Raw genomic sequence first — 72089 nt, 5'->3', positions numbered from 1 at the left:
ACCTCCTCTAGCTTCACTAAAGTTAAAACTAGAATCATGACAATTCAAAAATTCAAAAGTTTTTATAAAGCGCGTTGTTACCCGAGGGCATCCCAGCGCTAAGGGCTGAGCTGATCAGGCTGGGGCAGGATTATTTGGAGAAGAGCCAGGTTTTAAGCAACTTACGGAAAGTCCTATGGTTGGGTTCCTTTCGTAACTGCAGAGGGAGTGAATTCCACAGCTTGGAAGCGTTATAGGAAAAAAGTTGGCCGCCGCTTCGAGCCCTCATGTTTCTGGGAACATAAACCAGATTAAGGTTGTTAGAGCAGAGGGCCCTCTTGGCTAGGTAGGGCTGGACCAAGGAATATATATTTATATACAATATATGTGTAAATGCTGTATACACTGTGTATGTATACTGTATATATGTTATACACACATACACACCCACAAACTCAAAAAACAACATTTAAAAGCTGAGTTATAGTTCTGGCTCAAATTCTCAAAACCACTGAAACTTGCCAGTTATGCTGCGCAAAGCACACAATACATGTCATATCCGACTATGGCATCATTTTGGGACCGCATTTGGCCCCAAGCCAAAGGCACTGCTTACTACTCCTCCTTTCTTCCATGTTAGAACCGTATTTCACCATTTTTACGCGATGTAATCATTAATTTGTTCATACTTCGATTTTAAATACAATTTGTTCCACACGCACAGAATGATGCTATTTTTCAAGGTGTCTCATATTCTTGATGGGCCCATCCAGACCTCTTCTTCAAAAATACGTACAGATGCATTTATTCATCCAAAAGCAGTGTTTAATAAAAAAAACAATGCATTTCGGGCCACTGGGGCCCTTCGTCAGGGGTCACTACAAATGACATAGAAAAATGCACGTTATTTCATATGACCGTCATTCTGTGCGTGTGGAACAAATTGTATTTAAAATCGAAGTATAAACAAATTAATGATTACATCGCGTACAAATGGTGAAATATGGTTCTAACATGGAAGAAAGGAGGAGTCGTAAGCAGTGCCTTTGGCTTGGGGCCAAATGCGGTCCCAAAATGATGTCATTGAACTTTCCAAGTGCCAACGGGGCAAGGCACTTTTCCAAGGAGCACGCAATATTGAAGAAATATGGATGAACATCGGATAAAGTATAACTATGAAAGGAGTGCATTCCCAATTCCAATAATATCCGACTATGGGCCTCATTTACAAACTTTTGATGCACAGCAGCTAAGCAGCCTTTTCTGCTGTGCTGCCGTGAGTCAAAAGAAAAGGCCAGGAATGCACTGTACCTACAAGAACGGGCTCATTTCGGTCCTTCTACCCTGTGCCGGTGCACAAACAGCAGCAGAGTGCCAACACAGACACCTTTGCGTCATGTTGCAAGGGTGCTTGCATGGTGGGGATGATTGTTTTTCTGCAGGAAGGGACACCTCCTGCACTAAAGCATTCATTGATGGCATTTTTTTCTTCCCGTGCTGCAGCATGAACAGAAAGCAGAAAAAAGAGGAGAAATAAAAGTATTTCTACTCGTTGCACCACTCCTGCGCCTTCTCTGCGGAGGCATAGGATTCTGACGCGTTACCAGGTTTATCATTCCTCGTAACTCTGGGAATGCTTCAGATTCCATATGCGTTGCGTGGGAACACCCACAGCAACAAATCTGGAACGCCCCTTACACGCAGTGTTCTGCATGAAAGGGACACATATTTACAAGGCCATAAAAAGCCACATAAATTGGCTTTGCACGTACTTGTCAATCAATCAATCAATCAATCAATCAATGAAGACATTTATAGAGCGCACTACTTACCCGGAGGGTCTCAAGGCGCTTGGGGGGTGTGGGGGTGCTGCTACTGCTCGAATAGCCAGGTCTTGAGCTTCTTCCTGAAGGAGAGGTGGTCTTGGGTCAGGAGCAGGTCGGTCGGGAGGGAGTTCCAGGTCTTGGCGGCCAGGTAGGAGAAGGACCTTCCTCCTGTTGTCGTTCTTCGGATGCGGGGGACGGCGGCGAGGGCGTGACTGGCTGATCGGAGGTGGCGTTTGGGAGCGTAGAAGTTGATGCGGTTGTTGGGGTAGCTCGGGACTTGTAAATATGCTCTGACACATTGCGCCACCGGAGCATAAAAAAGTGACCATCTGGTACACAAAAGTGACACTAAGGCCTTGTACATGTTTTTAGGTCTCGTGACCTATCAATGCGCATGCGCATTGAGCGGAGCGAGACTATAGGGCTTTAAACAGACTTTAACTAACTGGCGATTTGGTGCTGTGCCAGTGCGCTTTTAGGTCAATGCGCAAGCGCATTGACCTAAAATGCGCCTGCACATCATCAAATCGCCATCTGTTCCCTCAGTCGCACTCCTCCCACACCTTTGAAGTGAAGCTTAGCTTCATTTCAAAGGCCCCTGCTGCTTCACAACCTCATCGCCGCTCTCCCCGCTCCGCCCCCTCCCCTGCCCGCCGTGTCGCATTTCTCCTCCCCCCTCCCCACAGCAATGCCCTCCGTCTTGTTTTATTGTAGCTTGTTTGTTGTTGTATTTGGTGCATGTAAAGCGTACGTATGTGAAAGCGGTGGTACCAACCTTTTTGTGAGTATTTCTTTAATGTTCTGACTGTGCTTAAAACGGAATTACCATGTTATGCAGCAGTCTCTCACTAGCATGCGCATATCACACATTCCTAATATTCCGTACATGCAGCAGCATTTTTTCCATGTGGTTACAGCGCCAGAGACCTCGATTTGAACTACATTTTCCTGGATTGCTATGACAAACATATTTTTATGTAAAGCGAGATGGTTTAAGCCACGAATACCGATTCTCATGACCTACAGCGCCGGACATGTGTGTACTCACTAGCCAAGCAGATGTAGATCTTTTACGTGCCATTACTGTACACTTATAGATGTTATTTTTGAGAAATGGCCGTACTGGTCCATTAAAGACATAATCGCCATGCCTATGTATCTGTTCTTTAAAGGACGATTGTTAAAAGGTCGTCAAATTGGTGTATTAAAGACTGACGTTATTGGTAATAAGTGCCAGCGCTGCACCATTGAGATGAATGACCTTACATTGTGCCAATGCAGGTTCATTGAAGAGTGACTCTGCTAATGTGATACGACTGCTGGTTTGCTAAATTATTGCTCAGAATAGTCTGACTTGTTGACATTTGCCAGTACACCCTTTGGAAAAGCGGGCATGCACATAATCACATTCAGTCATTTTCTGTCCATTGGATACTAGTCTGCAGTACAGTTACCCTCTTCTGGGACAGGGTCATGTAAAATGCGTTTAACTGGTATGCTGTCACTACGGCACGTGCGTTCATTATTGGGAGTAGATACATGTACTTCATATCTCGTGATTCACGTTTGTCATTTGCTGAAGTGTTTACACATTACAATTCTTTATGCTGCTACCTTTGCGGTGTCGTCACTGACGCACGTGTCCTGTCTGTCTATTTGTATGTGTGAATTTGAAGAATTATAATGACAGTTTGACAGCTGTCTTAGACCATTATCCGTTGTTTCTAAAATTGCTATGTTGGCTCTCAGTTGCAGAGCCGAATATGCATCCAAGTTGAAAGAAAATCTATATGGTTTTTGGTCTTTCTTATGCTGCAAGTGGGTGTTTATTACCTTTGTGTCGATTTAGCTTACAAGCTGTAAGCATCGCATCAATGTGTCTCCAGTAAAATATGCTTTTTGAGCACGAATGTTCCAAGGAGTAGAAACAGCACAACTCTCTTCGCTGTGCGCTCCGTGCTGCAAAGCCCACGGCCCCCCTCCCCTCCGACAAACTTTAAGAAATCCAGGAATGCTGCTGATTTTATCTCAGTCGTTAAGAGCCTGCAGCGTCTCAGAACCAGCTTGCTTTTTTTTTTAGTCATACCATAAGTATGCGCTATATCCACATCCACATCCACATCCACCACCACATCCACCACCACATCCACCATCACCACATCCACCACCACCACATCCACCATCACCTCCACATCCACCTACACATCCACCACCACATCCACCACCACATCCACCACCACATCCACCACCACATCCACCACCACATCCACCACCACATCCACCGCCACATCCACCGCCACATCCACCGCCACATCCACCGCCACATCCAACACCACATCCACCACACCCACCACCACCACATCCACCACACCCACCACCACTACATCCACCACCCCATCCACCACCACCACATCCACCACCACCACCGCATCCACCACCACCACCGCATCCACCATCACCACCGCATCCACCATCACCACATCCACCGCATCCACCACCACCACATCCACCACCACATCCACCACCCCATCCACCACCACCACAGCATCCACCATCACCACCGCATCCACCATCACCACCGCATCCACCATCACCACATCCACCGCATCCACCACCCCCACATCCACCGCATCCACCACCACATCCACCACCACATTCACCATCACCACCACATCCACCACCACATCCACCACATCCAACACATCCACCACCACTTCCACCACCACCGCATCCACCACCACCACATCCACCACCACCACCGCATCCACCACAACCACATCCACCACCACCACCGCATCCACCACCACATCCACCACCTCATCCACCACCACATCCACCACCACCACATCCACCCCACCCACCACCATCACTTCCACCACCACATCCACCACCACATCCACCATATCCACCACCACATCCACCACCACTTTCACCACATCCACCACCACTACATCCGCCACCACATCCGCCACCACATCCGCCACCACCACCACATCCACCACCACATCCACCCCACATCCACCACCACCATATCCCCCAGATCCACCACCACCACATCTATTTGTGTGTGTGTGTGTGTGGCTCTGTGTGTGTGTAGGTGCAAATGCAATGTTCTTGGATTTTTGTCACAATAAAATACACTGAACATAATCTTCACAAAAGTTATTTACAAACGTTTAAGCTATTGGAATTATAAATTACAATAACTTTTATTTAAGTATTAATTATTTACAAAATTAAAAGCCATTGTTATTTGTAATATCAATACATCTAAGTCACTTAAATACAACACACATTGCATTACAAATGCTATAGGTGTCACATTTGCGAAAGTTAAAACTATTGACATTGTAACTGACAAAGCTATTAATTTTGCTATTTTCAAAACCAACACATAAATAAAAAGTGTCATTTACAATACCAATCGCTCAAACTTTCCTAATGCGAGACCTATTGCATTTCCAATGCTTGTTTATAGTACAGTTTATTCCCAACTCTCGTTGCATATGTCCTTTGGCCCTGTGCAGCAAGGGCTGGCTACAAAGCCTGGCCTGTATCAGACCCTATGCCCAACCCACAGTGAGCGGCCAACCCCAGCTGGGCACAGTCCTCAGCCATGCGAAGAATGGGTTATCCAATGCCATCTGTGCTTGGCCTTTGCCAACGTTCAGCAGGTTTTGGCTGCATCAAAGAGAACCAGATGAAAGTTCCAATCAAGAAAAGGAGAAATGTGGTTGCTCTAGAAAGTAATTCTATGAGCAGAAATATAAGGAGCATTGGGTCTCAAGACAGGGAGAGGAACGGCCACCTACAAAGACGGATAGTATTAAGTCTGATATACCTAAAGTCTGAGTAAAAATATTAAAAACATGATATCATATCTAAAAGATAAGTTGCACACGTTCTCACAGAATAAGAAATAAATAAATCTGAACATTCACAGTGAGCTATGTGCCGTCCTCTTTCACACGATTAAGGCAACATCAATCTCCAACCCCACGGCCTTCGGAGATTTCACAAAAAGGGAGGGGTTCTTCTCCTCTGACTCCTTTCTTTCAGTGGTGTAGAAACTACCATGCAAATAATTAAGTTGCAAGAAGCAACCTTCAAATAAAGTTTTAACAGCACAATTTCAGACTAAGAAGATCACAGTAGCTATTGCTGCCAGGAACGTGAGAAAGGTTGTTCAGAGCAAGCAAAAATACAACATTTTGTTAAAATTAAGTTGGTCAGTCTGAGGCCTACCTCAACACCTGCTATAGTAAGGTGAATATAGTCCAGCTATTATTACTTGCTTATGTAAAAACTCACTCATTATAATCAATATATATATATAAGTACGTACTACAGACTCTCAAATCCCCGCCACCTGCACCTGGTCGTTGAGCCTATCGTAGCAAAGCAGGCATTTTTTAAGTTGGACTTCCGACAGCACTTTTCAGTCGGGAAAAGGCATCTGACGAAGGAACTACTCCGAAATGCATCATGCCGTTTCCAATAAATCTGCTGGCCAGAAAACGATCCTGAGTGTGTGCCTGGTTCTTCATGTTATGTGAGGGGCTTTTGGACTCGATGTTTAGGTGCGTGGCCACTATGCACCGGGGCGCCCCACCCTACAAGTAGCGAGGCAGCGAAAGTGGCAATTTCGTGGTGTTTTTCATGGACTGGAAACGCTGCTTCGCCGCCGCTTCCTTACCTTTTGACTCCAGTTCGGGACTTCCCTAGGAGCTTTGAAGCGGCAGGGTGATGGATTGTGGGGCCGGCAGAGGATGCCTGAGACAAAGGTGTAGGAGGCGGAAAGGAGAGCTCCACCCACATGGGGAAGTACATACTACAGACTCTCAAATCCCCGCCACCTGCACCTGGTCGTTGAGCCTATCGTAGCAAAGCAGGCATTTTTTAAGTTGGACTTCCGACAGCACTTTTCAGTCGGGAAAAGGCATCTGACGAAGGAACTACTCCGAAATGCATCATGCCGTTTCCAATAAATCTGCTGGCCAGAAAACGATCCTGAGTGTGTGCCTGGTTCTTCATGTTATGTGAGGGGCTTTTGGACTCGATGTTTAGGTGCGTGGCCACTATGCACCGGGGCGCCCCACCCTACAAGTAGCGAGGCAGCGAAAGTGGCAATTTCGTGGTGTTTTTCATGGACTGGAAACGCTGCTTCGCCGCCGCTTCCTTACCTTTTGACTCCAGTTCGGGACTTCCCTAGGAGCTTTGAAGCGGCAGGGTGATGGATTGTGGGGCCGGCAGAGGATGCCTGAGACAAAGGTGTAGGAGGCGGAAAGGAGAGCTCCACCCACATGGGGAAGTACGTACTACAGACTCTCAAATCCCCGCCACCTGCACCTGGTCGTTGAGCCTATCGTAGCAAAGCAGGCATTTTTTAAGTTGGACTTCCGACAGCACTTTTCAGTCGGGAAAAGGCATCTGACGAAGGAACTACTCCGAAATGCATCATGCCGTTTCCAATAAATCTGCTGGCCAGAAAACGATCCTGAGTGTGTGCCTGGTTCTTCATGTTATGTGAGGGGCTTTTGGACTCGATGTTTAGGTGCGTGGCCACTATGCACCGGGGCGCCCCACCCTACAAGTAGCGAGGCAGCGAAAGTGGCAATTTCGTGGTGTTTTTCATGGACTGGAAACGCTGCTTCGCCGCCGCTTCCTTACCTTTTGACTCCAGTTCGGGACTTCCCTAGGAGCTTTGAAGCGGCAGGGTGATGGATTGTGGGGCCGGCAGAGGATGCCTGAGACAAAGGTGTAGGAGGCGGAAAGGAGAGCTCCACCCACATGGGGAAGTACGTACTACAGACTCTCAAATCCCCGCCACCTGCACCTGGTCGTTGAGCCTATCGTAGCAAAGCAGGCATTTTTTAAGTTGGACTTCCGACAGCACTTTTCAGTCGGGAAAAGGCATCTGACGAAGGAACTACTCCGAAATGCATCATGCCGTTTCCAATAAATCTGCTGGCCAGAAAACGATCCTGAGTGTGTGCCTGGTTCTTCATGTTATGTGAGGGGCTTTTGGACTCGATGTTTAGGTGCGTGGCCACTATGCACCGGGGCGCCCCACCCTACAAGTAGCGAGGCAGCGAAAGTGGCAATTTCGTGGTGTTTTTCATGGACTGGAAACGCTGCTTCGCCGCCGCTTCCTTACCTTTTGACTCCAGTTCGGGACTTCCCTAGGAGCTTTGAAGCGGCAGGGTGATGGATTGTGGGGCCGGCAGAGGATGCCTGAGACAAAGGTGTAGGAGGCGGAAAGGAGAGCTCCACCCACATGGGGAAGTACGTACTACAGACTCTCAAATCCCCGCCACCTGCACCTGGTCGTTGAGCCTATCGTAGCAAAGCAGGCATTTTTTAAGTTGGACTTCCGACAGCACTTTTCAGTCGGGAAAAGGCATCTGACGAAGGAACTACTCCGAAATGCATCATGCCGTTTCCAATAAATCTGCTGGCCAGAAAACGATCCTGAGTGTGTGCCTGGTTCTTCATGTTATGTGAGGGGCTTTTGGACTCGATGTTTAGGTGCGTGGCCACTATGCACCGGGGCGCCCCACCCTACAAGTAGCGAGGCAGCGAAAGTGGCAATTTCGTGGTGTTTTTCATGGACTGGAAACGCTGCTTCGCCGCCGCTTCCTTACCTTTTGACTCCAGTTCGGGACTTCCCTAGGAGCTTTGAAGCGGCAGGGTGATGGATTGTGGGGCCGGCAGAGGATGCCTGAGACAAAGGTGTAGGAGGCGGAAAGGAGAGCTCCACCCACATGGGGAAGTACGTACTACAGACTCTCAAATCCCCGCCACCTGCACCTGGTCGTTGAGCCTATCGTAGCAAAGCAGGCATTTTTTAAGTTGGACTTCCGACAGCACTTTTCAGTCGGGAAAAGGCATCTGACGAAGGAACTACTCCGAAATGCATCATGCCGTTTCCAATAAATCTGCTGGCCAGAAAACGATCCTGAGTGTGTGCCTGGTTCTTCATGTTATGTGAGGGGCTTTTGGACTCGATGTTTAGGTGCGTGGCCACTATGCACCGGGGCGCCCCACCCTACAAGTAGCGAGGCAGCGAAAGTGGCAATTTCGTGGTGTTTTTCATGGACTGGAAACGCTGCTTCGCCGCCGCTTCCTTACCTTTTGACTCCAGTTCGGGACTTCCCTAGGAGCTTTGAAGCGGCAGGGTGATGGATTGTGGGGCCGGCAGAGGATGCCTGAGACAAAGGTGTAGGAGGCGGAAAGGAGAGCTCCACCCACATGGGGAAGTACGTACTACAGACTCTCAAATCCCCGCCACCTGCACCTGGTCGTTGAGCCTATCGTAGCAAAGCAGGCATTTTTTAAGTTGGACTTCCGACAGCACTTTTCAGTCGGGAAAAGGCATCTGACGAAGGAACTACTCCGAAATGCATCATGCCGTTTCCAATAAATCTGCTGGCCAGAAAACGATCCTGAGTGTGTGCCTGGTTCTTCATGTTATGTGAGGGGCTTTTGGACTCGATGTTTAGGTGCGTGGCCACTATGCACCGGGGCGCCCCACCCTACAAGTAGCGAGGCAGCGAAAGTGGCAATTTCGTGGTGTTTTTCATGGACTGGAAACGCTGCTTCGCCGCCGCTTCCTTACCTTTTGACTCCAGTTCGGGACTTCCCTAGGAGCTTTGAAGCGGCAGGGTGATGGATTGTGGGGCCGGCAGAGGATGCCTGAGACAAAGGTGTAGGAGGCGGAAAGGAGAGCTCCACCCACATGGGGAAGTACGTACTACAGACTCTCAAATCCCCGCCACCTGCACCTGGTCGTTGAGCCTATCGTAGCAAAGCAGGCATTTTTTAAGTTGGACTTCCGACAGCACTTTTCAGTCGGGAAAAGGCATCTGACGAAGGAACTACTCCGAAATGCATCATGCCGTTTCCAATAAATCTGCTGGCCAGAAAACGATCCTGAGTGTGTGCCTGGTTCTTCATGTTATGTGAGGGGCTTTTGGACTCGATGTTTAGGTGCGTGGCCACTATGCACCGGGGCGCCCCACCCTACAAGTAGCGAGGCAGCGAAAGTGGCAATTTTGTGGTGTTTTTCATGGACTGGAAACGCTGCTTCGCCGCCGCTTCCTTACCTTTTGACTCCAGTTCGGGACTTCCCTAGGAGCTTTGAAGCGGCAGGGTGATGGATTGTGGGGCCGGCAGAGGATGCCTGAGACAAAGGTGTAGGAGGCGGAAAGGAGAGCTCCACCCACATGGGGAAGTACGTACTACAGACTCTCAAATCTCCGCCACCTGCACCTGGTCGTTGAGCCTATCGTAGCAAAGCAGGCATTTTTTAAGTTGGACTTCCGACAGCACTTTTCAGTCGGGAAAAGGCATCTGACGAAGGAACTACTCCGAAATGCATCATGCCGTTTCCAATAAATCTGCTGGCCAGAAAACGATCCTGAGTGTGTGCCTGGTTCTTCATGTTATGTGAGGGGCTTTTGGACTCGATGTTTAGGTGCGTGGCCACTATGCACCGGGGCGCCCCACCCTACAAGTAGCGAGGCAGCGAAAGTGGCAATTTCGTGGTGTTTTTCATGGACTGGAAACGCTGCTTCGCCGCCGCTTCCTTACCTTTTGACTCCAGTTCGGGACTTCCCTAGGAGCTTTGAAGCGGCAGGGTGATGGATTGTGGGGCCGGCAGAGGATGCCTGAGACAAAGGTGTAGGAGGCGGAAAGGAGAGCTCCACCCACATGGGGAAGTACGTACTACAGACTCTCAAATCCCCGCCACCTGCACCTGGTCGTTGAGCCTATCGTAGCAAAGCAGGCATTTTTTAAGTTGGACTTCCGACAGCACTTTTCAGTCGGGAAAAGGCATCTGACGAAGGAACTACTCCGAAATGCATCATGCCGTTTCCAATAAATCTGCTGGCCAGAAAACGATCCTGAGTGTGTGCCTGGTTCTTCATGTTATGTGAGGGGCTTTTGGACTCGATATATATATATATATATATATATATATATATATATATATATATATATATTTATATATATATATATATATATTATGCTCAGAAGATTCCCTCTCCCAGCCGAGAAAGAAGCACGGCACTCACGGGGTAGTCGTCAGTAATTTTCTTTATTCACGACGCTCGCACAGACGCGTTTCGGGAAACTCCCTTCCTCAGTGTGTTCACAGAATGTGAACTGCGGAAGCATATATTTACACAGTATTGCCAGATAGGAAGTAAACAGCAAGGTAGGGCTATTCACCTTCATGATTTGGTGAGCGCCATCTTGGAATGTGCAACACATGTACTATTTCATATTTTAAAAAACAGTATCAAATGTCATGGTTTCATATTCATTATAATTATATGTTAAACTTTCAATCCATTAAAACATATGTACATCTGGTATTGTTATCACCCATTTTTTTCATCTTGCACATTCAAAAATCATGATCTTGCCGTGGATCGGCTTTTGGCGGCTCCGTGTGAAACTGAAACCACACGGACTCAACTATCGCGTTGAATTTAGTTGTTACCTATAATGTTGACACTGTATTATATATTCATTGGCAGATATTTCGCATTGCTCTTTATGTTTCTTTATGTTTCCTTATACTTTACTTTACTTCACTCTTTCCGACCTTTCCAACATGGCCACTATTCTCTTATTTACCCCTTTTCTATGTTCACCCTTTACACACACCACCCGAGTTCTTCTTCCACCTCTACGCTCAAGCATTTACGTTCCTGCCCCTTACCGGTTTCCTTCACTCGGAACACAACCACACGCTGACTGAATCTGCGCAACTCGGCGCTTTCACCCCGAAGTAAGTCTTCATTTTACTTAGCAGGTCTTTAATTCAGCACCGCTTGAACCGTCATAAGTTCACGTCCCGTTATTAATTCCCGCCACTCCTTTCTCACTCGGCTAATTTCCTAATCACACTCCCGCACCACCCTACGACCCCGGAACCTTTTCTCTAACCTTTGATTATCTATTTAGCTCACCACGCGATTCACCTCTTTACCCTATATCGGTCCTTAGGCAGTAGCTATACCCGGGTTGTTTACACTTTCGCACTAACACAGTGCACGCTGCTTTCAACTTTTCGAACTCCCCTTATTCTGACACCAGCTCGTCTCCTCTTCTTTCAGCTCTCCTTGACAAAGGGCATCCCGCCCGAAATGCATCGGAGTTCTCTTTCAACAATCAAACGTTGATTCAGCTATGAATTTTGTTGATATGATGTTATTATCACGAAGAAACTACTCATGATAATGACTAACGAATAAAAGTATTCTTCTAGGAACATTGGAATCAGTCTTTTGATCCACCCCGGAGTGCCTCTCTTCGGGATGCATATGCATTTTTATGCGTACACAACTTATTCTAGACATCTCAAATGACATCACTGATGATATCATCCTTGCGAAAGAGTGGCAGACCTCCTCTCACTCTAATATAACCTTTGATTCACACATTCAAAAATAGAAACAAAAATTTTCAGATACCAATACCAGTTACAACAACCTATTCCAACATCTACTTCCACATCGACTCATTCACCAACAGTTCTATATAGTCACTCATACATGTACTCAATCATCATATGTAAACATACTCCTATACATCCTGTTACACACCGATGAAACATCCATTTACCTGCATATACAGTTATACACACAAACATACACATACTGCCTCTCTTAAACGATCATTTATAGAAACACATACTTAGTTATACTCTTCAAATCTCTAACTCTCGTATACACTCACTTATATACACCAATACTCACATATAGTAGTTTAACACATATGTACTTAGTCATAAAGACAGTATTGAGACAGTCATTCACTCACTAACACACCTATACACACACTCATCCACCCATACAGTCCTGCACACATGCTGTCTTCAAAACACATATAAACAGTGAGTAAGCATGGGCGAAATTTGTGAGTTCACGTTTCGCGAATTCGTGGATTTCCACGCGAAATCGCAAATAAATCCGCGAATTCACAAATTTTCCCGCAAAATTGTGTATTGTTTTGCGATTTGCCCTGGAGTACTTTCTACTGGCTAATCCAGTAAGTGCGCCCCTCATTGGGTAAATGTATAGTGCTTTTACTACACTGCAGCTGCGTAAAGGGCCAGAAGATGTGACTCCAGTGACCATGTGTGCCTGTAACACAGGCACAGGCACACATGGTCACTGGAGACACATCTTCTGGCCCTTTACGCAGCTACAGTGTAGTAAAAGCACTATGGGGCAGATTTACAAGCCGCTTGCGCCTCTTTTGCACCGCAGGTGCGTCACTTTTGTGATGCAGCGGCAGCACAAAAGATGCGCCATGGTGCTGGGTATTAACAACGTGACGCATCTGAGAGCTCATGCGGCGGAGGATGGAGGCCGTGGGTTCCATGGAGGTGCACGACAGAAAAGGCAGTGCCGGTGAGGAATTAATCAGCTTAACTCACAAGAGCAGCGGCAATCGTAAAAGAAAACGGGATTTGGGAGCCACTATGGACATGAGCAACTAACCCAGGCCCTGCAAGAGACCCGACTTCTCCTCCGATCAGCGGGGATTGTCTCATTGGGGACAAAGATGAAATGAGTAAAGTTCCTGTGCCCGCACATAGGTACACCCTGTTAAAAGAGAACTGGATGAAAATATTTTCGCAATTGTAGAACACTTGCAGCTTCAAATCCGATTCAACCTGAAGACAAGAAACGTGGAAAGATGTCAGTGCTTTAAGGAAAGCTACTGATTTTATGAAGGCGTTTATTCTTGGATTCCTAGTTGAAGAAGCATTTAACAAAAAACAATTTTCAGATCGCATGGGGTGTTTGAAGGCGTTTATTCTTGGATTCCTAGTTGAAGAAGCATTTAACAAAAAAACATTTTCAGATCGCATGGGGTGTTAGCGGCGAAGATTTTAAAACAAGCACCCACAAACAAAAAAGAAACAAACTCAGCGCCTAAGTGCATTTACTCTTCCTACAAAGCGCTAAGAAGGTAGACGGATTTCATAACAGTTAGACAAAACAAAAATAATAGGGCTGACTCCCAACTCAAAAAGTTAAACAAACTCTTGGCATTGCTGTGGCGGGGAGTGCGGGGGGGGGGGGGCGGGGGAGTGGCAGCCTTTGAAGTCTGATGCCGAGGCAATGGTGGTGTGCGAGCGGCTTCCTTTCAAGTCTGATGGGGGGGTGGAGAAAATGGCAAGCACGCGCCCGTCGCACATGCACTGGCCATAATCCGCATTCCAAAGCCCTCTTGGTAGGATTTTCTGGTGCCCCTCTATATCTCTCGCCAGCAATGCACAAGTGCATTGGCAGGCGAGACCTAAAAACACTTGTGCCTCTATCGGCATAGGCTGAACAATAAGGAAAGGAGTCTTGTGGACATACAATGTGGTGCTGTATGAAGTAATTCCTTCTTTTTGTCAACAGAGAACAGTGGAATAAATTGTACCCTATTTAAGTGTAAAGTGTGAAGTTTTTAAGGACCAAGATAACGGTGATGCCAAATTCTGCAAAAGGCCAGAAAGGGACCATTTAAAAGAGTGTTTAATCCAGAACATTGTGTGGTAAATATCGTTTTAGCCAAATATCAGGGCATTATAGCAAACACAAAAATATCTAGGGAGGTAAGTGCTTATAGGTAAGTATAAATTTACTATTCTTAACTCCACACTTTTTCAAATCGCATGTATATATGTATATATGTGTAGGTATAATATAGTAAAACTTTACTTCCATACTTCCATACTTTACTTCCATATTATATACTTGCCTGTCAAGATTTTTGGAAGATTTTTGGAATTCGATGTTTGGGCAACACTATATTTACTACACGATATCCCTGACCCACACATTAGAAAATAAATGATCAGAGTCATAATTGGGCTGTATCTGATTCGAAGTATTTTTACAGTAACTAAAGCTCTCGGGAGATGCCAAATTAGAACTATTAATAAAGTAACACTCAGTGCAGGGCTGTTGGAAAGAAAGGCTGAAGACCGCTCAGTCTCCCTTGAGAGGGAAAAGCATGGCAATGAATAGTCAAAATAATGAAAAATAAGGATATCTTCTCTTACGAAGTTTTCTTAGACGAGATTGCGCTAAGGCTAAGTTGGTGAGGTTCTTAATTCTTAGTTTGCCATTTTTATTTGTTTTTGACAAAATCGTAAAAGAGTAGGCATAAAATACATGTCACTCGTAGCAAATATTTTCCTAACAAAAGAGAAGTCACACTCCTTCAGAGTAGCAAATGTAAAAAAAAGAGATAAAGGAGGTAGAACAGTGCAAATGGATATACATTTTTGTCTAAAATCATTTACATGCAATTTGTACATAAAGTGACTGAGTCCATACAAATACAAAAAACAATCTCAAGTAATATCAAAGAATATAAAAACAATTCAATTGTACATAATACAATGTAATTTCTTTTTCGATATTCTTTAGACCAACCTGGTCAACTATTTGATCAATTATTTGCTAGGCACACTGCTGCACACGCTTCATTTCGAGTTTCATTTCCCAACTAATCTACACTGTTTAACTGCAACAGCGATAAATCTATAGATTGTGTGACACATCTCATCAGTTTTGAGGAGCTGGATATACTCTAGCGCCGCCTTGCATTTTTTGGTGTTGAGGTTTCTGAGCAAAGGTCTTAGAATGTGTATTCTCAGGTTTTTATATAGATTACAAAAGAAAAACAAGCGCAACTGGTAGGTTAATGAGTTACATGGACAGGGTATCAAATCTGTATTAGCGTGGGCATCAGAGGGATAAGAGACCAGGAAATGAACCATACCAAGTCTAAATCTGGCAGAGAAACCTTCTATGGCCTCATTTATGAGGCTGTGCGTCACTTTTACGCCGCTGGTGCGTCACTTTTTGTGACTCACCAGTGGCGTAAAAAATGCGCCTTATTGCGCCATATTTACAAAGTGACGCATCTAGGTAGATGCGTCACTTTGTAAACCCCTGCGCCACATTATACCTGCGCCAGGTATAATGTATGCAAGGGGGGCGTATTGACGCAAGGAAGGGTCATAGAAGTGACGCAGTGAAATCTATGAGATTTCACTGCGTCACTTTTAGGACGCCGTTGAGTCAAAATCTTGCGCCTGTCTCACAGCAGGCGCAAGACTGATGGAGGCCCTTTCACATGGGGCTTGCCCCATGCGAAAGGACGCATTGCTGGAGTTGCGTCACTTTTGTGGCACACTCCAGCAATGTGTCTCTTTTGTGCTTACAGATACGTCAGAAATACTGACGCATCTGTAACTCCTTGCGGCATGATGCGTCATACATTAAATATGACGCATCAGGAATGTCGCAAGGAGTGCGCACTGAGAAGTGACGCATTGCTGCTTTCACGCAGCGATGCGTCATTTCTCATAAATGAGGCCCCTAGTGCCGCAGCACTTTTACTAAATATGGTTCCATATCGGTGGTTGCAATCAGTGGAAAATAGGCTTCAACCTACTTTTTCTTCCTTTCCACATCAGCTGTTTTACCTGCCATTAGGCACAGCACTTCGCTTTTGACCTGGGTTTTGGTCAACCGATAAATGCTCTGGGGAGATTCACAAAGGTCTGCCTTTCCGATCTCCTGCAGATCATTTCTTACGTGCATCAGACATTTGATACTGTGGGATTTTGCCATTTTTAAGAAGTCAGCAATCACCACTTGGCTAAGGACAGCTTCAGTTTCGGATCAGACAGAGAGCCACAGATTGGGGTGGGCTAAGCTTATAAAGTTACTTAGATGTTGATGCCCAGTTCCTCATGACTTATTATGGTTGGGATACTTTTGGGGACCAATAACAATCTGCGCAAGAAGTTATTTTCACTGACCTGGAGTTGTGAGGAGTCAATACAACCCCATAAGCCTGCTCCTTAAGAGGCAGTGATAACGTTCTGGCCTTGCAAATTTTGATGACAGCCTCAAGAGGCATAGATACTAGTTTTGCATCAAACTTGAACAGGGAGGCAACAGTCTGTTCAAATTGCATTTTCATCACACTCAGCAGGTGTTTCCATGATCTTTCGTTATCGAAGGGGACCCACATTTAAGAGAAGGTGGATACACGCTGGAGTACAGTACCACCAATCTGAAAGGGAGTACCCTTACTCAGGGGACAGCCGCACACCTTAGCAAATGACTTTTCCCTATTAGTTGATAAATTAAGATCAGACATAAATTTGATGAAATCATCCAGTAACTTTTGCACGCCCCATCATGTTCTTGCCAAAAGAACGCACCCATCTGCAGACTAGTAGCTTCCAAGTCCTTTTCCTAAGATGGTCCCCTTCTGTGACCGATTGGTAACTGTCAAGGTCATTTATATAGAAGCTGAGGAGGAAGAGGGCCAACATGCACCTCTGTCTGATGCCTCTTCTGATTTTATAGGTGACATATCCTTGTTGGGACCACCTGATGCTGGTTGTGACATCCTCGTGAAGTTGGGCAAGCAAAAAAATATATTTGAGCCAGCTCCCTTTTCCACAAACATATTTCACAGCCTGCAGCTAATAACATAATCAAATTCTGCACTGAGGTCCAAAAACACCAAATAAAGGCAACCCCCCTTTGGCAAGCACATATTTAGTAGTTAATACATGAAGATCCAGGCATTGGTCTGAGGTCCCCAATCACTGTCTGACTGAACTGCTGTCAGAATGCCCTTATCCATGGCACAGTTTTACAGTTGTTCTGGCAGTACCCTGCGCAACACCTTAGCTCTAGAATCTATTAAAGAAATGTGGGGCTTCAACACCGTGGGCCATCTCTCCTTCTCTTTTTAAAGAGGGGGACAACATTCGCCCTGGAACTAGATTTAGGAGGGCCAACACAAATCACTCTATGCAAAACATTCACCAGGAACAGAGTCCAGAAATCCACTTTGTTCTTAAAAAGGTTCCCGGGGCCCCAGTTGGTGAGGTGACTAAGTTCAAGCTATGGGACCTCATGCATTTCAAGATACAAATACACTGAAAACCCACATGTTGAACATGTGAAAGGACATTTCCTATGAAAATGGCGCTCTCAGTGCATCCTTGCCGGTGTTGCAGGGTGTACTGGGTTATATGCTGGGCTCTGTCAGTGCACCAAACTGCCACTGATTTTATTTTCAAGGACCCTGGCAATTTGGACTTTCTCCCGTCATGACTTGTCTCTCTTTTGTTATAGTGAGATCTAGTCATAGTATACAGAAAGGAAAGTGTTCTGCTGAAAGAACGACAGACAAGGGTCTCAAGTCTAAAGATGTATTCAAATTAAAATAGTTACAACAATGCATAAGGTAGGGTATCAAATAGTAATGTCAAAGTGCAAGGGTTCAATATAAATGAGAGGCCAAAAAACACTTAGGAGAGGAGTAGTAATGTAAAATCCTCATAAATTCACCTTTACAGACCAGGGAAAGACTCTCCTTACATGGATAAATCTCACTCTTTTATAGGACTTTCAACAAAGGCTTTCATACATTCACAACTGTAGAACATGGTTCACAGGATTTTTAACCAACGAGGAGCAAGCAAAGAGAACCATTTAATGCAGAATATATTAGGTGAATCTTTCATCATTTTATTACATTGTTTCAGGTGTTTCACATCTTCCACGCATAGCACATGAAATGTTACATAGTATGTAATTCAGTCTGGAACAGTTAGCTCATCCTTGGAAAGAAACATTTCGTTCAGACCTAGCATGGAAAGTCTACTTTTTTTTAATAGCAAAGCCTGAATAATCAGCGGATATGATCTCATGGTGTACGACAATGTCACATCCAAGATGGACGACAGAAGCTAAATTGTCCTAAATTAGCTAAAGCTCCTATTCGCATTGTACACATGAAACATTTGATAATCTACTTTCATGGGTCTCATGCGGGCTATCTTGTGCCCTGGTTACCAGAAGTAATTGGAAAAATGATAACTGCAATACGCTAATTATTTATAGAAAATGAGTAAAACATTTTTGCCACAAATTAGTTTATTTTTATGTGGTTCGTCTTTGCAGTAAGCAGAATTAATGTATGAAAAAGCAGTGATTCATAAAGGACTCATTGTAGACTCAGGATTTCAGTATTTGAATATAAATAGTTTCTAAAGTTACAATAAATATAAATAAAACCACTAGTTTTTTCATGTCAAGTAGTTGTATTTATTAAAATCAACAATGTATACCGTCTTTACATCGCAGCAGTTACAACAGAGGTAATTATTACTTAAATTATTTTCTGGCACTTTTACAATGTGGGACTTTACCAAACAGGTGTGTGTTTAAGGGAAATAAAAGGCAGTAAGTGATTTTAAGGGTTTCACGAATGGATAAGGACATGGAGTTGTAAGGGTTGATAGGGTTTAGGAGTAGGTGAAGGTAGAAGTCATAAGTTCCTAGGTTTCAGGTATTGGCAAGGGTAAGGGTAGTAAGTGGCGGTAAGGGGTTTTAAGAGTTCAGGGTTGGCAAAGAGTGTGGGGTTGCAAGGGGTTTTGGATTCAAGGATAGGTAAGGGTAGGTATAGTCAGTGGTAGTAAGTGGCTTGGCTATTAGGGTTTTAGGATAGCACGGGCTTATAATGGCTCAGGCATGGGTAAGCGCATAGGGGAGTAAGGGGGTTTTAGGGTTCAAGGTAGGGTGATGGTAAGCAGTAGTAAAGGGCTTTGGGGTTGAAGGAAGAGTAAGGGTAGGTCGTAGTAAGGGTATATAAGGGATGTTAAGGGTTCAGGGATGGGTGAGTGTTTAGGGTAGTAAAGAATTATTAGGGTTTAATAAAGGGTAGTAAAAGGTTTTTAAAGACAGGTGGAATGAAAAAGAGGTTTAGAGTAACCAAAATATCACTTTTTACTTCAAAGCAATTCTTGTAAAGAACCACACTTTAAGATAATACTAAAGGCACACTGTAAAATAATATTAAAGGCCAACACTTTGTGTTACTTGCATGCAAAAGGCATGCATGGAAAGAACTGATATTAATTAATTTATTAGTGCATTGCTGGACATTGTTAAGACAATAGTATACATCTTTTTCAACACATCATTTCATATGAAGTGCTCATTGGTCATCACACTGTGCAAATGGTGAACAAAAGGTGAGGTTCGAAATAGACATGTTAGGTCACCTTTGTTTTTCAAAACAAGGAAATTTGATTAAAGTACTGATGTGTATTTACAAGCCATCAGCATTAGTGTACCTCTCAGCAGTTTCTCTTGTCACGTTCGAGATGCACGTTTTTTAAATTAATTTTGAAACCCCATGCAAATGAGAAGTCATTAAAATCAAGAAATGACTAATCTTATGGGTTTGAGCCTCACGGAAAGTAATGGTGCTTATTACTTAAGAAGCTTTGATTGTGAAATGCACGTTGCACTAAACATTAAGGCCTAGTTTTAATAAGCCATTGCATTGCCAAATACTAAGCCATGCACAGCCACTTTGCATGGCTTTGCGTGGCTTAGTAAATCCAAAGCAACGCAGGGCAGCACAAATTGCTACCTTGTGTTACTCTGCATTGGGAAGGCGTTCCATGAGTGAAATGCGGTCGTTCCCATGCACCTGCCCAGGGGTTTTGGCACATTTCAAGATTTGCTAAAGGTAGTAAACCTGGAAATGCTTCAAAATTATATGCCATCTCTACAGAGGCATAACAAGGAGAAATGTTTATCTCTCATTGCTAGTTTCTCTTTCCTTGTGTAGTGCAATCTACAGCATAGGTAGAAAGAGGAAAATGCCTCTGAGGATTGTTTTTGTGCACAAAGGTATCCTTTCCTGCAATGCAGGCACCTTTGTACCATGGCACCTGTGTTGACGCTAGGCAGCACTCAATGCGCCAGCACAAAACAAGAGAATTAATGCCCTATATTTCAGTAAAAATGGCTCATTGCTGCAGCCTCCATTTGGTGCAGTGCAGCAAGTTGTCTTGCTGTGTTGTGTTGCGTCAAATGTTAGTAAATCTGGGCCTAAATCTCTTAAATGGAAGGGGTCAGATTTCAACTGGTGCAAGGAAAAAAATCAATCTATTTTACAGATGTCACATTATAGCTCAATTATGATAGTAAACATAAATGGTTTGCTCGATAAGACACTAGATCAATATTAACGTCTTTTACATTAAGCTTCGCTCCACACCCCTACCTTTTTTAAGTGCTGTAAATAGCAGGTGTTCCTAATACCGAATTTACGGCATTTAATTGGATGAACTAATAAGGTTGGAAAGCTGTGCTGACTGTACCAGCATGGTGCCCCCCTGTGCCTGCACTGTTTGCCATGCACGGCATGGTGCATGGAAACAGTGCACCGACTTGCTGGAGGCACAGTAGTGCTGCTGGCATTGCCTTCAGACTCTCTCTTAGAGTAAAACCATGCCGCCGCCATGGCTGCGCCGACAGTATACCACCAGGCCCACTGTGAACTTGTGATGCGGCAGTCAGGATGACACCAGCATGGCCATGTTCTCTCCACCCATGTTGTGGCGTGCTGGAGGTGTGCCTGACGAACTCATAATCGGGCCCTTTGTTAACCTTAATTTGGGATACAAAAATGTATTATTGTTGTATGTATTGATATTAGGAAATGTAGCTGACACACTAGAGACATGCTGTTTTACAGAACGGACACACCCAGGCATTTCTACAGCTTTTGTCATGGCCACCTAGAATACAAAATTCCCTCATTTCCAGAAATCCATTGGTAATTCAAAGGGTTTTCGGTTACCACCAACCCACTGAGCTGGAACTTGATGATTCACGTATGAAGACACAAGAGGTGGTCCACACCTATGTGCACGGCAGCAGATACATGTCATAGAACACATTAGCGTCAAACAACACCTCAGCCACCACTGCATGAAAGAGAAATGAGCATGGTATGACTGTAGAAAGAGTGTCTCAACTTTGCTGAAAGTTGAATGTGAACAGCGCATAGATTAGCAGACAATTGAGTGCGTGCATGAGAAACACTGGCCACACTCTGGAGTGATTTGGGGCACAGTCACTCTAGAATTTTCTAAGAAAGTCTTGTAGGTCTTTGATTTTTCGGCGCCCATCTTGGCTAAAAGCCTATTTAAGCCAAGCCTGCACACCGCACCCATTTGCTAGGCAATCAGGGATTCTAGCAGTTGACCTAAGGGGGCTAAACTCACCTGAGCAACTCCAATGTCCTGAGTCAATGTTTGTCTTTGGCTTGGCGGCAAGCTCCTGCGGTTCCTGGTGGTGTTGCTACTCTCAGCAGAGCAGAAAGGTCAGGAGGTTCCTGGTGACATTGCCGCCAGGATCTCGAGGGTCAGCATCTCCTGCAGGAAAAGACAAATAAGGAAAAAGGTAGGATAAAACAGTGATTTCAGAAAATGTGGTGCGTGTTTGAGCACAACGCATTGTTAGAGTTAACTAACTAACTCAACTCGTGCTGTGGAATGCAACAGACATAATTGAGCAACACTCGCCTGAAAAGTATTGGATTGAGAGAGATAGACTTCCAAAACAAGTTACTCTTTAAGTGAAGCGTGTCTTGATTTCGTCCACTAAGCCTAAAACTAAAAATACTCTTAGAGCTACTAACCCTCCTCGGACTAGAAACTTCAGGACATTTTCCACAGAATTGAGGCTACAGAACATTTGCCAATTCAGCACATTTATACTAAGTTGCAAAGTCATTAATCCAAGTTCTCATGGGGCAACCTGGTAACAATGCCTGAATGAGGGCTTTATGAATGTGCAGTATGCAACAGTTGCAAAGTTGTTGATTGTAGTGAATACACTTAAGAAATCCTTGTGCATTTTTGTTCCAGAACACTGGTGACACCACTCCTCAGGGAGTACCAGAGTAAAGGAGGCACAGGTGTGACAGTGCATGGTCAGTGGTTAGCTTTGTTCTTACTTTGTCCCTTCCCCCATTCCCTTCTGTGATTCACAGCAGTGAACCAGATTGAGCTCACCCCACGGAGCATTGTGGGGCTTGATAGGACCTACGTCACACCTGCTGGGGCAGATATCTCAGATTAGTGGTCTGTTATAAAAGGTGATGTTCAAGCCAACGGCGGCAGGCACAGGTAAATACGGTGAGACAGGACGGGGTGGGAGGGATGGTAGTCGGTAGACGACAGAATAGGTATAATTAAATAAATAAATAATACCTATTCCGTAGTCTGTCGGCTACCCCAGCCACTGGCCTGCCCTGCTGCACCGCGCTTACCTGTGCCGGCCACCATTAGTTCAAGCCCTGACAGACCTGACATCTTTTTAGCTTCAGCTAAAGGTAAGACTGAAATGAAGTCAGCAAATATCTATAGGTATCTATGGGTTCACAGAAAGAAGGGTGTAAATATCTGGCAACAATATTTCAGCATACTTCTTTCTGTATGTATTCTGTGGCGGTTTGGTAGTGACATAACAATACAGCTATATAAGATTCTTCTCTTGTGGTTATGGGAAATTCACTGCCAAATGGCTGGTGTGCAAATGAAGCAGCATCCTCCAAAGTCCAATATTATGTACACATTTATAGTGATATATAATAAAGACTAGGGTACCATGCACTGCATAGTCTAATTATACTTCACATCACTAAGGATTTCTGTGACCATTTACAGAATTCCAGTTTAATTAAAGCAGAGGGTATTTTCTTCCTTCTAATACATGGTCACACTTCCTCCAACCCTTAAGTCATTGGTTTCTTGTTCCCTCATGAAACAGCTTTTATAGTTATTGAACTTCAAAATAAACGGGAAATGTGTACTATGAAAATTCTGAGCAGTTCACTTGGAGACTCGCTACAGCCTATGTCGGTTCCTCGCATGGCTGGTGCCGCTCGTAAATTAAGGAAGATCGTGTGACTTGAGCCACTTCCTAGACGCTTGCTATTTTTCATCCCCTATATATCTTGTTGGGCGGACACAGTAAAGATTAAAAGATTTCACGACTTTTGAACCGGTGGCCACCACCCCACCCTGTTGGGTGGTAGTTTGGGTTGGCCGATAAGATTTGCCCCAGATTGAACCAGGGCTTTGAAAACCAGAGTACCCATGTCCTGATGAAGCCTATATCATCTGGCTGAAACGCGACCGCGACTGCGTCGACACCTTTGGCTTTGAACGGAGTCCCTTAGTTAAATTGCAGAAAGATTTGATTTTCTCATTGATGCACCTACACAAATATAGGTTGGGTATATGTGTTAACCCCCTGGTGCTTTTTGTTCGGGACTACCTTGTACTTGTACACTCCACTATACTTTGAGAGGAGGTACATATGTAAATTGGCGTGTATATATATAATTGTGTATATATTTTTTGTCTTGAGGGTACATACAAGTGATTTTGATACTGTATATGTTTTGTATATTTGTATATAATTTACATGTGATGTGTTGTATATGAACTGTGTTCTATTGTGCCTCTCTGGCTGTCCGCTCATATATGTGTATATGAACTTCGATATATTCTTTTTTGATTTAATTTGTTAATCACAAGATAATTAATTGTTTCGTGTTTGACAATTAAAAGTTGGTTGATCAGTGCGTCTTGAGGCGGAAATTACCTCGCTCGAGAGCGACTTGGGTGGTGACGGTACTCCTGCAGTCCTACACTCCTTGGCGTTAAAACAGGCTGATTATAGGGCCCTGGTGACCGATGCTGCTAAAATTATGAACAGGAATCAGCTGGGCAGACTCTACGATGTGGGCGATAAGGCGAGTAAGCTACTGGCATGGCTGGATAAATCTGAGAGAATGAGTCGTGTGATGCCAGTGATAAACGATTGACTGGGGAGTGTGTGTCTGAACCAGGTGAGATTGTGGAGTGCTTTGTGGACCATTTTCAGACGGTCTATCGATCGGTGAGTGATAGAGACGAGTCTGACTCCCGCCTGCTTTTGAGTGATATTGCGCGGCCCTGTGTTTCGGACGAGGACAGAGCCGCTTTGGATGCGCCTATAATGGTAGATGAGGTTGCTATTGCGATACGATCCCTTCGTTCGGGTAAAGCTATGGGGCCGAATGGTTTGCCCATCGAGCTTTACAAGCTACGGCCGGATAAGATGGCGACCCATTTGCGCAATATGTTCACGGACGCCTTTGAGGCTGGTCTACTCCACCTCGATCAGCGATTTGGCCACTATTGTCGTCATCTACAAGGATGGTAAACCTCGTGACCAATGCACCTCCTATCGCCCTATTTCTCTGCTTAATGCCGAGCCCAAGATCCTGGCTAAATTACTTGCGAATTGTTTACTAACGGTAATCTGCGACCTGATCCATCCGGATCAGTTCGGTTTTATTCCCCATCGGAATACGGCGCTTAATCTTCGTAGACTCCACGGGGTTCTCGCGAGAGCTGGGACGCTGTCCGAATCCGCCATCTTAGCCTCTCTGGACGCAACTATGGCCTTTGACACCATTGAGTGGCCTTACCTTTGGGCGGCTCGTTCGAAGTTTGGTTTTGGTCCTAATTATATTGCCTGGGTGAAGCTCCTCTATGAACAACCGTTGGCCCAGGTGGTGGTTAATGGCAGCGTGTCTGGTTCATTCCCGCTTGGGCGTGGAACCCGACAGGGCTGTCCGCTCTTCCCCCTCCTCTTTGCCTTGGCACTGGAACCGCTGGCGGAGTGGCTCCGGTGGAAGCCCTCGATCAGGGGCATCCGGTGGGCCCCTGATCTTGAAGATCGTGTCTCGCTATACGCAGACGACATTCTCCTCTATTTTACTTCGCCTCAGAAGTCACTCAACATGCTTTTTGATGCCCTCACCTCCTTCGGGAAGAACTCTGGTCTCGTCATTAACTGGACTAAATCATGTATTTATGTTATAGCGGGGGAGCTTCCTCCACTGCCCCGTAGATTCCCGATCCAGGGGGCTGAGACTGGGTTCAAGTACCTGGGAATTTATATCTCCTTAGACCCCTCTATCCGTTATGACCGCAACTTACACGCCCCTCTTCGGCGACTTAAATTGGATGTCCAGCGGTGGCGTGGCTTGCCCCTATCTCCATTGGGGCGTGCGGCCCTTTTTAAGATGATGTCCCTCCCTAGATTTTTGTACGCTCCGCAGAATTTTTTCGATCCTGTACCCTCTAGTTATTTTGTGAGGTCGAGGGCCTCTAGAGGCAATTGATTTGGGACGGACCAGCACATATCTCCCTGTCTAAACTCACTTTGCCATGGTACGATGGTGGCATAGCCCTTCCGGATATCAGACGCTATTACTGGGCCTCCCAGTTGAGCGCGGTCAACCTTGTAACGTACGCCCCAGGTCCTGTCCCAGCTTTTGCGATGGACAAGTTCCTCTTGCCGGGCGGTAATTGTAACAGGGCTTTGTACTCGAAGGAGCCATTCTGACTCCGGACGGGGCCTACGAAGTGTGCTGTGCGTGCATGGAGAGATGCGACTGTTGCTACGGGCTGGGGTGATAGGATGACACGACTGACTCCATTGTATGACTCTGATAGGTTGGGTAGCCCGTGGCGAATGAAAGGGTTTGATAAGTGGGATACGATTGGTATCAGCAAGGTGGAGGATCTTTGGTCCAAGGGCACGGTTAAGTCCTTCGATGGCCTTAAGGTGGAGTACCAGCTTGGCGATAATGAGTACTTCCGCTACCTTCAGGTGCGCCATGCTTTGACCTCCGTTTTCCCTCCGGGGACGGAGATCCCCCAGTCATCACTGCTCGAGGACCGGATTCTGGATGGCCACGTGCCTGACAGCACGATTTCCTTGATTTATAAAAAGCTTACAAACACCAGGGCTGACCTCCTTGTGCGGCTTAGGGCCTCGTGGACTGCGGACGGCCTGGAATTAGACGACGAGGATTGGCAGATGGCTATCGCCTCTCCTAAGGAGGTGGCCATTCCAGCCCGCCTTCGTTTTGTCCAACTGAAGATCCTCCATCGAGTTTACATGACTGGTGCGAATGGGTTACTCGATCGATGGGTTGTGTAAGCGTGGTTGTGGCATGAGTGGTACCTTTCTGCACATCATTTGGGAATGTCCTGTGGTATCCGCTTTTTGATCCAGAGTGCATGATATTATGGGACGGGTCACCGGGGTCTCTCTTTTGCCTGAGGCTCGTCGTTGCCTGCTTAACGTCTGGCAGCCTACGGACTGTACAGTTGCTCAGACTTTCTGGGTCACTCTTGGTAACATGGTTGCAGATATCTCCACGATACGCATTCCACTGGGACCATGTGGAATGCGTATCGTGGAGATATCTGCACTCCTCCACTTGAGTATACTATTGATGTCCCTTCGTCCCCGTGGTTGACGTTCCAGATGATTGTCTATAGTGATATCCTGCGTGATTCCTTTCACCATACCCCCGTCCCTAGACATATGTCGCAATATTCTTCAGAGTCTGATCCTCTCGCCCTCTCCCCATGAGCCCTTAGAATTGCTCCTACCATGTGATTGTGTGGTGTGTTTGTTATATGTTAAGGAAGGTCCTTCTCCTACCTGGCTGCCAAGACCTGGAACTCCCTCCCGACCGACCTGCGCCTGACCCAAGACCACCTCTCCTTCAGGAAGAAGCTGAAGACCTGGCTGTTCGAGCAGTAGCGGCCCCCCCCTCCCAGCGCCTTGAGACCCTACGGGTATGTAGCGCGCTTTACAAATTTCATTGATTGATTGATTGATATGTTTTCATCAAAATTATAAAACGAAACCCGTTTTATCCTTTTGCTTTATCTGTGTTTTGATGCCGGTACACCATTAAGCTGCTATTCATTGTCCAAGATGCACTGCCTCTATATCTGACATCCAGATGTTTATTGTCATAGCAGCCGGCCCGATTGGGTTGTAGGCAGACTCTGTGTACGGTGCATATCGAAAATAAAGGTTTAAAAAAAAAAAAAGTTGGTTGATCCCTTCAGTACCCTTTTTCTCTACTTTCTCATCCTTGGATGTCTCCTGCTCAGGTACGGGAGGGTAAGATGGGCAGAACCCCTAACCATTTTTTCTAGTCACAGTTTGATGTAATTAGCATACAAAACTTATACAGCCAGAATGAGTGCTAACATGGAAAGCAATTCCCGTTTTTGTGTAACGAATTCTAGGGTCCAAATATGTAACTGTTACAACTGCAGAACAGTGGACACAACTATACATAACTGGAGGAATGCAGGTACACAATTTGCAATATGTATTACCACGTAGATCAGTACAACATTTAGAACATGTTGGATGGGACGGTGAATTTTGCGTTAAGAAAATAGCACTAAATTACAGGAGTAAGTTGGGTGAAAAATCCCTCTGCTATTTGTGTCCAATTGCATTTAGCACTATTTCCTAGTGCAAATCACATCCTCTGGTTGATTTTGGTCCCAGGGAGCATTCGTGCTCTATGAAAATATTGCTAAATTACCAAATTACTCTTCTTACTTTATTACGTGGATTCTCAATGGATTTTGCAGTAATTCAGAGTAATTACAGTAGAGCAAATTACGTTACACCCAACCCTAGAAAAGACCTATTGTCAGCTTACAGTAGGCTTAGAACCAGCCCACTGCTTTTCATTGGTTGGCTTTACTGACACTCTTATTGGTTTACTTCCTATTAGTTAGCTTGTGTGGGCTTTACCTTTACCTTCCACTCTTTGTGTTTATATCTTCCCTGGAACATGGCCACAAAGCGTGTGTCCTTCCACTGCTCACTCTTCAAGCACTACTTGTTTTCTTTTCAGCTAAAACCTCAATTAGAGATAATGTGTTTTCAAGCTTTCTCTCTACTGTCCTTCTCCTCCTCCCTCCTCCGTGCTCCATGTTGCTCTTGCTTATCTATGTGCTTATCTCATCTATGTGCCAATGATCCCCACCTCTTCTGGGGGCTCCTCTCATCACTCATCTGTGTGCTTCTCACCTACAATGGTCACCACCTCCTCTAGGGCATGGATAGCAATTGGGTACTGCACAATATGATGTGGTCACTTGGGTAGACAATGAGTAGAAAAGGAAGGGAGGCTCTAGCTGCATTGAACCTCTGCAAATATCATGCTTCAGTCTTGAATAAAAGTGCCTTTAAACATCGTCTGCCTTCAGTTTGATATTTCCCTCTGGGATGTGCCTGCAGTAGAATGCTACAGACCCTGGGAAGAAATGTATGTTTGGAGAGATGTTCAAACCAAACAAAAAACAAATATCTCAATCATTGTTTCAGTATTTGTCACCACCCACTGATCCTATTAAGGAATCAATTACTAAATCTATTAGCAAATGAAATACGGTAAGACCTATATTTCATTTAAAGCCCCACTTGGTCAGTGCCATCCACTGTGCTTCTGGTTTGCAAATTATGAGCAGAAGTTGACTAACCTTCCTCGGACTCGAAACTTGAGAACATTTGCTGCAAAATTGAGGATACAGAACATTTGCCAATTGAGCACATTTACACTAAGTTGCACAGTCATTAATCCCAGTTCTCATGTGGAAACCTGGTAACAATTCTTGAATGAGTGCTGTATGAACGTGCAGTACACAACAGTTGCGAGGTTGCTGATTGTTGTGATTACACTCAAGTAATACGTGTGCATTTTTGTTCCAGCAGATTGTGAGAACACCAGTGTCACCACTCCTCAGGGAGTACCAGAGTAAAGGAGGAACATGTGTGACAGAGCATGGCCAGTGGTTGGCCTTTTTTCTTACATGTCCCTTCCCTTCTGAGATTCACAGAAGTGAACAAGATTGAGCTCACACCACGGAGCATTGTACGGGCATGGTAGAACTTCCATTATGACAAAAATCCCATTGCCCAAATGTACCCTAAGTAGGCCAGGCTTCAGTGTATTTCAGTGGTGCCATTTTGCATATATAGAGTACTACTCCTTACATATATATGTAAGACTGCATTGACACATCCTCACAAACATGAAGAAAGGCAGGTATATATTGCATGGCAACTCCCTTAGCTATATTACCACATGAGACATTGATCTGTGCCCTCTGTTTTCTCTATTTCCTACTTCCAGTGGACGGCCCTGCCATTTTAAAAGCATTTAACATGTTTGTTGTCAACGACACTTGATGGCTGTGTTGTAGGTTTAGTACTTAGACAAGGTGTTGTGATGAACAAAGATGCTTTGACATTAACCATACTTTCACTGGATTTCTGGTTTTTATCATCCCAGTTTTCTTAAATCTTTAGGCTTTTTTCATGTGTAAATTTTTAGATTAAATTCACTAGTGAATGCTCTCTATTGGGGAAAGCTCTCTTTCACATTAGCAGTGGTAGATGTCCAAACCTGCAGAAACAGTGATAAAGATTGTGTTATCAAGGTGTGGACTAACTTCATTACACGCCAGTCCTGGCAGTGACTCAGTTCTACACAGGGAAATAGCTTCAAATATTCAATGCGTCATATCTGCCTTGGCTTCTGTCCTCCAGGCAGGAATGGGGTTTTCCTGTTTTGCGAAATTAAACTAAATTTAATCATCAGACTTCAAATGATAATTTATAGCATTGTAAATAACATGAGCTTCGCAGAGTGCCCTTTGGAACTTTGCATGAGATGGTGCAATTTCACCCACACAGTCAGGAAGAAAAAACTGTGAATCTCTAATTGATCCCAAAGGGTTAGTGAATTGTTGACTTTGGCTTCCTCATGCACATCCCTGTTGTCTTTTAGCGTGTCCTTTCTTCACCTTCTACTGTCTGAAGAGGCGCTTCTTAACGTGAACACTAACATAATTTCAGCTGCTCCACCCTTTTTCAAGAAAAGTATCGCAAGGAAACGAAAATGGGTGTTTGTTTTTAGGTCGAGCGAAAGACCTATTGTTTTCGCTTTCGGGGGAAACTGAGACAGCGTTCGGTTACCCGCCTCTGCTGTCTCAGATTCGCCCTCGAGGGCGCGCACGGAGCCGGGCACATCCCCTGCCTCGCATTCGCTGCCTCTCTCAATCACACACAGCCAAACTCACGCATGCGCGCACACACACATACACGCACGCAGGTACAATGCATCGGGACACACATATACACACGCACAGCTAACAGACACACAGCCACACATATACATACACACGCACAGCTACACACGCGCGCACCCCCCCAACCCCACTTACCGCATCGGTGCAACTCCGGAGTTCAGCCGCCACCGCGGGGCTCTCCCTCGGGCATGGGAGCCCCGCGTCACCCTGCTCCTCTCTTAGCCAGCCAATCCGTGGGCGCGGGCTTCCAGCAGGAAACGGAAGTTCCGCCCCACGGCAGTTTTCCGCACGCACACGTCTTGTTTCAAATGCAGCTCTTTATTGGACTTTGGCGCTGTGCTTGCACAAGAACTGTCACGTGACGTAAAATAAGTTTTAGAAGCGGCTGTCACCTCGCAGACGAGAGGCCTCCTGCAGCAGCTGGTGAGCCCCAGACTTCAAACATAAATCATATACCTGAAGACGCCCGTATCCTGGGTCTTTTAGAAACCCCATTCTACCCCTGTGGTCCAGGCAGTGCTTAATTTAAGGATGCTTCCTTCCACCCACCCGCCCCCCCCCCCACCCACCTTGCATTGATGCCTGAGTGAGTTGCCCCTACACTCCCTCTGCTGCCCTGAAGCTCAGCTCTCCAGTTCACTCACCGACAGTGAACTGTGTGCCAGTCACCCCAAGCCTCTACTCTAGGAGCTTTCTCGAGCTACATCCGGCTAGATTCCTGCCGAACAACCTAGCAAAGTCTGTGCGAGGATTGTATTATGGTGTATGTACCACAGTGTTTACTTGCTGAAGATGCCAGTGAGAGCTGTGCGTACTTTGCACCCAGGGCATTAAGTGGGACGAAAAAACGAGGGGGGGGCTTGAAAGGTAGGTGACTCTCTGAGTGCAGCTCCTGCTATTGTGATTGATGCTGGATGCTACACGGTGTGTCTGAGTCTCAGCTGCCGTCACGTGTCATTCTTATCGCTCTCTGCCGGGGATTAATGCATATCACATGCTTTCTGCACTTTAAGTGCTGTTTAAATGCACTCTGCTTGTTAAAATGTCTTACCTCTTTATTGTGAGTAGGGTGTAGGATCCATAGTGCACTGCGAGGGGCTACTATTCTCCGTAGCACACCACAGTGTCTCAGTTAGGGCTGCGTGCCAATTTGGTTTCAGTTCGGCTCCAGGGGCCCTCACACTGGATCTTGATGGCCGATTATGCGATTTATTGACTTGTGTGGACTGCCATTCCTCTTTTATTCAGTGATGTTGGGCCACTAGGTGAAGATGCCAGTGAGAGCTGTGCGTACTTTGCACCCAGGGCATTTAGTGGGACGAAAAAATGAGGGGGGGGCGGCTTGAAAGGTAGGTGACGCTCTGAGTGCAGCTCCTGCTATTGTGGTTGATGCTGGATGCTACACAGTGTGTCTGAGTCACAGCGGCCGTCATGTGTCATTCTTATCGCTCTCTGCCGGGGATTAATGCAGCTCACATGCTTTATGCACTTTAAGTGCTGTTTAAATGCACTCTGCTTGTTAAAATGTCTTCCCTCTTTATTGTGAGTATGGTGTAGGATCCATAGTGCACTGCGAGGGGCTACCATTCTCCGTAGCACACCACAGTGTCTCAGTTAGGGCTGCGTGCCAACTTGGTTTCAGTTCGGCTCCAGGGGCCCTCACACTGGATCTTGATGTTTGTGCAAGATTTCCTTCTTTGTTAGCGGCGTCCGAATATTCTCACATTTTCCGATGGCCGATTATGCGACTTATTGACTTGTGTGGACTGCCATTCCTCTTTTATTCAGTGATGTTGTGCCACTAGGTGTTGAACCGGAGAACTACACTGCCACCTTCTCCTAGTCACCCTCACACCATCACACCCTCTCACCCTCACACACCCTCACACACCCTCACTCACCCTCACACCCTCACTCACCCTCACACCCTCACTCACCCTCACACCTCCTCACCCTCACACCCCCTCACACGCCCTCACACACCCTCACTCACCCTCACCCTCATCCTCACACACCCTCACACACCATCACACCCTCCCTCATACACCCTCTCTCCCACCCTCACTCACCCTCGCACAACCTCACACCTCCTCACCCTCACACCTCCTCAACTTCACACCCTCACTCAGCCTCACACCCCCTCACCCACCCTCACCCCCTCACCCCCTCATCCTCACTCACCCTCACAACCCCTCACCCCCCTCACCCTCACAACCCTCTCACCCTCACACACCCTCACCCTCACATCCCCCCACCCTCTCACATCCTCTCACCCTCACACCATCACACACTCACCCTCACACCATCAAACCCTCACTCACCCTCACACCATCACACACTCACCCTCACACCATCAAAGCCTCACTCATCCTCACACACCCTCACACTTCCTCGCCCACACACCCTCACTCACCCTCACACCCCCTCACCCTCCCTCACTCACCCTCACACACCTCCTCACCCTCACACCCCCCTCACCCTCACACACCCACTCACCCCACACACCCCCTCACCCCACACACGCCCTCACCGCCACACCCCCCCTCACCGTCACACACCCCCTCACACACACACATCCTCACTCACTCTCACCCCCTCTCACCCCCTCTCACCCACCCTCACACCCCCTCACCCACCCCCACCCCCTCACCCTCACACCCCCTCTCACCCTCACACACCCTCTCACCCCCACACACCCTCACCCCGCATCACTCATTCGCCACCACATCAATCTGTGCAACCATTCAACAACTAGTTCAAATATGTTCTCTCAATGTTTCAAGCTTTATTACAAATGTAACAAAAAGATGTTAATATTTCACTTCTGTTCTAGGAGTTTTTAACAATAAAAGACACTGAACATTATCTTCACAAGTTATTTACAAAAGTTTAAGCTATTGCCATTATAAATTACAATACCTTTTTATTTAAGTATTATGTAAAAAAAAATAAAAGCCATTGTTATTTGTACTATCAATACATGTAAGTCACGTAAATACAACACATATTGCATTACAAGTGCTATATGTGTCACATTTGCGAAAGTTATAACTATTGGCATTGTAAATGACAAAGCTATTAATTTCGCTATTTTCAAAAACAAAACCTAACTAAAAAATTTGTCATTTACAATTCCAATAGCTCAAACTTTCCTAATGCGAGACCTATTGCATTGCAAATGCTTGTTGGAGTATGTTTCAATAATCAGTAAACAAACTGACAGCTAATAAAATATTATTGCTCAGACACTTATCCGGATCCTTAATGTTTTTCAGATACTTAATTTGGCAAACAAAGGTTAAGTCACTTGAACTTCACATCAAATGCAGAATACACTGATCTTTTGGCATATTCTTCCCTACCTCTCCTTTTAATATATTTGCTTGGTCGTTGGTCTGATTTTTATTTGCTGCTCCCACTTCTCTTTTTTCTCTTTGTCTCTTTAATGTCTCTGTCATGTCCTATCTCATTTCTTCACATTCTTTCACTTCCTTTTTTATTGTCTCTTTCTCCATTTCATCTTCCTCTGTTACTTTTTTCTTTCGTACTCACCTTTCTCCCCTTATCTTTATCACTGTTTTTAGACCACTTCTCTCTTATTTCTCCTGGCATTCTCACTTTTCCTTTTCCAAAAGTTGAGGTACTTTATCCCTTCCTTCCTGTACCGAGTCACACTTGATTTCAGTTTGATAGTCTTTTAGTGGCATGGTATTAAAAACACATACAAAAGGTAGAAGGGCGGGGGGTGAAGGGGCAGCACGGGGTGGAGAATTAAAAAAAAAAAGAAAAAATGTTCCTGAAGTTGACGACTGAGTCCCACGTCGCACCGGGTGCTTCCTCAGCAGGCATTGTGACGGTATATTACTCCCTGTTCAATTGAAAAGGCTAGAAAGACACCCTGCTCAGACCAGTGAGTCTGTGGGGTTTCTCTAGCCCGGCTGCTCAATGCAGCTTGGCTGGAAAAACCTAAGTGCGCATGTGTGACTTGGTTGGCCTGAGAAGGCCAGCCAAACACACACACACACACATGCACATAGCACTCCTCCTACCACCCCTTCTTTATTTATTTATTTATTTTGAGTATTTATAAAGCGCGACTGATACCTTGCAGGCTTCCTGGCGCTGGAGAATACTCTGCTGACGGATAACCGGGAAAACAGTCAGACGGACATTTATTGGGGGAAAAGCCAGGTCTTGATACGTCTCCTGAATGGAAGAAGCTGTGAAATCTGACGTATGTCAGTGGGCAGGCTGTTCCACAACTTGGCCGCTGCAACCCTGAAGGATCTGCCCCCTGTTCTGGTTTTATTGAATCTGGGTACCTTTACCAGACAGGCCGAGGATGAGCGTAGATCTCTGGCAGGAGTGTACCACCGAAACAGGGCTTGCAGAGGTTTGGGTCCAAGTCCGTGCAGAGCCTTAAAGACAATGCAGAGGGACTTGAAAGCCACACGTTGTTTTAAGGGTAGCCAATGTAGCTCGGCCAGAGCTGCTGTGGCCGAAGCCCTCCTCGTCCAGCCAAGAGCCAGCTTGGCGGCGGCAGATTGAATTCGCTGTAGTCGATCCATCAACGTGACTGGAGACTCCAGGAGCAGGGCGTTACAATAGTCGAGGCGACTAAGTATCGTACACCTGACTATCGACGCCCGGGCTTGTGCCGGGAGAAGTGGCATGATTTTCCGCAGTGAGCGAAGCAGGGCTGTGCAGATCCCCACAGTTTTCGTTACCTGGGTTTCCATACTTAATTTGTTGTCAAGCATGGCTCCCAGGTTGCGAACCGAGGCAACTGGCAGAGGTTTGTCTCTAATCTCTGGGGGCCAGAATTCATTCGGAAACTGGCGGGGTATCTTGGTGCCTGAACAGAACAGGACCTCCGTTTTGGAGGAGTTAAACTGGAGGGAGTTTCTGTGTAGCCATCCAGCCGTCTCTCTTAGGCAGTCGTGGAAGGTGGAAAAAGGAATGGCATCTTCACCTGCCCAAGAGAGGATGAGCTGCGTGTCATCAGCGTAATTTATTGTTTTGATCCCAAAGGATTGAATTAGCTTGACTAGCGGGGTGAGGTACACGTTAAAAAGGATGGGGCTGATGGAGGAGCCCTGAGGGACTCCCTGGGGTACAGGAGCAAAGGTGGATTGGAATGGGGGAAGGGAGACAGCCTGTCTTCTGTCCCGAAGGTAGGAGTGAAACCAGAGCAGTGCAGTGCCCTCCACTCCCACTTCACCAAGTCTCTGCAGCAGCGTACCATGGTTGACCGTATCGAATGCGGCAGACAGGTCCAGCAGTATCAGCGCCACTGGCTGGCCCCTGTCTGCACGCATGCGAAGATCCTCACCCCTCCCTGCAAATGCTAGCTGAGCCAGCTGCTTAAAATAAAATGTTAATCAAACATCGTTTATTTTTTTAGCTACTGACTCTGCCATTGGGGCAATACTCCTCTGCCAATTCGTAGGAGCCGCCCCTGCTAAAAATGCTGCTCATGCTTTACATTATCAGATGTAAGTTTTGCCTTTCGTGCATAGAAATTTCAGTCTGTGGTGATGTCCCAGCCTGGCAGGGGCTTTGGTCACACAATGTAGATCTCTCTATACCTGCACAGCTTGTAGTTATATGCAAAAACCACAGTTGATGGGCAGAATGCAGAACAATGTCATACATTCACCCCAGTACAGAGATCTGGGCCTAAATCCAACGTTTTTTTGCACTCCACACCACTCCAGTTCCGACATGGCCATATGCAAATCAGTCTGACCCTGTGCCTCATGGGAACAGTCCAGCCCGAACTGCCAAGCCATGCCTTCCCTGGACCGGAAACAAGCTTCCGAGGACCGGTTTCTGGCATTCCAGCCGTCTTCAGCCCAGCTTTCTTGAATCCAGTGGTGTGGAGTGCATGGGACTCACGTCTGAGCATACTCATCCCACTTGGGGTGACAAATGCAAAAACCACAGTTGATGGACAGAATGCAGAACAATGTCATACATTCACCCCAGTACAGAGAGCTGGGCCTAAATCAATAGTTTTTTTGCACTCCACACCACCCCAGGTCAGACATGGCCATATGCAAATCAGTCTGACCCTGTGCCTCATGGGAACAGTCCAGCCCGAACTGCCAAGCCATGCCTTCCCTGGACCGGAAACCAGCTTCTGAGGCACAGGGTCAGACTGATTTGCATATAGCCATGTCTGAACTGGGGTGGCAGAGTGGGCTAAAGAACGGTGATGGATTAAACCCAGATCTTTTGACTGGGTGTGAGTGTTTTTAATTGATTCAGATGCCCCGTCCATCACCACCCCCTTTTGTACAGCTTGTGGTTATAGCCAGGGAAACGGGAATTATGCAGCAGAGGAGGACCAAACTGTGAGGCAGTTGACTAAATTATGCGCCATTAAAAGGCAAATTATATGTCATAATGCAGCACATTTTGTGATCGTATTACTTCATTATTTTGTAATCTTATACCTGTAACAGTGTATGAGAAAAAAATTCACCTTAATTAGTACCAATATAACACTCAAATACAGCAATCAGCAAATGAATGATGGCCTGTCAACCTTCGTGACAAGTCTTATGGTGTGCAGGAGCATGAGTGGCTATAAGTTTTGTAACGTTTGATCCATTTCAGCTAGAAACAACATTTTTTTTTAAAGTCAGCAGATCATACGGCAGATGATGGATTTTGTTCCAAATGTGGCAAATCCATAATTATGCGAAAATAGTCACACCCGCAGAACCGCAAAATTCCAGTGGCCCTGGTCATAGCTTTATGGGTCCTATAGAGTGAAGAGAACGGACAGAGATCTAGCAGCCCTCCCACAGCCTATGACGTGGACAGTATCATGACAGAGCCATGCAATCAGTCATGTTAGAAACCTAGAAAGCAGATTGTAGGTGACATCCCCTTTAACAGCCCCCATGGAAGTATACAATCGCATTACTTTGTTGCAGAATATTTGTAGCATGATTACACAGGTTATGGTTATGACTCAAGTAAGGGCAAACATTAGAAAAGTCAACAGGAGGGCTGCATCAAATATTAACCCCTTGGCTGCTTGGGCTATTCCCCTGTTGTGCTGGGAGCCGGGGGGGGGGGGTGCGCCAGCGCCCTCAGGCTCATGACGAACTCAGCTCGTCATGAGCCGTGGTACTCCGGTGCTCATGACGAGCTGAGCTCGTCACGACCACCCCGTTTAATGGAACGCTCCGCACAGCAGGGGAATTAGCTCAGCGTGCGAGCTTTCCACGGGCCATAACAAGCTCAGCTCGTCATGAGCACCGGAGCACCATGGCTCATGATGAGCTCAGCTCGTCATGGGCATGGGAGGGGTTAAAAACCCACAACAATAGACTCTCCAAGGCGAAGAAGCTCATGCGCTGCATTCGCTAGGCGAGACCTAAAAATGCAGACACAAGCTAACAAGGAACCTGTCTTAGAGCTTGCTTTGGTGAGAAGTGTATTATCCCTCCACATGCCAGTGTTAGGCCAAACACAGACCCATCTAAACTAGTTCATTGCTCTGAAGGAGCAGTTTGCTGCTGTCAGGCAAATGCAGAGCCTTTACTGGGATTAAAAAGGTGAGGCTCAACAAGGGGGGTGGCCAAAACAATCATCTATGACTCATATGAAAAGGAATGGCCTGTGTAACTAAGGACACAGCCAAATACAATTGAAATAGCACATCTGTTTCATAAATTCGTAAATTAAGTCTCTCTGGACAAACAGCTGAAATCAGCAGCCCATCTGATATTTATTTAACAGACTGATAGCTGTCAATACATTACAGAGTACAGTGTAACAAAATGAATAATGTATTTATTCAACCTGATTGAAATAGCACCATAGGCCTTGAGACACCAATAACAGTATCCATGGTGTCACTTCGACCGTGTCCCACAAAAAAGAATTCCTGTGACTTCGCATTGTAGGCCTGACGAGTGACAGGCAGATAGGTACAGTTTTTGTCACCATTAAGCAAAAGCCAAAATCAGAGGGACCCAAAGTCGTCTCAAACAATATCCATTTTACCTGTTCTACTAGAGCTCAGCCCTGGCAGCGCATGCGCAGAAGCGTTGGTCAAATGTCCTTTGAATTAATTCCCTGACTGAAGATGCTCATCTCTTATTGACAGGCCTAGGTACATAGACATCGCTTTGCATCCGTCTCTCAGTAATGATTTATCGGGCACTAGCTGCAGGCTTTCTTGTGGGCTAGCTGCCAACAATGTATAGTTATCGGTGTAGGTACAACCCTGTTTTTTCTGCTGATTCAGATTTTGGGGATTTAAGTTTATTATGTACAGCATATTTCGGAAGCATTGCATGGCGTTGGTGAATTTTCCAGAGGGACTCATGGACGTTTATTTGATTGTATGTTCAAAATTCTACAAAAACCATGCTCCATATGTTTCAGTTACAAATATATTACAGATTGTTAGGAGTATTCGTTAGTCTGCATAGAGCAGGCAGTTATTTTAGCATCTTCCGCTTTTTGCCTAAGAGTTGATGAAGGAATAAGGTGACTGCGTCGTGGTGTTTCTATATGTTCTTGATAACGTCTTTTTCCACTTTTGGCTTTCAAAAATGATTTTGTGTATTGCTGACTGGAGCAACGACTCTACTGAGTTGCCTTTTCCATGCACTATACTCTGCTAAAGATATTGGCCATCTTCATTTAGGAGTCAAATGATTTCTGCTCACATGTCCCTGGGAGATGTTCCTTTATGAGGAGGGGGCTGCTTGGCCCCCTTCCCTGAACCTTTAATTGCTACGGGAACCATATTCCCTGGGGTCTGCTTACTTGCTGTGTTCCAGAGAGCCCGCCCCAAGGCACAGTTATTTTACTTGCCCACACTACAATGGACAGTTAAATGTGTTTACTCCTGTCTGGTGGGAGCATTTTCAAATCTCCTGCAAAGTGGAAGCTAAAATAAATCTGCTCCCTGGGGGTGGGAGCTTTAGAAATGCTCCAGCTGGCTAGGAGCAAACTTGAGATTTGTTGGACTGATGCACTGATGCGGGCAGGGAAACAAAACAACATTTTGCTCTCGCCTGGAGGGACCATCATAAATAGTTGTTCCTTCCAGGCGGGAGCAATGCCGGGTCCACAACATGGAGAGAGTTGGCTGGGGCCGTGGGGGCCCTGGGGCTTTCTCCGTGCCCCCCAACATGTACTTGGTGGGTGCCTTGGGTGGGCACCAAGGCACTCACCTTTGAATGATGCAGGCCCCAGGGGATCTGGTCCCCGGGTCAAAAATAGGCTTGGAGAAGGGGTCTGCACTGTACCCCTTTTAAAAAAGTCCAGCCCTAGAGCCATAATATGCTCAGAAATGGCCCCCTCCTTTTAAAAAAACGGATTGCTCCGGGTTATATTGTGCCTGTGGCCTGAGAAGGCTAGAAGAGGGGAGCCACATGAACCACCCCTCCACTTTTATTATATTTGGCCAGCGGGGATGGGGTCTCCGGGGTCGAATAAGGCTTGGGGAGGGAAGATGCTTGGCCCTCCTTCCCTTTCATTTGCATTTTGACCCGAGGATCAAGTCACCAGGGCCTAATTAGGTTCAGGGCGAAAGCCACGAGCCCCCCTTCCTTTATTAATTACTCGACCCAGGACATGGGTCCTGGGGGCCTAGTAAGACTCAAAGAGGGGAGTCACTTGCCTTCTTTTCTTTTTAATTAGCTTTGGCCCTCTCAGGGTGGAGTCTCTGGGGCCTGCACCCTCCTCCACTTTTAAATAACAAATGGTCCAGCGGATGGGGTCGCCAAGTCCTGTGAATGCTTGGGAGGGGGGCCACATGGCTTTGCTTCCTTTTTAATTAGGTCTCGCCTGAGCCAGCGTGCATGCACTGCTCGGCGAGGCTTTTTGTTAGGGCTTTAAAGTCTGAACACATGCTTGTGCGTTTGCTTTTTTTTTTGTTCACAGCTATTGTCCTTTGCGTGCGTCTTTCTAAAAAAGACAGCATGCAATTTGCCAAAGGCGAGTGCATGTCCTGTCTTCTCTCTCCCCTGGCCTAGGGAGCTCGGGAGCGAGACGCGGCCGCAATTATTGGAAACAGATGGCGGTTGCGCTGGCCCTGGTGCCCTTTTGTTCCAAACGTGGTGCTTTCACTTTTACCGCCGATCTGGCACATGCGGCTGCGCTTGTTTTATTAGTTTCCAGCTCGTGGCAGCCTAATGGCATAGTTCTAATGTGAGCATGTGCTTGCAAGCACTTAAAAAAAAAAATATAAAAAGAAGGAAACGTGTGTAGCGTGTTTAAATTGCACAAACTTTATTTATATGATTTTGGGCACCGCTCTGCTTTTATTTTCTCAGCTCGGGCCAGCTTCAGGGACACCGCGCTTCAGGTCATCATCTTCTCTAATCACCAGCGCTGAGGGAGGAAGGGGGCCGCATGGCTGCTTAGTTTACATTCCTCCTCACCACTGCGAGGAGCAGTCTCAGGGAACACCACCACCTCTGCCGTTTCTTAGGGGAGCAGCACATCACCCCAGGTAACATCAGAGAAGGGCAGCACAGGGAAAGCGACAACAAGGTGGATTGTCACCTGGGGGTTTGTCCTTGTTTGTTTACCCCTCCATTTGTTCTCTGTTGCTGCACCGGTGTTTGTTACAATGTGCCCCCCACTTCAGACCACACGCATTTCTTTTATCAGCACAGTATCAGCTTTATAGTACCCGCCCTTCCTGTTTCATGTAGTGCAGCGGGCTTGAAGTGGGTGCTGTGTTGATAATAAAAAGACCCACGGCAGCCGCACTTTTTTTTGACAGGCGCAATGTTAATTATTGAAAGGTGCAGTCTGCTGCTTTCTTCTTTCATGTGCACCGTGTTAATAATCGAAAGGCGCACTGCAGTCACACTTCTTTTAGCATCACAGCACCCTTCTGCCTCCTCTTTTACCAGGATTGAAAGCAATTCACTTCCCATCACTCTATACAAAGTCTCCCATGCAGTGTCTCTTGACGCGTGTGCATGGTTTACAGCTAGCTCAACCCGAACTTTACTTGTGATGTGCACCCGCGCTCCGGGGGAGCCCCAGGCGGGGGAGCCTTGACACCAGCCACAGACCCCTATCATCCCAGACAGATGGCTGAAAACCGCTGAGCTGTAATAATTGATTTTTTAGATGGGAGAATTCCCAAAAGCTCAAGACGCCTCTTCTTCTACCCTGACGTTAGTCTGTCTCTTCAATGAGCACCCTCCCTCAACACATTAATAAACAAGATCCCATTCCTGCCTGGTTGTGTGTTCTCTGTGGAATATTCACGCTTGCGCTATTTGTGCTGCAGCGCTCCATTGTTCTCATAGTTGCTGCTAAACGTGTTTCTAAAGATAACTACAGCAAGGCTTCAGAAGTAAGCAACCTGTGCAAGATCACACTTGCTACCAAACAAGGAAGGCTGCTGCTTACAAATGCCATTATACGGTCTCAGCGAGAATGCAGATCACATACAAAGTCCCTCCATATGCAAGTTCCTATTACTAACGGGAGTGAAAGCAACCCATATAACTCAAAATGAATGTGGTGCATGCCTAAAAACTTATGAGATACCAAAGGCGAGACCTATTGGCTATGCTAATGCTTGTTGGAACTGGCCCTGGGGCCCATTAAGGGTCAGGAGGGGGCGGCACACCCCTCACCTCCTAATATATATGTTTTGGTCCGAGAGGATGGTGTCCCAGGAGCCCGAAGGCCAATCCTATATTGCAAACGCCAAAGACTGTGCACTGTGTAGGGTTGGCAGCCAGCTGAGGGTTTGGTCACAAGGCCTGGCAGTGGGACAAGCTCTGTGGCCAACCCCCCTCTGCGTATGGCCAAAGGGTGGGGTTGGGTGCCTGTGGAGATTTTGGAAGCAGCGCCTGGTTGCAAGACAGACCCTGCAGCTAACCCTAGGCTGTGCATGATGAAAGGCTTTGTGCAGGGTAGGGTTGGCTGCCTGCTGAGCGGTTGCCTGTCTCCAGGTGAGTTGACCACATGTTTAAAAAGCCCTAGCAATTTACTGAAAAACACCAAGATTAAAGTAAGTTAATATTTCAGTGTGATAAAAAACATTTGGTTTTATTTAAAGAAAAACCTTAGAAATTCACTGAAGAAAACAAAGGTTAAAGTAACATTATAATTAGGTGAATATGTCAGTGACAATGTTACCCTTTTGAACTAAAAAAACAGAATTTCACCAGTTGTATTTAGCAGAGCTAACTTGCGCCACTGCCTTGAACTGCTTAAGACCTCACATATTACATCACTCATGATGTTCTATATGACATCACAGATGGCATCTCCAAAGACATCAATGATGACATCACCAATGACATCATCCAACAAGAGTGTTAGTTTGTTTTATAGTATACATCGTTACATTGTGGTGGGCAACACTATATATATCCAATGATGTACTTCACGGCACCATAAAGAGTAGACTGTTTATTCAGCACACCATAGTGCAAAACAAAAGTATGGACTGTCTACGCGTTTCGGCTCTCTGTCTTCAACTGGGCCATGTATATATAAAATGTATATATATATATATATATATATACACACACACATACATATATGCACACACATACATATATACACATTTATACACACACAAAGTCATATATATACACACACACATACATACACGCGCGCAGCACGAAAAATAAATAAATATCTGCACCAAATAAGAGGAGTACGTGCCTTTTTTGATTCCTGGGTTTGGAGAATCGAAAAGAAAAGGAGTACTGTGTGTATATATTTATGTATATATATGTGTATATATATATATATATATATATATATATATATATATATATATATATATATAAATATATATATATATATATATCGTCACACGCTCCCAAACAATGGTGTCCGGAAAGAAACGGCCAGCACTCCAATGTCGTGATCTTTTAGTTATTCAGTTATTTTATTTCCAAACCCCCCAGCACCCCCGACAAAAAAAAAAAAATATATATATATATATATATATATATATATATCCAAGCTCCGTACTCTCCCTTTCTCCGTTCAGGAAAATAAAAGCACTCACGAGGGTTCTGTGGCTCAGCAGCAGTTTATTCAAGACAAACGCGTTTCGGATTTACATCCTTCGTCAGTGTCGTGTTCTCTAAACAAACCAGCAGCGGCCATTTTTTTATATCAAAACATTACATGTCACGTGCAAACAGAGGGTGAAAGACGGACTTGGCGTTCCATTGTTTTACATGGGCGCCATCTTGGAACAGTAAATACTGTCTTGCGTTTTCGAGTTATACACCAGAAAGTAGGTTTACATTACCACTTAGTAACAAATATTGCGTTTTGTGTCAACTTTAACGAAAGCAAAATCTCGCCGTGGATCGGCAATGCAGCCTTCCACTACAAAAGGCTGCTTACTCCGCTTACCCTCAAACAATCACTGCCACTGCCTTGAACTGCTTAAGACCTCACATATTACATCACTCATGATGTTCTATATGACATCACAGATGGCATCTCCAAAGACATCAATGATGACATCACCAATGACATCATCCAACAAGAGTGTTAGTTTGTTTTATAGTATACATCGTTACATTGTGGTGGGCAACACTATATATATCCAATGATGTACTTCACGGCACCATAAAGAGTAGACTGTTTATTCAGCACACCATAGTGCAAAACAAAAGTATGGACTGTCTACGCGTTTCGGCTCTCTGTCTTCAACTGGGCCATGTATATATAAAATGTATATATATATATATATATATATACACACACACATACATATATGCACACACATACATATATACACATTTATACACACACAAAGTCATATATATACACACACACATACATACACGCGCGCAGCACGAAAAATAAATAAATATCTGCACCAAATAAGAGGAGTACGTGCCTTTTTTGATTCCTGGGTTTGGAGAATCGAAAAGAAAAGGAGTACTGTGTGTATATATTTATGTATATATATGTGTATATATATATATATATATATATATATATATATATATATATATATATATATATATAAATATATATATATAGATATATCGTCACACGCTCCCAAACAATGGTGTCCGGAAAGAAACGGCCAGCACTCCAATGTCGTGATCTTTTAGTTATTCAGTTATTCTATTTCCAAACCCCCCAGCACCCCCGACAAAAAAAAAAATATATATATATATATATATATATATATATATATCCAAGCTCCGTACTCTCCCTTTCTCCGTTCAGGAAAATAAAAGCACTCACGAGGGTTCTGTGGCTCAGCAGCAGTTTATTCAAGACAAACGCGTTTCGGATTTACATCCTTCGTCAGTGTCGTGTTCTCTAAACAAACCAGCAGCGGCCATTTTTTTATATCAAAACATTACATGTCACGTGCAAACAGAGGGTGAAAGACGGACTTGGCGTTCCATTGTTTTACATGGGCGCCATCTTGGAACAGTAAATACTGTCTTGCGTTTTCGAGTTATACACCAGAAAGTAGGTTTACATTACCACTTAGTAACAAATATTGCGTTTTGTGTCAACTTTAACGAAAGCAAAATCTCGCCGTGGATCGGCAATGCAGCCTTCCACTACAAAAGGCTGCTTACTCCGCTTACCCTCAAACAATCACGCAGTGTATCGGCATAAGCGACATGAAAAAAGTGTTAAAAATGAAAGCATACAATGTTGCATAGGACAGCACATCATTTTCAAGGATCACAGTTCATCATTTGTTCAAATGTACAGCCAATTCTTCCCCCCCCCCGTTCAATCCCTTAGGAATTTTGGTCCCCAGGTCAATGATGTACCGTGATTCCAGTCTCCTCAATTTGAGCAAACGGTCCCCACCTCTGATGTTTGGTGGAAGGCAGTCTAAACAGTAATATTGCAACAGATCCCTACTGCTATTGTGTTTTACTGAGAAATGCTGTGCTACTGGATAGCTAAAATCCTTATTTTTAATAGCACGCATGTGCTCTAATACCCTCAACTTCACCATGTTAATAGTGCTGCCCACGTATTTAAGTCCGCAGGGGCACACAAGACAATAGACAGCAAAGCTAGTTTGGCAGGTCATGAATTTGTTGATCTGTTTGTTCTGTTTCATGCCCTCTATTTTGTACGATCTAATTCTTTTGCTTGCTATGCATGCCTTGCATTTTCCACAAGGGAAAAAACCTTTCATTTCTTTGAGGGTATTTTGAGTTTTAGGTACTTGTTTTTCTAGATGGCTGGAGACCAGATTATCCCTAAGGGAACGAGCCTTCCTAAAGGTTATCAGTGGGTGGCTGGGAATATCTGTGGCTATAACGGCATCCGTTTTCAATATGTGCCAATTTTTTCTCAGAATATTCCGAATAGTATTGGACTCATTAGAGAAGGTGGTGATCATTCTAAACTTCCCTGTGTCTTTATCAGTTTGTTCGGGTTTCGAACTCATAACACGTTTCTATGCATGCGACCTTCCTTCAGGTCTTAACCAGTTGCGCTGTTGTGCTGCTTAATTGGCATGCAAGCTTCCACACCAAAGGTTTGAACACGCGGGTCCTGGGTTTGTCTCTAACAGTGTTGTGAGACAACTTATTGGTTCAATGTCATTTTGTGATTTTGCCGGTTCAATGTCATTTTGTGATTTTGCCGGTTTAGACATTTTCTGTCACATCATGTAACATTTTAAAATACAGCCCCAGTGGGCTAAACCCGTTATACTTTCAGTGCCTGTTCCATTTTACTTCCAAGGTTTTGCATTATACCACGTAGCAACGCTCATTGCATAACTGATTTACTTGTTTTCTGCCACTTGAATCACCATGCCACATACTTTCTGTCTTTGACTGTGCTGTGTTTTCATACTCTCCCACATTCATAGGTACCTGTGACAAATGATAAAATACAGTGATTATACCAAACAACTGTGAAATTTCACATTCATACCATTTTTAAGTTCAGGAAAATTTTATTGATAGTAATAAGAAAAAGAACCAGGTGTCAAAACAAAGTACAACTTGATATTCGTAAAAAATCTAATAAGCCAATTTATTTCATATGTTATTTTTATGCACTCATGTTCGTAATTTTTGGCTACAGGTTTGGGCTCAAATTAATTTAATTTTCCACACTTCTACCCCTTTTTCCCACACACATGTTTTTATGGGTAGTCTTTCTCCCTGTTGGGATGCTATTGATCTAAAACCCCAGATTGTTGATCTATTACTTGCTGCTGCCTTCCAACAAATAACAGTCAACTGGAAAGACTTTTCCAAAATTTCTTTCAAAGCGTGGTGGTTTAATGTATGCCATAACCATAGACTTGATACTGCACATGTCTTCCCGGCATGTATGGCTACAAAACGCATGGACTTATGTACTCCCGTCACACTTTATCTGGACTCTTGTAGTAAGCGCTTATTCCATCCTCCACCTTCACAACAGGAAGTTCCTAAGCCTCCTTAATCGCCCGATACTTTCCATTTATTCTTCATTGTACCAACTTTACATTCATACCATTTAAAATCAAAGTTTGAAATAACTAGGCATCATCAGTGTTGATCATATCATCCTTATTCATCCAAGATGCACTCCAAGGCCTCATCACAGTTATGTCCTTGTGGTTGCAAAGTGTGATATTTAATTATGAATCTAGACTCCAAGCGTCTGAGCTCTTGCAGTCTGTTACCCCCTCTTTCCCTAAGGGGTACTTGGTCTAGAACCACAAATGAGAGGAGGCTACTGTTGCTTTGATGATGAGTGGCGAAGTGCCTCGCCACTGGGTATTGCTTGTCATGGTTTTTTATAGCTCTCAAGTGCTGTAAAATTCTGTCTTTTGCTGGTTTAATAGTGCTTCCAACATAAATTTTCTCGCAGGGACATTTTAGGGCATAAACCACGTACTCTGTGTGACATGTAACATGTTTTGTAATCCTAAAAGGCTTGCAGGTTTGGGACAGTTTTATCTCTTTAGTGCTGTGGCTGAATTTGCACGCTTTACATCGACCACACACATAAAATCCCTGGACCCGATTGTTTTTCTTTTTCTTGGCTGTCAAGGTTTGGCACACCCTGTCCTTCAAGGACTTGGGTCTTCTTATGTGATTTGTGGAAAATCCTGGATACCTTGTTGGATATCCTTGTCAGTTTTGAGGGCACTCCAATACTTATTAATCGCTCCTCTGACTTCTTTTGATTGGGAGTTGAAATCAGTTATAAATCTCACTCCTTCTAGATTTTCTTTACTTTCATCTTTCTCTATCAAGGGTTCGGCTGTTTCTCTCTCTCTTACCTTGCGTACCTCTTCTGCAATGCATTTTTTGTTATAGCCCCTGCTCTTTATATATATTACCTACTGGCGGTCGCCAGTAGGGATATATAGTTAGGACCTAGTTACCATAGGAAATTCCGAACATTCTATTGGGATTAACTTTGGCGCCGATTGAGGGATCTGCCTGTAAATTTCCTTAAATTTGCCTCGCTGTGCTCTGCTCCTTCCCTGAAAGTTTCGGGGGGGTTAGTCAAGCGGGGGCCGAGAAAAAGGGGGGTCCCAAAATGTGTTTTCCCCATGTTAATTTCCATAGGGACATTCTGACAAGGCTACAGCTCGAACGGCTGAACGGAATTACACCAGATTTGGCAAAATTGTAGGGACTGGTATGCAGCAGTGCCTTTTGTATGTTTGGTGTAAATCCCTCCAGTAGTTTTTGAGAAAATTGAATGTGAAATTGAGTCCAATGCAATTTCCCATAGGACCTTTAGACACGGCTACAGCCCGAACGGCTGAATGGAATTATACCAAACTTGGCAAAATGGTAGAGCCTGGTATGCAGAAGTGCCTTTTGTATATTTGGTGCAAATCCCTTCAGTAGTTGTTGAGAAAATTCAATTTTCCCAAATTATGTATCTATGGGCGGGCACCGTGAGTGCACTGTAAGCTTACTGTACTCTGTACCTTCCCGAGTATGAGCTGCATGCTGTTTGGCTGCTACTGTCTGTGAACATTCCAAAACAGAAATTGTTGGCAGCCATCTTGTGCCTTGGTAGACTGAGGCACAGGAAAGCAGAAAAACAAACGTGTAGAACTCAAAAAGGGGGCAGGGTAGAAGCACTCTGACCCCCTAGGCCTGCTCAGGGGGTCCCACAAGGCCCCCCCACACCCCCCCCAAATTTGTTTTTCTCGAAAAATCGCGTACGGTGCGCGCTTTTTTTTTTGGGCCTTGTGGGACCCCCTCAGCAGGCCTAGGGGGTCAGGGTGCTTCTACCCTGCCCTCTTTGCGTGTTTTGCACCTTTGTTTCACTGCTTTCTTGTGCCTTGGTTCTACCGAGGCACAAGATGGCTGCCAACACTTCCTGGTTTGGAGTGTTGACAGACAGTGGCAGCCAATCAGCATGCATTTCACAGGAAAGCAGCATGCTCATTGGCTGTCAACAATTCTAACCAGGAAGTGTTGGCATTCCTCATGTGCTAGGTAGACCGAGACACAAAAGAAGCAGAGCTCACTGCCCACACAGCTCTCACAGCCCACACAGCTCTCACAGCCCACACAGCTCTCACAGCCCTCACAGCCCACACAGCTCTCACAGCCCTCACAGCCCTCACAGCCCACACAGCCCTCACAGCCCACACAGCTCTCACAGCCCACACAGCTCTCACAGCCCACACAGCCCACACAGCTCTCACAGCCCACACAGCTCTAACAGCCTACACAGCTCTCACAGCTCTCACAGCCCACACAGCCCACACTCTCACATCCCACACAGCTCTCACAGCCCACACAGCTCTCACAGCCCAACACAGCCCTCACAGCCCACACAGCTCTCACAGCCCATACAGCTCTCACAGCCCACACAGCTCTCACAGCCCACACAGCTCTCACAACCCACACAGCTCTCACAGGCCTCACATCCCTCACAGCCCACACAGCCCTCACAGCCATCACAGCCCACACAGCCCTCACAGCCCACACAGCTCTCACAGCCCACACAGCTCTCACAGCCCACACAGCCCACACAGCCCAAACTCTCACATCCCACACAGCTCTCACAGCCCACACAGCTCACACAGCCCACACAGCCCACACAGCTCTGACAAAGATAATACCAGCAGCGAACAAGCACTGGCAAAGACAATAATGGCAGCAAACAAACACTGGCAAAGACAATAACGGCAGCAAAGAAACACTGGCAAAGACAATAACGGCAGCAAAGAAACACAGGCAAAGGCAATACCAGCAGCGAACAAACACTGGTAAAGATAATACAATCAGGGGGGGGCAGGGGCATGAAAAACGGCACAATCAGGGGACAGAAGGCCCGACAAACGGCACAATCAGGGGGCAGAAGGCAATAAAAAACGGCACAATCAGTGGGCAGAAGGCAACAAATACGGCACAATCAGGGAGCAGAAGGCAAGAAATACGGCACAATCAGGGTGCAGAAGGCAAGAAATATGGCACAATCAGGGTGCAGAAAGCAAGAAATACGGAACAATCAGGGGGGCAGAACCAAGAAATATGGTACAATCAGGGGGGCAGAAGCAAGAAATACGGCACAATCAGGGGGGCAGAAGGCAAGAAATGCGGCACAATCAGAGAGCATCTTGCTCCGGTCCAAAAATCGGATCCTTAGGGCTGCTCAGGTGGTCCCACAAGAATATTAACATATTTAAACGCTATCCGCTAATAGAATTAGCATTTAAAAAACCTTGCAAATTCACTGAAAAAACCATAGGTTTCAGGCTTTATATAGTTAGGAATTACCATTTAAAAAACCTTTGAAATTCATTGAAAAAAACATAGGTTTCAGGCCTTATAAAGTTAGGAATTAGCATTTAAAAAACCCTTCAAATTGCTCCTATATAGTTAGTTGTACTAACTATATTTCGCGCACCCGCAATCCACTGCTGATGATGTCACATATTACATCATTGATGACATGGTCAGTGACATCACTGATGACATCACTGATGACATCTCAAATGACATCACTGATGACATCACTGATGACATCTCAATTGACATCACTGATCACATCACTGATGATATCATTCATGTGATAATACGATGCACCTCTTCACACTCTAATATAACCTTTGATACACCCAGTGTTAAACACAGACTACCATTCTTGAAACCATTGACACACCAATACCAGTTACTACATACGCACACACTGATTGCTAGGTCTATACACACATCCAATCATTTACCCATAGAATCACTCATACATACAGTCACTCATCAATACAACACTATCATCTGCACTCAAACACCTATACAGACACTCACACTCTGCCACTCATCCATGGAGTTACTCACACATCTAGTCAGTCATGCAAATAATCAATCACACTTTCATTTCCACAACTATACAGTTATACACACAACACCTTACTTATTCAAACATATACTAACACATACTTACTTTGTTATACAATTACTGATACAAGTACACAATGATCCATATAGCCACTCGCACAATCAGTGGCTCTTATGTATAGTCATTTATATATGCCAGCTACCCACACACACACTCAGTCTCCCATACAAATACTCGGGCAACCAATCAATAACACATATAGCCAATCATATAGTTACTGATCAACACATGCAGTAGCTTACACAACAACAGACATACTGATGCACACATTCAGACTGTTTAGTCACTAACCAATGCATTCAGTAAGACACATTTAATCACTCACTCATACATTCAGTCATGTACCTACTAAATCTTTCATCCAGACACTTATACATCCACTCATTCTTCAATATGTAAAACATATTTAAACTTTACAGAAACACACAGTCACTGGATGATGTAATCAGTGATGTCATCAGTGATGTCATTTGAGATGTCATCAGTGATGTCATCAGTGATGACACTGACCATGTCATGAATGATGTAATATGTGACATCATCAGCAGTGGATTGCGGGTGCACGAAATATAGTTAGTACAACTAACAATATAGGAGCAATTTCAATGGTTTTTTAAATGCTAATTCCTAACTATGTAATGCCTGAAACCTATGGTTTTTTTAATGAATATATATATATATATAATATATATATATATATATATATATATTACCTACTGGTGGTTAGGACCTATTATCCATAGGAAATCCGCAACATTGAATTTGGAATAACTTTGGTGCCGGTTGACGAATTTTTGAGACATTTTGAAAACTGGTGGGCGCTCCGGTCCTCTCTTATCCTGAAAGTCTTGGGGTGTTTCGTCAAGCGGGGGTCGAGAAAAAAGGGGGCTCCCAAAACGTGTTTTCCCCATGCAATTTTCCATAGGAATCGTTCATCGCGGCTACAGCCCAAACTGCTTAACAAAATTGAACAAAACTTGGTAAGGAGGTAGCCCTTGCTTCAGACTCATGCCTTTTGCTTAAATGGTGTACATGTTCAGTAGTTGCTGAGAAAATCAAAAGTAAAATCATAGATATATCTATGGCCGCGCTGGATCCGCGCACCCTAAGCGCACCCTGCCGTGCACAAGCTGTATTCTAATTGGCTGTCAACACTCCAAATCAGGAAGTGTTGGCAGCCATCTTGTGCCTCGGTAGAACCGAGGCACAGGAAACCTAATTAAAAAAACACGCAAAACACGAAAAGGGGGCAGGGTAGAAACACCCTGACCTCCTAGGCCTGCTCAGGGGGCAACAAAGGACACCCAAAAGCAAAAAAAAAAAAAAAAAAGTATTTTTTTTAAAATCGGCAAAATCCGCGCTGGGTGCGCGGATTCTGCCGATTAAAAAAAAAATGCAGCGCAGGCTGCTTCAATGCTAATTAGCCCCCGGAGGCGCCAAATCTAGGGGGCATATTAAAAATAAAGTGTGGGGGGGCCCAATCCCCTCCAGACTGCCTCGGGGACCGCCATCCCCCAGGGCAAAGTATGAATAATTGCGGGGGACACACAGCCCCCCTGCAGCCCCGGGGACCACCACCCTGGGGTTCGACCTTATTAAAATTGCGGGGGGCACACAGCCCCCCTGAAGCCCTGGGGACAGCCATCCCAAGGCTTTTTATAAATAAATACCCTGTGTGCGCCCCCCCACACGCCCCGGGGACTACCACCTCCCCGGGGCACTAAAGATTCAAATTAGAGGGTCCAGGACCAACCCCGGGGACCACCACCCCCTGGGGCTTTCTAAAATATGGGAGGAGGGCCATGCGGCCCCCCTCCCGGAGCCTTGTCGAGACCCTGGGGACGCAACCCCCCTAGGGCCGGCTCCTGCAGTGTCCCGGGGCTCCCACCATGTCATTGCAAACTGCTTTGCTATTTGGAAGAGAGAGCCGGAAACCGGCTCTCGCTTCGAAATAGCAAAGCAAATTGCTTTTCCACAGAGGGAGCTGCAACTTAGCAGCTCCCCCTGTGGAAAAGCAATGCCGGCTGACGCAGGAGGCGTGGAGCCGGCGGGACTGTGGGGTGATTGGGGACCCCCCACGGTCCCCATCGGTGAGGGCCAGCACTGAGGATGGGGGCTGCAAGTGACCCAGGAGGGGGCCACGTGCCCCCCTCCCCAAAATGTACATTTCTTTAAAAAAAAAAAGGCACCCCCCCTCCTATATGTAAAATATGTTTTTTAAAAGGGCCATGCCCCTGGGGATGGGGCCCCAGGGACGATTATGGCCTCAGGAGGAGGGCCACGTGGCCCCCTACCTGAATTTTTAATTAAAAAAACATAATTAGGGGGCAGGCCCTGTGGGATGGGGTCCCTAGGGCCAAAACATTAGGAAAAGAAGGGGGCCACACAGCCCCCCTTCTTAAACAAAAAAAAAAGAAAAAGACCGGCATTGCTCCGGAGGCCATGCCCGCTTTTTGTAGCCAGGGGGCGCATTTGCATAGTGGGAACAAATTCCCCTTGAATACTGGAGGTCCCTGGGGGCCAACTAGCCCACCAGAAACCTACAGTATGCGCCAGGGGGCTGCGTGGCAGAGAGGTGTTCCGAGGCCACGCCCCTTTTACACCTCTCTGCAACGCAGCTCTGTGGCACTCACTGGAGGGAGCTCGTGGGCTATTTGCACCCCAGGGACCCTCAGTATGCAAGGGGAGTTAATCCTCGAACTTAAAACATGCCACGGGGCGCATTTGCACAGTGGTGAAGGGAGGGGGCGGGCCTGAGTTCACATGTGTGTAAACACATCCTGTGGCGTGGTTTAAGTTAGGGAATTAATTCCTTGTCAATCCTGAGGGTCCCTGGGGGCCACATAGCCCACCAGGTACCTCCAGTAAGCGCCACAGAGCTGCATTGCAGAGTGTTGCAAAATGGGGCGTGGCCTCTGAACACCTCTCTGCAACGCAGCCCCCTGGCGCATACTGGAGGTACCTGGTGGGCTAGTTAGCCACAGGGACCCACAGGATTGAGAAGGAATTAATTCTCTAAATTAAAACGCGCCACAGGGCGCCTTTACAGACATGTCACCTCAGGCTACGCCCCCTTCCTTCACCAGTGTGCAAACATGCCCTGTGGCACATTTTAAGTTGGGAATTCATTCTTTTTCAATACTGGGGGTCACTGAGGGCCAAATAGCCCAACAGGTATCTCCAGTATGCGCCAGGGAGCTGGGTTGCAGACAGGTGTTCAGAGGTAACGCCCCTTTTTACACCTGTCTGCAAAGCAGCTCTGTGTGGCTTATTGGAGGTACCTAGTGGGCTAGTTTGACCTTAGGGACCCTTATGATTCAAGGGGACTTAATCACTCGACTTAGAACAGCCACAGGGCTCGTTTACACAGTGGTGCAGAGAGGGAGCGGGCCTGAGGTGATGTGTGCAAACACGCCCTGTGGCGTGTTTTAAGTTGGGGAAAAAAAGGGGACAAAAATTCCCCTTCAATCCTGAGGGACCATGGGGGCCAAGTAGCCCACTAGGTGCTTCCAGGAAGCGCCACTGCGCTGCGTTGCAGAGAGGTGGTGCAGGCTGTGCCCCTTTTTACATCTCTCTGCTACGCAGCTCTGTGGCGCTTACTGGATGTACCTAGTGGGCTAGTTGGACTCTAGGGACCCTCAGGATTGAAGGGGAATAATTTCCCCAACTTAAAACGTGCCACAGGGCATGTTTGCACAGTGGTGAAGGGAGGAGATGGTGTAGGAAAGGGGCTCTATATATACTGGACCGAAGTAAAATAAGCCGAACTACGAATTCCGATTTACTCACCTGTTATCAGGAGAGAAATCAGTGCTACATCTTTGAGCGCAGTACTGATCCTGAAAAGTAATTCTAACTGTACTTACCAGTAACTTGAATTTCCTTCCATAGGCTAACATTGATTTGTTTCAATTGGAAATTCTTTTAATTGTGGAGTATTCGAACTTTAAAATATTCACCTAAAATCATCCGAACAACAACCTGTTATGAGGAGAGAACCCAGAGCTGCATCTTTTAGCCCAGCACTGACCCTGAAAAGTAATTCTAACTGTACTTACCAGTAACTTGTATTTCCTTCTATAGGAATCCATTGTCTGGTTTTCACCAGAAATGTTTCAAATTGTCGATTTTCACAAACTACAAATATTCCTTAAAAATCACCTGTATGACTTAAACGCATTCTTTCAACTGTTTACAGGAGATGCACCGGTGCTGGATCCAGGATCCACCACTGAGTAAGAAAAAGTAACGATAACACTACTTACCCGCTAAGTGAATTTCCTCCCGTAGGATAACATTGCTGATTCTAAGTGAAAAAGTGAAAAAGTGTCAACTTTTAAAATACAATAATATTCCTTAAAAATCACTACTGTAACCAAAATGCTTTTACTCAACTGTTTACAAGAGATGTCCCAAGACTGAATCCAGGATCCAGTCCTGTGGTAAGATAAGTAATCCATAAAGTAACTAATTGCATTTAACTAGAAATTCCCATTGAGCTCAATGTTGCATTGTGTTTGAAATTGTGTTGCCCAATTGCAATAACTGTAACTACTGTACTTAAAAGTCTATTGCCTATTTGCAAAGTATTTAAACTAAAGTAATTAATTCTGAGAAAGTATATTTTGCAATGTAATGTGTAATGTAATTATAATGTCATTTAAAAAATAAAATATCTCAAAATAAATCATTTAAAAAAATGGAGTAAATCAATATAAAAAAATAAATATAACAATTAATACATTTAAAAATTGTCATTTACAAAACCTTTGAAATTCACTGAAAAAAACATAGGTTTAAAACATTTCAGACATGTTATAGTTAGGTATTAGCATTTAAAAAACCTTAGAAATTCATTGAAAAAACCATAGGTTTTAGGGGTGTTATAGTTAGCTGGACATTTCACTCATACAAAACCATTGAAATTCCTTCATTATATTTAGTTGTACTAACTATAACTCTCGCACCCGCAATCCACTGCTGATGATGTCACATATTACATCATTCATGACATGGTCAGTGACATCACTGATGACATCTCAAATGAGATCACTGATGACATCACTGATTGCATCATCCATGTGACAATCTGATACACCTCATCATACACTAGTATAACTTTTCAACACTCATTATAAAATATGGAGTACCATATTTGAAACCATTGACAAACCAATACAAGTTTCTAAAAAACCTACTCAGTGATTCCTACATCTACACACTCATCTAAACACTTACCTATAGATTCACTCAAACATGCTGACAAAGATCAATAGAACACTATTAAATACACTTATACACCTACATCGACATTGCACACCAGCACACATCCTATTCACTTACGCAGTCATCCTAGTCACTTACGCAAACAATTGGTCATACTTACATTTACTCAGTTACACACTTATACAAACACCACTTTATTTATTAAAATAGATAGTAACTCATACGTAGTGTATTATAAAAGCACTATTACAAGTATACAGTTTTCCATACAGTCACTCATACAATCACTGAGCCTTATGTATACTTATTTATATACAACAACTGTCACATACACTGCCTTTTATATTTCTACTTTGTTGGACATGTATCATTGAGAAATATATTTATCCATCACCACACCCATAAAGAGATTCACTCACTTAAACAATTGTTTACACATGCAGTCTTAACCTCATATACCTACTAAATCAACTATTTACACATCTTTGGACAGTCACACACCTTCCACCCAACCACACACACATTCACTCTCCCATACAAATACTCACTTAACTAATTAATAACTAATATAGACTTTCACAAGGCTAGTAACCAACTTATGCAGTAGTTTACACAAGAGACAGAGTGATACAGATATTCACACAGTTTAATCACTATCCCATATATTTAGTGAGCCACTTTAAATTAGTCACTTAGACAGTCACAGTACTACTAAATCCTCCATCCAGACAATTATACATCCACTCAGTCTTCAATGCAGATTGCTATATATATAAAACGTGTTTAATTATTGAACCAAACCACATTCACTGGATGATGTCCTCAGTGATGTCCTCAGTGATGTCATTTGAGATGTCATCAGTGATGTCACTGACCATGTCATGAATGATGTAATATGTGACATCATCAGCAGTGGATTGCGGGCGCGCGAGTTATAGTTAGTACAACTAACTATAACTGAGGAATTTCAATGGTTTTGTACGAGTGAAATGTCCAGCTAACTATAACACCCCTAAAACCTATGGTTTTTTCAGTGAATTTCTAAGGTTTTTTAAATGCTAATTACTAACTATAACATGTCTGAAACCTATGTTTTTTTCAGTGAATTATATATATATATGTATATATATATATATATATTTATATTTATATATATATATTGTAGTGTAGTTCCTATATTCCCAATAGGCTCTGCGCATTGGAATAATATATCCTATAGATTTGACATAGGACTGAGGTCGACTAGGTCTCTATCGAATATACTAAACTTAATAGTGAGTGCCAGCTAGCTCAGAGGTCACTAGAAACTTTCTCGAATTCACAAGAAGGGATTAGTTTCTGACAACCGCATAAACATGACAACTTTGTTTCCCAAGAAGAAGAAATATATCTCTAGAGTCGCGGAAACAATAGATAAGTATTTCACTCAGTCTATCGTGCATGCTTCGTTTCAACAGAGTTGCAGAGAAATAGAGAGACAGGCGTTTTCAATAAAAAAGGTTTATTGAAAAGTCTTCTTTCTCATACAAGAGAAGTGAAGTGCTACAATCATTAAGCAGACTGCAAAGAATAATGCGTACAGTGAGAAGAGTATTATAAAAATAATACTTTAAAAGCATTGTATGGTTTCTAAGCCATATAAAAATACATACATAAATAACATTGACTAAAAATAGCAACTGGTGCTTCTAAATACGCCTACTTTTAATGTACCTAACCTAAGTCTAGTACGCGGGAAGAAGTAAGTATTGTGTAGCATAGGTTTAGTTGTTTTTGCCAAGAATCTACCAAAGGTTTCTCTAGGTTCTAATCAGCTCCGTACCTTGGTTTAGAATGAAGGAGGTCTGGTATCTGGTATCTCTGTCTCAGGACCCGATTTCCCAATACCCCGCAAGGGAAGCTTGAAAACACCGGAGCGGAATTCTCGGCGAGAGAAAGGCAGTCTCTTGATCAGTGCGTCAGCTGGAGGGTCGGCTTCCTTCGGCACTTGCTGTAGCGAGCTGCGTCGGGCAAGTAGATGGTCGAACTGCTCCGAACCACCGTAGTTTGCCATAGCAAGTGAAGGTATATTTATACCTTGAAGGTGTTTAGGAATGCCATAGTTTGACGTAAAGTCGGGCATAATAACGTCAGGAAAGAACCCCTAGGGAATAGTTGTTCTTTGCAAAGTACATAAGTTCTTGGACAAATCAATATTCAAGAAAGGGGAAGTTCCCTAACTGCTTAAGCCAATTTTCCAAGAAATCTTTGAGACGTTTGGTACGGGTGGAAATAGCCATGCCTGTATTTGGTCTGCATGGGATATGTCTAAATAAGGGATTGATTTCTATTCCTATATAAGGGCAATGTGAAGTGTACCTATAGAAGGGCATGAATCGGGAAAATTCACCCAGAGCTATAAACGCCACACAACAATATATATGTATATATATACTTTGGGCAATGGGGGCTAGAAATTTATCAACATAGTTCGAAATGTTCTCATACAATGATCCGCATGAGGAGACAATGGGTCTCCCTGGTGGTTGATTTAAGGTTAAATCAACCACCAGGGAGACCCATTGCCCAAAGTCTTCCATCATACATAAAAGACACTGGTGATTTTTTAAGAACCTTAATGGATGTGACCTGGAACCCTGATTTCCTGTTAGTAACTATTGATGTAGTCTCACTCTACACTTCAATCCGTCATGAAATCGGAATGCAGGCCTGCGAATACTATTTGAAACAACGGAATATCATATATCTAGACCACTCGAAAATGTTAATGCAAATGATTGATCTCTGCCTAAAAAACAATGTATTTTTGTTTAACAAACAACTATTCAAACAAACCTGTGGGACTGCCATGGGCATTTCTCTATCACCGAACTATGCGAACATCACGATGGGGTGGTGGGAGAAAACCATCGCATGGAATGAAGAAAACCAAGAAGATTTGGAACGAATAATGTTATGGGTTCGTTATATTGACGACCTATTCATTATTTGGCATGGTACGGATGAACAATTCCAAATCTATTTCAACAAACTGAATAAGAACGAAGTCGGGTTGCAATTTACATGCAACACGAGTACAAAAGAAATAGATTTTCTGGATACCAAAATATATGTACACAATGGAAAACTGGAATCCACCTTATTTCGAAAAAAGACAGCCACAAACAGTGTACTTCATGGTACAAGTTTTCATCCCACACCCCTCCTACGGAGTATACCGTACGGAGAATTTACAAGATTGAAGAGAAATTGCTCGTTACCAGAAGATGCAGAGAAAATCATTGAAGAAAGTAAATGTCGATTCAGAGCGATAGGCTATGAAGAAAGAGTGCTAACCAATTGCAAACGGAAAATTGATCAAAAAACACGAACTCAAACACTGATGGAACAACCGAAAAAGATTGAAACAAACACTCCTCCAAGACTAATAATGACTTACAGTAAAGAAAGTTCAAACATTGCCCGCATAATGAAAAAATATTGGCATGTGCTAACAAAAGATCCTGATATTGGCACTACCATTGGAAATGCTCCACTAATAACATATAAAAAGAATACTTCACTCAAAGACTTACTGGTCAAGAGCCATTTCCAAGAGAAACCAAAACAGAATTGGCTGGACGTACAACGAAAAGGATTTCAACCCTGCAATTCATGTAAGGCTTGCAAAATTGGCAAAAACATGAAAATGATTGAGGAACCAGATGGCAAGCTGATGAGAATAGAACAACAAATTTCATGCAGCTCAAAAAACGTTGTTTACATAATTCAATGTAAGTGTGGAATGAAGTACGTGGGGAGCACAACCTGCATGTTGAAGAAAAGAATCTTAGAACATATAAGGGCAGTAAAAAACTCCAACATGCAATATGCCACTGCCAAACACATGAGCACATGCCAGAATGGAGATTGGAGGCAAATGCATTTCTTTGGGGCAAAAGTACTGGACAAAATGGAAAGAGGAGGAGACGTGGTCCGAAGACTGCGACAAATGGAGTCGCGGATGATCATTAGACTCCGGACCAAACACCCGAAGGGGATGAACTTTGGAGAGGACCTGCACATTCACCTGGAATAATCAACCTCAGAACTAATTCGGGTACTATACCCTGAACACCTTGTGATAAATTACAAAACATCATGAAAAGACTAGGGTACTATACCCAGAATTAAGAACAGTACACTAATGTTACCAAAATGCTGAAAATTATAAGCATGCCAAGTCTTTCTTTTCTTTTATTAATTTTTCACTGAAATGTAACAAAACTACATATCCCATAATGCCTCATAAATGGCAAACTATGGGCTAGTATAAATAGAAACACAGTAGAGGGACTAACCAACCGTGAGCAAGGCCGTGTAAGGCTGAAACGCGTTGGTGGGGTGAAAGTCTTGAAATAAATAAGGCTTAAAAGATATCCTGATTGTGCCGCCTCCTTTGTTTTCTAAAAATATATATATATTTATATATATATATATATATATATTTATATATATATATATAGATGTAGATATATTACCTACTGGCGGTCGCCAGTAGGTAGTTATAGTTAGGATTTTTTTCAATGCACAATCTCAAAATTCTATTGTGAATAACTTTGGCGCCGGTTGACGAATCTGACTGAAAATGTCCTCAAATTTGCCTCGTGGAGCTCCGGTCCTTCCTTTAAAGTTTGGGGGGGATTCATCAAGCGGGCTGAGATAAAAGGGGGGTCCCAAAACGTGTTTTCCCCCATGTTAATTTCCATAGGGAGGTCGACCTCACTTTTAGCCCGAACGGCGGAATGGATTTCCACCAAACTTGGCAAAATTGTAGGGACTGGTAGCCCGATGCGCCTTTGCTATGTCTCAAGATATGTGCTCCAGTGGATTTTGAGTAATTTAGGTTAAAATAAATATATATATCTATGGCCGCACACCGGGCGCGCTACGAAACTTGCGCACGGAAAGCTGATTGGCTCTTGGGTGTCTGTAAACATTCGAAACAAGTCAAGTCAAGTCAAATAATGTATATAGCGCGCTACATATCCAGAGGGTCTCAAGGCGCTTGAGGAAGGGTGGGGAATTACTTGTCGAATATCCAAGTTTTAAGTTGCTTTCTGAATGCTAGGTGGTTTTGAGTGAGGCGAAGGTGAGTGGGAAGTGAGTTCCAGGTTTTAGCTGCCAGGTAGGAGAAGGATCTTCCTCCCATGGTGGTTTTGTTGATGCGAGGTACAGCCGCAAGGGCTTGGTTGGAGGAGCGTAGCTGGCGGGAAGGGGTGTAGAAGGAAAGTCGTGTGTTGAGGCATTCGGGTCCGAGTTCATAGAGAGCTTTGTGTGCGTGGGTTAGGAGGCGGAATGTTATCCTCTTATTGATGGGGAGCCAGTGGAGGTTTTTCAGGTGACTAGAAATGTGGTCTTTACGCGGGATGTCTAGTATGAGTCTGGCTGATGCGTTCTGGATGCGTTGGAGTTTTTTCTGAAGTTTTTCGGTGGTACCGGCGTATAGGGTGTTGCCGTAGTCCAGACGGCTCGTGACCAGTGTGTGGGTGACCGTTTTTCTAGTTTCGGTGGGGATCCAGCGAAATGTTTTTTTGAGCATGCGAAGAATGTTGAAGCAAGATGATGAAACTGCGTTGACTTGTCTGTTCATCGAGAGTGTGGAGTCCAGGATGACGCCCAGGTTCCGTGCGTGGTCCGTCGGGATGGGTGCTTTTCCAAGGGCCTCTGGCCACCAAGAGTCATCCCAGGGGGAGGGGGAGGTACCTAAGATAAGGACTTCTGTTTTGTCAGAGTTCAGTTTCAGACGGCTGTGCTTCATCCATTCGGCTACTTCTTTCATCCCTTCATGTAGGTTGGTTTTGGCGGTGTTCGGGTCTTTGGTGAGTGAGAGGATCAGTTGAGTGTCATCAGCGTAGGAGATGATGTTGAGGTTGTGTTGGCGTGCAATGGTTGCGAGGGGGCTCATGTATACGTTGAAGAGGGTGGGGCTGAGTGAGGATCCTTGTGGCACGCCGCAGATGACTTCAGTGGCCTCTGACTTGAACGGTGGAAGGCGGACTCTCTGAGTTCTTCTGGTAAGGAACGAGGTGATCCATTCCAGTGCTTTTCCTTGTATTCCTATGTTTCTGAGGCGTTGTAGGAGGGTGCTATGACAGACTGTGTCGAAGGCTGCGGAGAGGTCAAGGAGGATGAGGGCGACTGTGTCTCCATTATCCAGTAGAGTTCGAATGTCGTCTGTTGCTGCGATGAGTGCGGTCTCAGTGCTGTGTTTGGCTCGGAAGCCGGACTGTGAGGAGTCGAGGGATTTGTTTGTTTCGAGGAAGGCGGCGAGCTGGTTGTTGACAGCTTTCTCAATGACTTTGGCCGGGAATGGTAGGAGCGAAATGGGGCGGTAGTTTTTGAGTTCGGTGGGGTCAGCTGTGGGTTTTTTCAGAAGGGCGCTGAGTTTGGCGTGTTTCCAGCTTTCCGGTAAGGTGGCGGAGTTAAGGGAGCAGTTGATTACGTCTCGGAGGTGTGGTGCTTTGATGGAGTCTGCTTTGTTGAAGATATGGTGAGGGCATGGGTCTGTGGGGGATCCTGAGTGAATGGAATTCATCAGGCGGATGGTGTCCTCAGTGGAGATAGGGTTCCAGTCATTGAGGATGTTCAAGGGGGGTGAGGGTATGGTAGAAGGTTGGGAGGGTTGGTCTCCGGGTTGGTTGTCGAAGCTGTTGTGGATGTCTGCGATTTTGTTGTAAGAGGTGGCAAAAACAAAAGGGGAAATGACCATAAGGGGGCAGGGTAGATCCCCCCTGAACCCCTAGGTTTGATGTGGGGGCCATAAAAGGGCCCCGCGGGGCAAAAAGATTTTTTATTTTTTATTTTCGCGGGGGTGCGCCCGGTACGCGCACCGGGGAGCGTATCATGGGGAAAAAAGAAAGACAGTTTTTTAAAATGTAGCATTTTTATATAAATTGGAGGTAGTTCTGAAAAGAACTATTTTTTTATTCTTTTTGTTGTTTTATATTTTTTTATTGTTTTTTGAACATTTTTTATTTTTTTGGATTTTCTGAACAATTTTATATATATATTTTGTAGTTTTTCTGGGGTCAAACAAAACACAGGGAATTGCAAACAGCTCAACTGCTGCAAAAAAAATAGAAAAAAATTAAAGTTGCTTGCTGCAGTGATGGTTGTCTGCAGCTCGATTGAGTAAAGTGATGCTCTGCTCACCATATGATATTGTTTTGTTGCAATATATGCAAACAAATTTAAATTTTGCAAACTTGGTTTGGACATTAGGGACCATCTCCCTAGCCTGCACCCGATGGATTAGGTTGATTGGAGGTGCTTGAAGAAGAAGGATGGGGAGGGTTCTTGGTCAGTTCCCTGACCTCTGCTCTCGAATAATTGTTCGGGTGCTTCCTCTGCATATGCCTAATCATAGTGTGGTTCCCAAATGAATATTTTTTTTTTGGGTTCCATCTTGACAGTTCTTGGTGACAGATGAGGCAAGTCACCTTAGCTGCATTCACTTTTTTGGCACCCCTTGGCATCTTGAAAAACTCCCAAATAAAATGTTCCTTGGGTCTGTATGGGGGATTGTCCTCAGGCAGATATTGCCTCTCCTCCTGCTCCTCTTTGTCCTCCTCTTCTTCATGACCACCAATGTGGTCTTGTGGTGGTCCTTGTGGTGGTGGTGGTGGTGGTGGTGGTGGTGGAGGTGGTGGTGGTGCAGATGCACCTGCAGCTGCTACTAGTGAAGCCATTTCTCACAGAATGAATGCAGGTCTTCTTCACTCAAACAACAAAGTGAAAATGAGGAAAAAAGGTGGGGTCTTTCATCATTTGGAAAAAAAACTGTGAACCAATCAAAAGTGTTAATTTCAGGTCTCATGACCTGGGCTTACTCATTATTTGGAAACTAAAAGTGTTCTGCACCAATCAAAAGTGTTATTTTCAGGTCACATGACCCGACGCGCTTACGCTACGTGCCCCGGTGCGCGCCGTAGTCGCACCCCGGGGCGCGCCCGGCGGCGCTTACGTTAAGCAATCGTATGCGCTCGGGTGCTTCACGCGGCTACGCGATACGTCACGATGTTGTTTTCGTTCGCGGGAATAGCGCTAATGGGACGCTCACCTGTACGCGCCCCGTGGCGCGCCGAAGCACTGCGCTTACCGGTGAGCGCATCGGTACGCGCCCCGGGAGCGCTCTGGGGCAAAACTAAAATTTAAAAAAAAATTACATAATTATACAATATAAAAGAGTGAGTGATGTAATATGTGACGTCATCAGCAGTGTATTGCAGGTGCGCAAGTTATAGTGAGTCCAACTAACTATAACGTGGGAATTTCAATGGTTTTATGTCAGTAAAATTTCCAGCTAACTATAACTGGTGTGAAACCTATGGTTTTTTCAGTGAATTTAATAGGTTTTTTAAATGCTAATTCCCAACTATAACTGGTGTGAAACCTCTGTTTTTTTCAGTGAATATATATATTTATATATATATATATTTACATATATATATATATATATATATATATATATATATATATATATATATATATATATATATATATATATATATATATATATATATATATACATATATATATATATATATATATATATATATATATATATATATATATATATATATATATATTACCTACTGGTATATATAGTTAGGACCTAGTTTCCATAGGAAATCCCCAACATTCTATTGGGAATAACTTTGGCGCTGGTTGATGAATCTTCGCACATTTCTCAAAGAAGATGGCTCGCTCCGCTCCTCTCCTTCCCTGAAAGTTTGGGGGGGATTAGTCAAGTGGGGGCTGAGAAAAAAAGGGGGTCCCAAAACATGTTTTCCCCATGTTAATTTCCATAGTACCTTTAGACATGGCTACAGCTTGAACCACTGAAGGGAATTACATCAAACTTGTCAAAATGGTAGTGTCTGGTACGCAGATCACGCTTTTGGTTAAATAGTGTAAATTCCTCCAGTAGTTCCTGAGAAAATTAGAAGAGAAATCAATTATATATCTGTAAGCGCACACAGCGCGCGCACCCCGCGATTTTTCGGAATTTTTTTTGGGGGGGGGGTCTTGGGCGGCTTGGGGGGCTTCTCTCTTTTATTTTAATGTATTTAATTTAATCTCGAGGGTGCCCACCCCTCGTTTTACCCCCGAGATCACCGCCGCGGCCCGAGCCGCCTCAAGATGGCCGCCGCCTGGCTGTGGGCGGGGCCGAGAGGACGTGGTTTCCGCTTCCCCCTGCCTGGGGAAGCCTTCGATGTCCGATCTCCCATCACGCAGCGCCAGGCCAGGTTGCTAATAAGAGCTTGCGGCGCTGCGGTAAATCCCGCAGCTGGCCCTGTCCGAAAATGCAGCTTTCGCTGGCTGCCAGGGGCTTCGCTGCAAATAAATCGTCATTCAATTAAGCAAGTATGTGCTAGTGAGTAGTAGCCCTCTGGAGTTTGAGGCATTAATGAAAAGCATTGAGTGAAAATTGCGGGAATTAAAGCTCTAAATAATGTGCCTCAGTTTGTCTTACTTTCCTCCTTACACACACGCATGACACAGACACCTGCACTCGAGTCGCAGCCACACACTTCACTTCAGATACCATAATACCGGTCTTACTCTGGATTTGAACTGATCCACGGATGATGTAACATTTGACTGCTTTGCAGCTGGCCCAAACGCACTAATTGACTCGTCTTCTATGTGAAGAGGTCAGCAGGGGGCAAGAACTGACGTGGCTGTGACAGTATTAATCAAAGGAAAATGGTTTGGCTGGGGGACGCCCCTGCAGTATCTTAGGGGGTGCAAGCAAGTGGTGAAAATAGAATGCGAGACGCCTGGCGCCTGAAACATCTGCATCAACAGTGAAATCACATCCACCGAATAAACTCGCACGTCATTGACATGTCAAGGCATGATGAACCTGGAGAAAGGGGGCGGCAGGATCTGAGAGTACCCCGTCCCTCCCCCCCACACACTCCCCCCTGCTCATGTGATGACTCCGCAAACAGCTGCTACGAACATCACAACGTCCGCTGCACTTGAGGCCCCTTGATGTGGTCGACTCTTCTCACATACATTAGATAATAAAATCAGTGACCATTTACACCCGACTGAATGGTCTCTTGCCAAGTCTAAGCAGTTCTTAGTAACACATTTCAATAGCATCCATCTTATCGACCCATGAAGAATAAAAGACTGAGTTGGCCTTCAAGCTATTCAACACTGTCAGTTGCAAGTAGATCTCTGTAACAGGCGCCAACCCCCCGAGAAAGCTAACCAGCTAAGTAATGCACACGTTTTGGGTCCCTATGTTTCGTAGTGTTTTTACAAAAAATTATTTCCTGGGTGTAGACTCTTTATTCGCGCTTCTGACTGGCCACAAGGAAGCTGATTAAAGTTAAAGTCTGTTAATAAAAAAACAATGTGTGGCCGTGCTGTTTACGTGGAAGAGTGTTCCATCACAGTGCAGCGTTAAAAAAAAAAATCCTATAAAAGTCGACATTTTCATATTAGCTGTGGATATGCGCAATTACCTTCTGCCTGCACCCTGCGATGTTACATTTACACAGTATTGCGTGCTACCCATGCAGGCAAGCGCTTCGGCGCCACACATGGGGATACTAAGCGCTATATAAATGTCGAAATACGATGTATATGTGGGGCCAGACAGAAATGGCAATGTGGTTTGCAGGGTGTGTTTGCCCAACGCCTCCTCTGGTTGTTCTTGCTAACATTTGGAATATTCTATGGGCTTTGCATTTTCCCTTCTCTGTGCTAAGGTGCTTGTTTCGCTTTATAATTCCAATACTTTTTTTGTTCGAGTCTTTCTTCATCCATATGTTACTTTCCAGTGCGAGCCCTTGCCCAGGTGTTGTTTTTGTGGTGTGACTAAGGCCATGTTTCTCTTTGCCAGCCTCGACAAGTGTTGACAGTGTTTCTGGATATGTGCCTGGCCCCATTACCTTGTAGGAGTGTGGCAGGACCGGAATGTTAGCTGGGAACACTGGCTGGACCGGTGGCGACTGCAGCCGTGTTCTGAGGACGAGGATTTTATTTCCAAACAAGGGGACGCTTTTGAACTGCCTTCCTTCCTCAGATTTCCAGTCTGCTCCTGAATGGTAATAGCATTTTACAATTTTACCCTACTTATTTTATTGCTATGAGTTTGGAGCACAGCTGAGGTTAAGTTAAACTAAAGGCCCTATACTGGCCCCTACCATTTTACAGCCTTGTCCCGGCCGGGCACTGGCATTTTACTTGCGCACGGTACCCACGGGCCCCTGATAAAACCATGTGAAAGTAAAATGCCACTTCCCCGCCCAGGCCAGGGCAGGAGAAGGCTGGAAGGGCAGAGGCCAGTTCAGGGTCATCAACTTAACCCAGCCGGACATTATGTGGAGGCGAAGCTACCAAGCCAGTGACTATCATGTCGCGCCACCCACGAGCCTCTACGCCCAAGGAAAAAGAAACAAGCAGAGTTGGTAGTCGCTTAAGGCTGCTACTTACATTTACTCGTAGTGGTGGGTGGCCGGCCTGCCTGCATGCCTTTATTTGATAGGCGGCGTAGGTCTGCTGCTGCTGCCTACAATTGATTTCGGGGCTGGGCTAACCACTTCAACTGCTGGTGACTCGAGGCCCAGTGCGTGCGGGCGTGCAGGGAGTGGCATCTTGAAAAAAATTTGACTCAGGCTTGCTGCCGCACAGCTTCCACTGCAGACCCCAATCCAACCCCCTGCCCAATCAGTGTCCCGCCCACCGGCAGGAGCTGCTGCCTAAACAAAAGCAAGTTCAAAATGCGCACTGTGACCGTCATGACTGAATCACTGTGTGGATCTGATTATATTGGATTTATTCATTGACTAAATATATTATTAGTCGGACTGTCTGGAGAGAGTCTGATGCGCCGAGTCACTGAGGTAAATTCGTTTTTAAAAACTGTCTAGTTTACAGCTACACATTCACACTGCCATATGACTTCCTGTCATTTGCAGACAGGTGGTGTTATGTAGACCTGGCCCTGATAAATTAGTGCCGGTGCTAAGCACCTGCAAGCACCGGCACAAATTAAGCACTGTCTTCTACTAGTGTCACTGATTTTCCACACAACTAATTGCCCAGCATGCATCATATACATTAAAAAAAATGTGCCTTTAATTCACGGTCTGGACTGCAGCGTGCATGCGATCTCAATCTACTACAGGACTTCACAACAGATGAGACCTTCGCCCTGCTCCAACCCTCCTCCCCCACACACGTCCAGGTTAGGCTGAGTTATGGGTGCATTTGGGTGGCATATATATATATTGTGGCAAGAGAGTTGACAAAAACTCAGTTCCTATTGCTTACGGCTGCAGTAGAGACTTTTCAAAATGTATAGTTGAAAAAGAAAACGGACTCCATTACACTCTCCGTTTATATACCTTTTTCCAATTAGCATAAGCAGTGCATTTTAAACAATGCTGAAACTGGACACATACGTTTTGATTCATTTTTTTATGATTTTCTTAATTTTATGTTCAACAAATTGCTCATTGCTACACAATAAATATCAACAATGGAAGAATTCACCCATGCTGATTGCCTCTTCAGTGATAATGCCTTTATTCAAATATAAATGTTACTAATTGGATCACTATCACAACTCCCTTCATTGCCTTGTTCTAATAGTTGCTGAAAACTCTTGAAGTGTTTATGCCATTAAAATTGGCTGTAACAATATGCACTCATTGCCTTTGGTATATTCCGGCAGTCACATTCTGGGACGAGGCGGATGGTGATTGGTCCCAGGTCTCACTGTGAGGTCTAAGGTGGTGGGTGGCAAACTTCTTTTAGCAGCATCGGACTAATCCCTGTAGGCTCTAAAGCAAGGCAGCCTGGACTCACTCTCTGTACAATATTCAGAACAGAAGAGCACCGCCCGGTCGCTCCTAGCCCAATGAGGACACGCTGGCGCTCATCCCGGCAGTTAGGCACTGAGGCACTTGTCACAGGTGTGTTGTGCTGTGAATGGGATAAGGTGGTGAGGGATAGGCCTTTACGGCTGCCACCTTTCCCTGGGAATAATACCAACACTTTCTAATATTTGAAGCTTCTCTAAAGGCTTAGACATGATAAACAGGACTTTTATTACTTTATTAGTCACGGACCATCAAGACAGCACCTCCACACATTTTAAAGTGCTTTTTTCTCGTATGTTTGCTGTTTTAAATGTACACTGATAGGGGAAAAAATGCCAGCTTTCGGTGATTTTTGTGCTGAGACATTAAAATCGTAATCAGCCACATTAAAAGACAGCCAGGTACCAACTCTATAGGCTGGTTCTGGTTGCGGTATCTGGGGCCAGATTGGCTTGAACTGACTGCATTGCATAGTTATGTTGTTTGCATGCACAGAGCAGGGCTGACTAAATCATATTAGGAAAAGGCTACTAGATGGGACTGGGCAGGGCCAGGATGGTTCTGCTGAGGGTTAAACCGATTAGAAGGGACTGGGCAGGGTCACACTAGTTCTGGTGGATAAGAATAGAGCTAGAATGACATTCAGCTGGCTGGGATGGCTCTGATGGAGGTAAGGGGGGTCAGAGTGCAGGGGTAGATTTGCTGGAAGTGTGCAGGGTTCCAACACACTGGGCTTGCCCTGGCTGTTTCCGATCCGGTCAATGGAGTTAGGATGCACTGAGTGGGTCAGGCTAAATAAAAAAGATTTAATAATTTTATTAATTGTTCTATGCCAAATAATTTTTGCTCTTGTGGTTCTACTATTAGATGGGATGCAATACAGCTGCCAGCGGAGAGGAGAAGGCGAGCCACAGGAAAAGAGCCCCGCCGCACGTGAGGAGTGCCTCCTCTGTACCGGTGAGTGCGGGAAAGTACTGTGTGGCCCAGCTGGTCAAGCGGAGTTTCCAGGCACGCTACAAAGTGAGTGCCCTAGGGCTGGGCCGGTCCAAAAATTGGATCCCGAGGGCTGCTCAGGTGGTCCCACAAGGATATTAACATATTTAAACGTTATCCGCAAATAGAATTAGCATTTTAAAAACCTTGCAAATTCACTGAAAAAAACATAGGTTTCAGGCGTTATTTAGTTAGGGATTAGCAATTAAAAAACCTTGTAAATTCACTGAAAAAAACATAGGTTTCAGGCCTTATATAGTTAGGAATTCACTGAAAAAACCCATCGGTTTTTGGCCTTATACAGTTAGGAATTAACATTTAAAAAACCTTTGAAATTCACTGAAAAAACCATAGGTTTTAGGCCTTATATAGTTAGGAATTAGCATTTAAAAAACCTTGAAAATTCACTGAAAAAACCATAGGTTTCAGGCCTTATATAGGTAGGAATTAACATATAAAAAACCACTGAAATTGCTCCTATATAGTTAGATGAACTAACTATATATGGCGCACCCGCAATCCACTGCTGATGATGTCACATATTACATCATTCATGGCATGGTCAGTGACATCACTGATGAAATCACTGATGACATCTCAAATGACATCACTGATGACATCACTGATGACATCACTGATTACATCATTCATGTGATAATACGATTCACCTCCTCACACTCTAATATAACCTTTGATACACCCAGTGTTAAATACAGACTACCATTCTTGAAACTACTGACACACAAATACCAGTTACTACATAGGCACTCACTGATTCCTAGGTCTACACACACATCCACTCATTCACCCATACAATCACTCATACATACAGTCACTCATCAATGCAACACTATCATATGCACTCATACATCTATGCAGACACTCACACACTGCCACTCATCCATGGAGTTACTCACACACCTAGTCAGTCATGTAAAGAATCAATCACACTTCCATGTCCTCATCTATATAGTTATACACACAACGCCTTACTTATTCAAACATATACAAACACATAGTTACTCTCTTATACAATCAGTGATACAAGTACACATTGATCTGCACAGATTCACACACCTCCCAGCCAGCCACACACACACTCAGTCTCCCATACAAATACTTGGGCAACCAATCAATAACCCATATAGCCACTCATATAGCTACTGAACAACACATGCAGCAGCTTACACAACAACAGACATACAGATGCACACATTCACACAGTTTAGTCACTAACCTATACATTCAGTAAGACACATTTAATCACTCCTACAGTCAGTCACGCACCTACTAAATCCTTCATCCAGACACTTATACATGCACTCATTGTTCAATATGTAAAACATATTTAAACTTTCCAGAAAAACAGTCACTGGATGATGTCATCAGTGATGTCATCAGTGATGTCAAATGAGATGTCATCAGTGATGTCATCAGTGATGTCATTTGAGATGTCATCAGTGATTTCATCAGTGATGTCACTGACCATGTCATGAATGATGTAATATGTGACATCATCAGCAGTGGATTGCGGGTGCGCCATATATAGTTAGTTCATCTAACTATATAGGAGCAATTTCAGTGGTTTTTTATATGTTAATTCCTAACTATATAAGGCCTGAAACCTATGTTTTTTTCAGTGAATATATATATATATATATATATATATATATATATATATTCCCAACACTGGTTCGAAATTCCAACAAACCGCTTCATCGAGTGCACAGAGCGAAGAGAACTATTGATTGACTTCCCCAAACACATATCCAGGTGAATGTCATGCACGGAACCCTGCAGAACATCATGTGTTCTCATCCGCAATCCTCAGAAATAACAGCAGTCACATATCTTCCCATACTCACACCAACACCTTGCAAGGTGACACCCCAACAAACAGCTTCCACATAACTTCAGATCGACAACGGTTGCTAGCGCTTTGCT

Source organism: Lissotriton vulgaris, chromosome 6 (genome assembly GCF_964263255.1).
Source record: "Lissotriton vulgaris chromosome 6, aLisVul1.2, whole genome shotgun sequence".
Lineage (NCBI taxonomy): Eukaryota > Metazoa > Chordata > Amphibia > Caudata > Salamandridae > Lissotriton > Lissotriton vulgaris.
Note: the sequence above shows the minus strand (reverse complement) of the source record.